We start from the raw sequence: 71,428 nt of genomic DNA, 5'->3' as shown, positions 1-71,428 counted from the left end.
AATATAAAAAAAAGTAAATTTAGTCCATTTACTTTTTTGAAATCAATTTATCAATTTTTTTTTGAGATACTAAATTGTAGAGATTGAATGTTTATTAATTACTTACGTGAATCCATTTATCAATTTTTTTTAGATGCTGAATTTGAGTAAATGAATTTTTTAGAGAATGAATTTTTTTTTTTTTAGATTGATCACTGTTAAACGGTAGAAACTTCGTACCAATATCTTGGTACAAAAAAAATGAGTTCAGGTATATTCCATTTACATCATTCTCCATTTAGTCCAATTCGGGTCCTAGATGGAAGGCATCTGGCAAAAAGAGATTCAAGGGTTGAGATTTATGCATTATAGTGAGATCAATTTAAACTTCATCATCTCTTATCAATCATATTTCAAAAAAATTCTCTCATCAACTGTATTCTAACAATGTTGGTGTCATATTTCTAGTAGTAAATTTAGAGTGAAATCAATTGAAAAACCAACAAAATGAATTTAGAATGAAATCAATTTAAACTTCATCATCTCAGATCATTCATCATCTTTGATCATTCATATATTAAGAATGAATCGACATGTGTGGAAGATAAGAGCAGCAACGGTGGATTGGTATATGACAACGACAATGAGATAGTAGTCAAGAGAGGAGAGGAGAGGAGGAGATGAGGGTAGATGCTGTGATTGATTGAGATGGTAGCAATAAGCGATGATGAGGCATAACGGTCCGCCGGTGAGAGGATACAAGAGAGGAAATGCAAAATACATGATTTTTGTAAAGATAATAAATGTTTTATTTATTTTTAAATCTCTACCCTTCATCTTCAATCTTTTTTGCTACATGTCTTCAATCCAATATCCTAAATAGAGCATACCTCAACTCTAAAAATGTGAGACACAAACCCTTTTGAATGAGAAGAGAATGCACATGACATGACACAGTATAATGATGTTTTATTCTATGCTCTTTGATTTTCATCCAATAGCTAACAATAAGTAACATCATTTATTTTTATTCCACGACAATTGCCTAAGATGTTTGGTATTTGAAACAAAAATGAGAAACAAATGCTCTTGTTGACTAGAAGCAATTCATATTGGAGCGTGGATCAAATCACGTAGGAAAAGAAACTCTAAAAAATTCAAGACTAGATAGATTCATATCAAATGGTGGGAGATATCATCCATTTAGATAGATAAATGACAAACATCATCGATGGTGTGAAACATAACACAAGAAACTAGTACTAGGTTGATATCTGAAACTCCATCAACTCCATCAACTCTAAATAATGTAAGTGGGAATGAAAACTCCATCAACTCCCCTTACCTACATCTCTCAAAAATGTTGATAGAGCATTAACATCGAATCCTATGTTCAAAGTTCCAACTAGCCCAAATATTATACCAGAGCTTGGTTATGTAGACATCAGCAATTAGTTTTGATTTGGAGCATTTTTATGGATGAATCTTGTACTGATGCTTTGATTTGGAATCTTGTACTGATAGTTTTGATTTGGAATTAGTTCTAATTGTGTGTTTTGGTTTTTCAAGAGAAGGTTTGGCTCAGTGCCTCACATAATACCAATTGCTGAAACTGCAACTAAGCTGACAGCTCGTTGTGAACTATGCAGTGTAAGACACAAACCTTATGAATGAGAAGAGAATGCACATGACAGAGTATAATGATGTTTTATTCTAGGCTCTTGATTTTCATCCAATAGCTAACAATAAGTAACATCATTTATTTTCATTCCATGACAATTGCCTAAGATGCTCGGTATTTGAAAAAAATGAGAAACAATGGCTCTTGTTGACTAGAAGCAATTCATAGTGGTGCGTGGATCAAATTAAGAAATGAAACTCTAAAAACTCAGAATTCAAGACTAGATAGATTCATATCAAATGGGTGAGAGATATCATCCATGTACATAGATAGATGACAAACATCATCAATGGTGTGAAAAATAACACAAGAAACTAGTACTAGGTTAATATCTATCAACAATGTTCTAGCAAATATACCACCTACATAAACATCATATTTAATTAATTAACAACGCCCGTAAGTCTGTTCAGGCTTTGCTTTCAACCTCTATATTTCTCTCTAACACAACCAAAACCATATCGATAGCAGGTAGATTCATGCAACGGACATGATTTCCTGCAAAAGGCATATACGGCTATGATTCACAATGATGGATAAAAAAGTTACATTTCACTACAAGCTTCATGAGTTGCATTGCAGAAATTAAGATTTCAATTTCAAAAAATGGATTAGAAATTAAGCCTTATCCCATTAATAAGTGGGAATTAGAAAATTATGAAAAAATTAAAACGACTCAACTATCCTACTGAAAATTCAAAAAGTGAAACTAATAATGTCAAAACACCAAAACCATATGAGAGTTAATCCAAAACACGATGGTTGCATATACTTTAGCAACAAGAAATCATTGAAAGACAAAGGTACTATTATAAAAACAAAATAGTTGGGGACGGGGGTTAGGGTTAGGGTTCATTACTACAAAATAAAAGGACTTAAATTAGCAGAAAACTGGGGCAGTAGTTAAGCATTAGTTTTTGGGGTTCAGGGATAGATAGAATCGCTCAGAAACCTTAACCTTTTGTTTATTTTAAATGTGGAATACAAGGGTTGAACCTGATTTTCTTAACTTGACAGTAAATGGTAACCACTACACCAGCAAACAAATATTGTAACTTCAACAACCTAATACTAAGATATATATAACAAAGTCAAATACAAAATCAAAGGAACTACAAATCTATCTACAAGAATATTGATTATTACCATGGTGGATGGAGTGTATTAGATTTTAATGGTGCACTTTATGACCTCACGTGATTCATCATAACCGTCCCATACTTGGGCCTGGAAAGTTGTTAAAGCAGCAGGGCCGTCGGAGGGGTCTTTGTCTTTTGGCTTTGCTTGAAAGGTAATGTAAAACATATGTCCAGCAGCAATACCAACATCATAGGCACACTTGACAACTTCATGTAACTCAAATGTTGGAGCCTATTAATTAATTAATTAATTAAGAAGAACAATTAGTCTAGTTAATTAATGAATAAACAAAATATAATATAATATTCATTCTCTTCAACCTGATTATCATTTTTTTCACTGTAATAGTCCAATGCAAGCCGAGAGAATTGTTCGAGAGTAGGGCGGTCTTCATCGGTTATGGGGAGGGGTTGGGTACCGCCACATAACAGTGTTCCTGGCGGACGGGGGAGAACATCGTACTCCTATATTATATTGTGTTGTCCAGAATGAATATTAATTAAGAGAGTGAAACAGAATTGAAAACAGCAAAAAATGAAATAGATAGAGATAGACGCAGCATACGTACACTTAGGCCGCGAGAACGCTCTAGATGTTCATTATCTGCTGCCTCTAGTTTCAGCCTGAGTTTATTCTTATACACATATTTTTCACACATATATATGTAAGGCTCATCGTCGTCATCATAGATAGATAATTCACTCAACTCTGGATCTTCATCGTACCACTCATCCCAAATAGAACCCCGCGGTTTGGGTTTGGATTCGGGTTCCTGTTCCGATCCTAATTCCGGTTCCGATTTCGGCCGTTTCGGTTCCTTTTCCGGTTCGGAATTCGGCCGCTTCAAACTTTCTTCCCAGCTTTCCGTGTCAGTATCGAATTCCATTGAAATGAATGAATCACAATTTAGGTATACCGAAACCTTAACCCTAAACGAAGTCACCATTCGTTCATCCTCCTTATTTATTGTGACTTTGGAATGGTTTTGCTTTGGGCTGACCCGCCTAGGCCCAGTAATAAACCCTAGATAACTTTTTTTTTTTTAATTACTTTTTCTCACTTCCAAAATTGCTTCCTAACACTCTAAAAATACAGCAATACCTCACTGACATTATTATTTTTTTACTATTTTTTACATTTTTATTCTTAAATACTACGTACATGCGTGCATACATACATACTTTCAAGGGAGCTTCTACGGTGCAGTCAGGAAACTGACTTTTTTGAAAAAGTTAATTTTGATTTTAATGTTTGATTCATTTTTAAATTGTTGATTACTCATTAATGATCAATGGTAATTCATCTAGTAATGCTTGCGATATATTGGACTTACAGGTACTATTTTATCATTGACATCTTTAACATACAAACAATATTTGATGATATTATGTGATAGTCTTAAGTGTTACACTTTGTGGGGTGATACACTAAAAATAAGGTAGGATAAAATTAGATTAAGTGTAGTCTTGTTAATCTTATGAATTGATGATACTATGAGGACTGAACTTTTGATGCCACTGTACAAACAGTGGGGTGTTACTCACTACAATTTTGATGTTATAGTGTTAACTTCATCAAAAAAATCATTTTTATGACTTCACCATAGAATTTTCCAAGTAAGTATAAGAAATATAGAAAAAGGAAAACAAAAAAATGGCCATAAAGTACAATGATTGCAAAACTCTTACTGAAGTTACAAGAAACTATGGTCTTCATATGTAATGCTTTCAACATTATATTGCTAAGGTTCATCAATATTGTTGCCTTCTTTAGCTGAAGCGCTAGCTTGCAACGCTTCTATATACAAAATTTTCACTAGATTCCTAAATTTTCTTCGAAAAGTTGGCATCCGAGACATGGAAGACCCAATCCCCTGCAACCTGTAGCAATGAAATACCAAATGGGAAGGGAAGGAATTGAAGCACTTAGCATATGCATCAAGAATGTGGTTGAACTGTTTTTATACCAAGTAGTAAGTTGTTTTCATAAACTATGATAAAAAAATCATGAAATAAGTTGAAAATGAAAATAGTTTATAGACATGTCATAAACTATTTTCATACATTCTCACATATAGTTACATAAGTGATTATGTAATGAGATAAATATTTAGAAATATACCTTCTAATTATAGCTTGCAATTGTGCTCTTCGAACATTGTCCTTAGATGGGAAGCCAGTGCTATCCCAATCCTCTGGTATATCGTTTTTGCTTCTCATAACAAGTTCTTTCAAGCATGTTTCTTCACTTTCTTCCAGCTCAAGATTCTTAAGCTGCTCTTTCATGATCAGTAAAGGTCCGATAAACCACTCAAACACTCTATCCTTTGGTCCATTCATCCTTGTCAGTTCTATATCATCAGCTGCAAATGCATTTACATCGAAGCATGAGCATATTTACGTATTCCAATGGAATGAAAGCATGGCATGAGCAATAGAAGCAGTACATATAACCAATCCATCTGAATTTGATTTTGCTGAAGTTAGAAGACATTGTAGCAAGGACCAAGCTGGTAACTTGATGCTTAATTTTTTGCAATTGCCTTTGAAAATGCATTCCTCAATTTCCTTTACACTTATCAGACCATCACGGAGGACTATCCGGCCGTTTACCTCACACGACTTGAAAAACCAGTCCCATACCTGCAAAATAACGATTCTTTTCAAGTTAGAAAAATTCGTAGAAAATGCTTATTTAAGTCATGTTACCATCACCTGCACAGGTTTATATTGCTGAATTTTCCATTTCATACTTCTGGATTGCTGTAGGGTGTGTTTCGAGTTTTGTGAACTATCTCTCCTATTTTTCAAATTATGATCAATTCCTTCAAGTTTTTTCCTCTCAACTGCATGCTTCACATTTTTACGGTATATTGGCCTGGCTGTCACAAGTACTACTTGAAATTAGTGACCAATGTTCGCCACCGAAAACAAACTTACTTAATATGAGGAGTATTAGAAAAAACACCCTTTTCAACAATAATAATCTTCAAGCACGGTAAAAAAAAACTGATAGCATGGTAAAGAAAATTTGATAGCACCTGGGAAGGCAGGATCCTTCTCTCAAGTAGAGTAAATCATTCACATATTCATCAAAAAGTGAAACCACAGATACAATGTAGGCAAACCCCATCTTCAATGAGTCCTCCTACAATAAAATATTCACTTAATAAAATCTCTTAAAACTTGCATAGATAGTTAAAATGACAATTGTGAATTTCAATTACATTTACCGAATAGATATACAAGAAGCTCAACAAAAATTGAAGCATCGTACGTTAACTAACCTGATGGACAACGACTCCACCATACAGGCTAAGAAAAAAACTGACAATGATAGCTGCTAATACAGCACCTAGAACAGCCAAAGGCCAAAGGATGATGGCAAGACCAGCAAATGGGACACATTCAGTTTCTAGGAAAGGTCCCCTTCTTCCAACCAAATCTTCTAATAGTCTCTTCCATCCTCTAAACAGCATGTAAGGGCTCTTCCATATAGCAATTGATGTGATTAAAACCACATCAAAGGGCACCCCAACCAGAATCACCAACAAGCAACATGGTAATAGCGACAATCTAACAAAGAAAACAATGGTTATCAGTATATTACGATACATGCAAGCTGTATCTCATTGTGATACTGAATTCAATTCAATCGGTACAAATCTTTACCGTGTATCTATTTTGACATGAATCCCAATTCGTTCTGATGAATTGCCACCTAAACTTAGTGTAACTACTTTCTTTTTTTGTTGTTGTCAATTTTGTATAACCAACCAGTTTTCTTTTGTTATTTGATACATGACTTGAATCTTCAATTATTACTAGGTTCATATACGATGTTTCAACTTATAATTGTTTGTTATGTCACTTTTTTCATACTCAAACTAACAAACATATATTTGGAAGGAGCAACTTACTTGATATCAAATGGCTTTTCTTGAGGGTTTAAATTTTCTCTTAATTCATCCATGTATGAAAAATAGGAGTGAAAACAAAAGTCTGTGACATCCTGAACCACTGTACAGCTTGTTTGAATTGTTGACCAACAACCATCCTGGCATCATAAATAAGTTGCATTAAAGCTTCCTGCCTTCTGCTCAAGACTCAAGTCAAAAGCTTTTAAGAAATTACTATAGGATAGTTAAGCTAGAAAAGGAGGATAATTAACTATGGACATATTTGAGCTAATCTACTTACATAAACATTTGTGAGACTGTTCGAAAGAGTTTATGGAAATAACTTATTACATGTCCATAAGTTGTTTTCTACTTATTTCCAGAATCTTTTTATGATAGAATATGAAAGCAGTTTAACTTTTATCTTTTGCTATAGAAATAACATATACATAAGCAGTTACATGATAAGAGCTTAAGTTGTTTATCCAAATAGGACCTAAATTACATAGTCATGGTGGCAAAATTTTCAAGGCACTTCTAAATTCTAATCCACATTAAGGATACATAAGCAAAAACCAGAAAGTCTCACTTACAATGAAGCAATGATAAAATTTGTCTTGAACATTCTCTCCAACAACCTCAAAAGTTGCAAGAAGAGGAGCAAAAAAGCCATATCCAATTCCACCTAAAAAGCTACCAACAATACCAACTACCGGCAAAAGTAACAAAGGAACCGGCAAACATATCAACGCCGCAATCTTGAAAACCAGTCCAAACCTCTTTGTTCTGTTTTCAAAGGCCAACAATTGATGAGTGAGATTGAGTTAGAACATATGAAACATATAATCATACATAGTTTGCAATTGCAAGTCCAAAGAATTTGGAAAGAAAGTACAACCTTGCTACACAATAGTATGTCCAAAATACATGTGCAGTCCAAAGTCCAATGATAACAGCTGAATTTCCAACAACCATAATGGCAAATGCAATTGGACCTATCAATGCACCTGCCAAATGAATCACCTTATAATGAATATTTACTTTTACAATGCATTCAACATTAATAATAATCATGAACTTTTATTTATGTAATTATGTACTATTATATAAGCATCCATATGATTCCTTATAAAAAAAATTCAAACATTGAGTTTTTAATATACTTTCATACTTTATTTTTTGAAGCACCCCCATACAAAATTTATAAATGTGTTTTAGTCTAACAACAAGAACATTGAGATAAAAATACAAAAGTGATAAGTAGAAAAGAAAAAATGAACCTTTGATGATACCAAGTATAAAGAGCATGAAGAAAAATGGGAGGAAAGAAATAAAGCTCCACAATTTGGTCCCTAAACCTGCAGATGAATCCATGATAACATACAACTAACTATAAATGATGTTATGGTGAGCTTGTTTTTCTCTGTCTCTCAAGCTTATATTATTATTTAAGAAAACCGAACAAGTGAAAACCAACAGAGAATTTGTAGAATTGTTATCAACAACAACAAACAAAATTTCCAATTAAGTAGTATGAGTATCCATTCAATTCATACTACCATATACTATTATTTCTTTTAAAAAAAAATTAAGAATTTTCTTCCATTTTTTTAAATAAACAACTTGTGTGAGGAGAAAAGTATTAAACAATAAAAATTTCTTCTTAACTTAACATGTTTATTGTAAAAGTTCGAATTTATTTTTCACATGAATATTTTTGGAAGTGGAGTGGAGAGGGTTTTCAAAGAGAAGGGTTTTGAAATAAACAGTGTCAACATTCTTGACTCAAGTAAATGACAATTAATATCCATGAAGGAAAATTTAAATATGTAATAAATATTATACTCTAAATATTTTTGTTATTAATTTTTTTTTGTTTACATCGTTTTTATTTAAAGAATTTGTTTTCGCATTTCCTTATATGAATGCAAACAATGCATGAAAATTAATACTCCCCATATATTTCTTCTATTTTCTATGATGATTCCATGATTCTAGATGTGAATTTGATGTAACAAATAATCGGGTTAAAGTTAAATATATATTTTTTTTGTCAAAAATTTTATGTTATATATGACTTTGGTTATCTCGTTGTTGGTTTTATGTAATTCCCTAATTGGTTATAATTAAATTGAATACTTATTCATTCATGTCTTGAAAATAAGTAATAGAGAATTCACAGAAAATGCACTTTGAAGCTAAAAACCATTGTTTCGTTGTGAGGGGCTGTAATTTTGGTTCAAACGGGAACAAAATTAGAACTTCTGACTTGCGAGAGAGCAATATCAGGAAGAGAACACATGATTGATAATAAGTTAATGAGAAAAAAATTGAAATAAAGGAAGGATAAACTCTAACATCTATAGTAATATTCATTAAGTCGACATATCAATCGGAATAAATGGGAAGAAATGAGAAAGTTTATACATAAAAGCTAAATAAATTTATTGATATTAGTTTTTCGACATATCAATTCATTAAGTAATATTCAATCAACATAAGGTATATAAACTCTAACTTCTTGATTCTATATCAAATACAAAACATTGCCTCGACTAAAAATTGTATTGTAGATTTTGAACGCCTTGAAGTCGAATAATATAGACACATGCTCTTCAATGGGTTCCTGAGAAAGTAGAATTAACAATTAACAATAAGATACACAAAAAATAAAATAAACCTCATAATATACAACCAAGTGATTAAACTTCCATGCTTTTAAAACACAGAAAATACTTTTTTTTTTTATGAATTTGTTTATGGAGGAAGAGATGGGGAAGAGACAATGAAAAGCAAATTGTCAATATATAGGGAAAAAAAATCATGACATGATCAATTTTGATTGGCTGATGAAAACTAAATGTGTCATGAATCATTTTGATTGGTTAATAAAAAATAAATGAGTCATAATTCAATTTGATTGGATGATAAGAAAACATTAAATGCAACTTTCAATATAAGGTTGCCACATGTACTATCAAAATAAAATAGGGGAAATGTTTATAAACTAGTTTGGAAACCCGTACCAAGCACGGGCTAGAATTCCAACTATTATTATTATTATTTTATATAAAATCTAATTAAACGGCAAATTCATTATTTTATACACAATATATCAATAAAACGCATCGTTATCGTATTTTCGATTGCATATTATATACAAATATCAATGTGTACATATTTATTTGGCTTTTCGCATCGTTAAACAGGAATGATTTAACGGATGTAACGTCGAAATATTAGTATTTAATGCCGGAATATTTTACACGGATGACAAAAATTAATAACGGAGACATGAGTCTTGTTTTTTTTTTTTGTTGTTCTGCATATAACTGGGGGTATTAGAGTCTCGAGACCTACCACTGCATATACAATTAATTGTCCTTACCCAACAAATTGTCTCTACTAGATGCCCTTATATCTAGTTTCTTTCAAATTCCATGTTTTCTATAGCGGATACCCTTATATATACAAAGTTAATATCGTGCATACACTTGATTCATCTTAACATCCAACACGAATTTGTAATTATTCAATCGCGTAACAAATAAGTATAACAAACAACGACAAATACACCAACTATCTATCACATTTTTTAACTACAATCAACCTAGTCCCATTGCACAATCCAGTTTCTTGGTCAATGTTCTAAATCAACATAACTGGACATCCAACTGTAAATCTCAACTTGTTGTTTGAAATATCAAAAAACTTCATATTGTTTAATAACTCGGTGGTAAACCATTCGCTTTGTACCTTATTATTCTCGTCTGATTCGGAAACCAAATAAAAAATGATATACTCCTTTTCGTCTACTGGAACCAATGATAGGAGGAATTTTTTTACATGCTCAATTGCATCCAGTGTGGGAGCAAGTATCCCCCTCTCTTGGAAAAAATCCGAGATCCTCATATTTTGCAAAAAATCCGAATATACAAAATGAACCCGAGAACGCAAGGATCAGAGGAATCTTTTATCAACAACTCATCAGGAATGAGTACGTTAATTTCTCCACTCTCGTTGGCGAATCCTATCATTCACTTTTGATTTTTGGTTGGATTTGACAATGAAAAATTGCATGTGTTTTACTAATTTGACAAAAATAAAGGGTTGCTATATTTATTATTAAAACAATGTGATATTTTTTTATTTAGTTTAATTTTTTGGTAAAATATATACTAAAAAATTTCGAACTCCTTCAACAAACCTGTAAATCATCATGAATTCACTATATTCTATATACTCTCATAGACAAAGCACAAACATTATGTTTTTTTTCCTTATCATCTCTCTCATTTTTGAATTACTTTTTTGTCTTCTTTCTTTTTCTAATTTACTTTCTCTCTTCTCTTGAATGAAAAGAATAAAAACATTCATCCATTAAATCACCACCAACCCACTTTTATAGCATGTTATGTCTTCTCTAATCTTATTTGGTTATGTTACCAGATTACAAATGTATAAAGTCTCACATGTAAAAGAGATATGTTAATATGTCATATATGAGTTAAAACTCCATATTGGATGCAAGTGTATGTGGTGAGAAACATATAAATGAGACGGTTCATATAAGTGGTGGGTTAAAGATTATGACGAAGATGTGTTGTAAATTTCATCTTTGTGGTTACGCTTAGCCTAATACAATTATCCATGTGAGAAGACTTTTGGTATTTGCTGGAAATTAACCATGAAAAATATTGATGTGTTACTTGAGCTGATAAATTATATATTTATTTAACATTTTAAATGATGTGATATTTTTTTTTTAATTAAGTAAAAAACTAATGGTAAAAAGAAATGTCATATTAAGTATTCCCTTAATTAAGGGGTGTGATTGTAAAAAGAAGTGGTATACTTATTCAGTCATTTAAATTGAAAATAAATCATACTTACATCAAATTGAATTAAATATCTACATTTATGATGATGTGTATTTTTTTTTTTTTATGAACGATGATGTATATACTTGTTAGTAAGCATTCCATTAAAATTCACCAAAAGAAAAATATGTTTGTTGGAGGACATATTCAAAATTACCAAATACATTTGAAAAAAATAAAAGAATATATTTTGAATTGTGAACGTTTTTCAAACAAAATAAACTTGTTATTTTTAATTTATTTATTTTTTCTATGTGAAAGTTTAGTGAGTCAGACTCCAAGGACTCATCTGAATTAGGGTAGATTTTGAGATTTGTCAAGCTCTAATCGAGATGCTTACGTATCACCCATTAAGAAGTTTTCACGTTAGCAGTAAAAGCAAAACTCACGACAATTGAACCAAATCTTCATTGTGTAAGAATATATGTTTTTGATACTAAATGGGAGAAATCCATAAATTGAAAGTTGAATTAGGAAAACATGTTAGTACCACTTGAAAGACATTTTTATTAAACAAATCAGTAAATGCCCACAATTAATATATATGGGCATAATTTGACTCAAAAAAACAAATATGGATATAATTGATTTTTCGTGTAAATGCTAATATAAAAAACATTTAATTTTTTTGATATCAAAATTTTTTAATTTAGAATGGTACCATAATCATCATGGACAATTTTAAATATTTATTTGAATATTTTGTTTTATAAAAATGAAATATCATAGCATTAAATGAGGTAGGAAATGAGATATCGCCACATGTATTTTATATAATAAACATTTGTCTTGCATTACATTATTTTTTCAAAAAATGTAATGTAAGACAAATATTTATTATAAAGATAAAGATTTATAGCGTGATTGAGAATGTGCTTAGATTGTCGATATATGTTGATTTAGTTGATAATAAATTGACTTTGATCCCCATTGTGTGAGTATGATTCTCGCTATCAGCGTTAGGACATTCTCGATGGAAAATACATATATACGTTTGTAATCTCTTTTTCAGCCTTGAGGTTTTCTCTTTGGACTCAACTCTGTTGAGAAACTGAATTGTAACAGAAAAGAAAGAGAAAATAACAGAAAGAGAAAAATGGAAAAGAAACTATGGGTTTCATTGAATGAATAGAGATTACAAGAGAACCTTTATTTATAGTGTATCATAAGATAGTGCACACTAAGCTAATATGAATCTTACATATATGATTGTAACTCTAGTTGTAACTAACTTTGTAGGTTGTTAGAACAATAAAACTAGCTAAGAGTTTAGTTAACTTTGTTGCACAAGTTACTAGTGTGTAGTATGTTCCTTCTCTTTATCTTTGATCATTTGTGTTTCCATATGATCTGTGTTATTCTTCAATATCCTCCCACAAGCTGGAGCATGATAAATATTTATCATTCCAAGCTTGGATACAAAAGAATTGAACTTTGGAGGTGACAGAGGTTTTGTAAGGAAATCTGCAAGCTGTTCTTCAGTAGATATAGGAAGCAACCTTAGTATTCCTTTTTGTACCTTTTCTCTGACAAGATGGCAATCTATTTCCAAATGGTTAGTTCTCTCATGAAATACTGGATTGGAAGCTATGTGAATTGCACTCTGACTATCACAGTATAACACAGGTTGTCTGATGCAAGTAACTTGTAAATCTTTCAAGAGATATAGCAGCCACTGAAGTTCACATGTGCCAGTAGAAAGTGCTCTATACTCTGCTTCTGAGGATGACCTAGAAATAGTTGCTTGTTTCTTTGCACGCCATGAGATCAATGATGAACCTAAGAAGAAACAAAAACCTGTTGTTGATCTTCTAGAATCAATACAACCAGCCCAATCAGCATCTACATAACCAAGGATTTGTAAATCAGAATGTCTAGGAAAGAATAAACCAAGTCCAGGGTTATGTTTCAAGTATCTGATGACCCTACAAGCAGCTTTGTAATGCGATACAGTAGGAGCATTTAAAAACTGACTGAGTTGTTGAGTTGCTAGTGTGATATCTGGTCTTGTAGTATTGAGATAGAGAAGTCTTCCAATGAGTCTCCTGTAACAAGACACATCAGCAAAAGGTTTGCTATTGTCTTGGTGCAATTTGATGGAAGTATCCAGAGGAGTAGAAGCAGGTTTAGAAGCTAAAAGTCCAGAAGAATCCAATAGGTCAAGACAGTACTTTCTTTGAGAAATAGAGATCCCCTCTTTGGAATGAGCAACCTCTAATCCTAAAAAATACTTTAGAATTCCCAAATCTTTGATCTTGAAATGAGCATCAAGTATAGCTTTGATTCTAGTGAATTCAGTGATAGATGAACCAGCAAGAATAATGTCATCTACATATACTAATAAGGCAGTAAAATTAGAACCTTGTTGAATGGTGAAAAGTGAATAGTCTGATGGTGACTGTGTATACCCTTCTGCTATCAATAAAGATGTCAACTTCTCATACCATTTCCTACTTGCTTGCTTCAAACCATATAGGCTCTTATGTAATTTGCAAACCTTGTTTGGTGCACTAGAGACACCTTCTGGTATATTCATGTAAACATTCTCTTGCAAATCACCATGTAGAAAAGCATTATTTACATCCAACTGATGTAAATGCCAGTTTTTGATTGAAGCTATGGCAAGTAAAATTCTCACTGTGGTAAGCTTGGCTACTGGTGAAAAAGTATCAAAAAAATCAACTCCTTCAACTTGATTATATCCTTTAGCCACCAGTCTAGCTTTGTATCTTTCTATACTGCCATCTGCCTTGTGCTTAATTTTATAAACCCACTTACTACCAATAGGCTTCACATTGTGAGGAAGATCAACAATAGACCAAGTTCCATTCTTAGCTAATGCTTCTAATTCAGAATCCATAGCTTTTAACCAACATTCAGACTGACTAGCTTCTTTGTAGGTTTTTGGCTCAGTACATTGTGTGACAGACATAGAAAAAGACTTTTGGGATGATGATAGATGTGCATAAGAATGATATGATGCAATAGGGTAAAGAGTACCTGAGGATTTTGGTGCGGATGCAAAAGCAGATGAAGAATTACATACATAATCTGTCAGATAAGAAGGTGCATTTCTAATTCTGGCAGGTTTGGAAATTGATGGTAAAGAAGTGTCTGTAATATCAGGGTTAGGTGCATTATCAATGTGCATATCAAGGGATGTTTGTGTTGGAGAATTTTGGTCAGAAGAAGTAAAATCATTGCAAACAGAAGAATTGGAATCAAGATTTTGATCTAATGATTTTGAAGGTATGCTGGAGTAGTAGTTCCAAAGAGGTGGGGATGATACAGGTTGATAAGGAAAGATATTTTCATGATGTGTAATATTTCTAGAAACAAAAATTTCCTTTGTAATTATATCAAGCAAGACAACTCCCTTCATGCCAGATTTATAACCTAAAAAGGCACATTTTCTTGCTCTAGAAGCAAGTTTGTTTATGTTTGCTTGTAAAGTGGATGAAAAAACTAAAGAACCAAAAACTTTCAGTTGATTTAAATCAGGTATCTGTTTATGCAATAGAAAATAAGGAGTGTTATTGTCAATAATAGGGCTGGTCACTCTATTCATGATGAAGACAGCATGAATAGCAGCATAAGACCAAAATTGTTTAGGAAGATGTGATTGAAAAAGTAAAGCTCTCACAATGTTTAAAATGTGTTGATGTTTTCTTTCAACTCTAGCATTTTGCTGAGGAGTTTCCACACAACTTCTTTGATGTAAAATTCCTTTTGAAGAGTAAAAATTTGGCATGAGAAACTCAGGACCATTATCACTTCTTATGGTTTTAACTTTATAAGAAAACTGATTTTCAATAAGAGTAATAAAATCAACAATGTGTTGTCTGGTTTCAGCTTTGGTTTTCATCAAAGTTAACCAAGTATACCTACTGAAATCATCTACAGCAGTGAGAAAATAAGAATGACCATGTATGGATTTAATAGAAATAGGACCCCAAATATCAAAATGTATTAGCTCAAAAGGCTGTTTTGCTTTATTACAACTGGGAGTAAAAGGAAGTTTCCTATGTTTAGCAAAATGACATACATCACAAGTAGCTTTGCTATCAACATTTACAAAGGGAAATTTTGAATGTAAAACATTCATTCTGGAAAAAGAGAGATGACCTAGTCTAAAATGCCATAAGGCACTATCAGGTAAAAAAGTGGAGGGTGATTTGACAATGCTAGAACTGCAAACCATCTTATCTGGTGGATTCAAGTAATATAATTCTTCTCTCTTTTCACCAGAACCAATCATCCTCTGAGTATTCTTTTCCTGAATAAGACATTTGGAACCATCAAAAATGACAATGCAATTTAGTGAATCAGATATTTTTGACACAGATAATAGATTGAAATGAAATTCAGGCACATATAATACATGAGATATTGAAAAATTTGAACTAAACTTAATGGTTCCAGCATGTTTGGCTATTGCATAGTGGCCAGTAGGCAATTTTATATGCATAGGAGTGATTTCATTGTAAGAATGAAACCATTGAAGATTTCCACAAATGTGATCACTAGCTCCTGAATCAATGATCCAGGAGTTTAGAGCAAAACTATGACAAGTTAAAGAAAGAATGCAACTAGTACTGTGCTTACCATTTGATGTATGACCAGATGGAGTGGAAAAAACCTGATTTGCAGAAGCTTGTGCAGTTACTGAATCTTGTTTAGAAGATGAAACCTGAAGTAAACTCATTAACTTTTCATATTGTTCATTTGTGATAGATGTAGAAGCAACTCTCCCAGGCTCATCAGAAGTGGGATTTTCAGTCTCTGAAGATGCAGTATGATTAGCATAAGATGAATTATTGAAATTTCTCTGGAGATGAGGAGGGTATCCATGCTTTTTATAACAAGTTTCTATGGTATGATTGCTTCTACCACAGAAAGTACAAGACCTATTCTTGTTATAGTTGGAATTAGAACTTTGATTGGTATTTTTGTACATATTTCCAGAATTACCATACTTAGGTTTTCCAGAGTTCACAGCATTGATAGAAGGTAAAGAATCTTCAATAATAGGTGCAAAATTACCCTGTCTTTCATGTTGCAATACCATAGAAAAAATCCTATTCATTGGTGGAAGAGGATCCATGAGAAGGATCTGAGACTTCACCATGTTGAAATTTTCATTGAGACCAGTAAGAAAACGCATAGCATATAACAGAACATGATTTTTCCTAGCAGTGCGCATAGCTTCACAGGAACATTGGATTCTGCAACTACAGCTAGGCATAGGTAGATAGATTTCTAACTCTTCCCATAATACTTTCAATTCAGAGTAGAAATTAGTAACAGATTTTGAATCTTGTTGTAAAGAATAGATTTCTTGCATAAGTTCAGAAATACGAACCAAATCACCTTGAGCAAAACGTTCCTTAAGATCATTCCACACATCCATGGCGTTTTCCATGAAAACAATAGATTGAGAAATTGAAGAATCTACTGAATTCAAGATCCATGAGTGAATCAGCATATTACACCGATTCCAAGCACGAAAAGAAGGATCAAACGAATCTGTAACCGGAGAAATAGTTCCATCAACAAATTCAAACTTCATTTTTCCCCCAAGAGCTCTTCGCATCGAACGAGCCCAAGAATGATAGTTAGAACCATTCAACAATGGCGTAACTGTTACAGAAGAAGGACCATCACTAGAATGAACAAAATACGGGCTTGTTTGATCAAGAGCAACCTCATAGGAAGAACCTGCACCATTGTTGTTGCGAGGCGCCATGAAAACTGAAGAACAGAGAAAGGAAAACGAAGAAGAAAAGAGAGAATCGTAGCGGAAGAAGAAGCTCTCTTTGGATCAAGAGGCTCTAGATACCATGTTGAGAAACTGAATTGTAACAGAAAAGAAAGAGAAAATAACAGAAAGAGAAAAATGGAAAAGAAACTATGGGTTTCATTGAATGAATAGAGATTACAAGAGAACCTTTATTTATAGTGTATCATAAGATAGTGCACACTAAGCTAATATGAATCTTACATATATGATTGTAACTCTAGTTGTAACTAACTTTGTAGGTTGTTAGAACAATAAAACTAGCTAAGAGTTTAGTTAACTTTGTTGCACAAGTTACTAGTGTGTAGTATGTTCCTTCTCTTTATCTTTGATCATTTGTGTTTCCATATGATCTGTGTTATTCTTCAATAAACTCACCTAAATAAAGAGAGATGTTGATACACAAAAAATTTCACCTAAATAAAATTATTAAAAAAAAAAAAGACGAATATGTTTTTTTACGGAAAAAGATAGTATGTTTCTATGAGTAAAAAAAAGGAACATACTTGTATGGTGCGCCTTTTTTTTGTTGTTATTTTTTATTGTTATGAAAACATTAAGATATATTAATTTCCAACTTTTAATCTCATGATATAAATCAATGCGAGATTTTTCCTAAATAATTCCTTTCCATTTGAAAAATATGTACACTTGAATATCTATGATTGGGAAAAAACTATGAAGATCAAATGTTGATTGCAATTAAATTGAAGAAATCAAATATGAAAAAGGGGACAATAACCTTTACGGGTTTTCAAGGAAAGTAATTTCATTCATTTTGCATAATAAGTAACGCTAGCAACACACATTTTAATATACATTTTTTAACAGACTCTCTTTGATTGGTTAAAATTCACATGAATTCCACTAAATCTATACGGGTCTCACATGATTTGGTGGGACCCGTGCACATTTTAACTAATAAAAAAAAATGTTGAAAAACGTGTGTTAAAATGTATGTTGTTATCATTTCTCTTTTCATAGGACTACCTTTTTAGAGGTTTTGAGAGATCATTTAATTAATTTTATTGATAGTATAAATCGTTATACTCATTAATTTCGATTATTAATAGCACATGCATATTCATTCGGTCGCAGTAACAAAAAAATAAGAAAAAATTCGTTAGCAAAAAAAAAAACATGCATATTCATTCAATAATAGTAAATGGTTTTAGCAAAGAGCATATACATTAATATACACGGTTTTTTTTTCTTCCATTTACTATTATTTTATTGCATACATTGATACACCATAAAAAAAACTTGTAATATTCGGAAGAAATAAAAAAAGAATATTGTAAATAAATGCTATTTTTTTTTTTTACATCATGTTCCTTTTTTAAGTGTTTTGAATCTGATTGGCTTGGAAATTATCATTGACTTGAATGACTTTTAATGTAAGTGATGACATATATAAAATACAAATGTCTTTTTCAGTTATTCATAACACAAAATTAATAATAATATCCTTCACTTATTTGGTCAAACAAATATCGTGAGCTTAACTCAGTTGGTTTATCTTGCATTTTTTGCCAAAAAAAAATATCTTCCATATTTATCTTGCATGATTGATGCATTTATGTGTATCATTAATCATTTAGTAACAAAAGTCATTTATCTTGACCAAAAAAAAAAAAAAAAAGTAATTTATCTTGCATGATTGATACATTTATATGTATCATTTAGAAACAAAAGGAAGGTCACATTTATGCATAAATTAATTTATATTTCTTTGGAGGGGACTAATTAGCTATAGTTTTGTTTAAAAATATAGTGGAAAAAATCTACTATGTTTTTGCTGTTGGGGTTAACCCTCCGGTCATGGAGGAAAAGGACCCGAGTAATTCTTGCAAAGAAGAAATTAAAGTCTTATCAAGAATTATTTCACAAAATAATCAAACTCAAGTTTTCTTAAATAATTTATCTTTTAGTAGAGCTCGTTAACCACTTGAGTCCAATTAATTGTTTCAAATTTACAATTGTTTAAAATGATTGTACTACCACTTTAAGATCGAAAATAATGTTGTGATGAAAAAACTAATCCGAACAATATTATACGTATAAATGACATAATAAGAAACATCAAATCAATATTTGAATTGAAATATCTAAAGGTACACTATCCACTCCGCATAATGTCACAAAATTTAGTTTGTATTCATGTTTCGTTGTCCAATAAGCTCCAAGATTTGTAGCGCAACATCAAAGTAGAACTTCCCTTCATTCAAATCCTTCTTAAATTTGTAGATCATATTTCTTCATACAATAGCATGAATTTTGTTACCCTGAAAATGCAAATAGTTAAATAGAAGAAAAACAAACGGAACTCTGGATAAAAAAATATTTGAAGGAAAACTAAATACAGAATTTTCACACCTACATGCTATAAAAAAAAAAGGTACATAAATACAACCACAATGAAAAACAATCATAAAAAGTACACTCTAAACCTAAATTATGAGCACAAAATGTCTTTTATTTTATGAGATGAAGATAATGAAAACAAATTGTTTATATATAGAAAAAAAAATCATGTCATGATCAATTTTGATTGGCTCATAAAAAATAAATGAGTCGTGATCTCTTTTGATTGGCTAAGAAAAAAATTATGAGTCATGATCTGTTATACCCTGATTTTGGACCTAAAAATACTCATTCAAATTTCTTTTCTACTACTGATATTTGTCAATTTACTGTTGTTTTACTCTGAGTCTTTACTTTGTTTCATCTGCATCTTTTGCTGTCTCTGTCTCAAAGTATTTTCAATTGTGATTTTCTTGCATAAAACCATCCAAAGTGTTTTCTTGCATTTTAATTCAAATATTTGCAAAAAAATCATACAAAAGGGTATTTTGGTCATTTCCTGCAGTGGAACCCATTTTAGTCCCTGTAACTGTCTCTGAGTCTTTTTAAATTGTCTGTACAAATCATTGTTGAAGCTCTGTTTAAAATCATTTCAAAATTGCATCTAAGTCAGGTTGAGTCATTTTAGTCCCTAGGGGCATTTTGGTCTTTTCCTGTCAAAATTTCGACAGGGAGGTATTTTAAAATACCTCATGTCAGTAATTGGTTTGTTTTAGCACTTTTGATTGATTTTATTTTTTGTTTCGCTTTACGTTTTTTCAAATTACCAATTTTATTTCCGATTTTATTTTAATTTGCATTTTGGTCCAAAACTTCTTAAAATTACTTTTTAGTCCTTTTCCTTATTATTGCAGTTCAGTCCTTTCATTTTTCATTTTTTGCAGAAAGGTCCCAAGTTACAAAAAGACCAAGGCAGAGCCAAACTGAGTCCAATTCCAGGTGGCAGTGTCCCATTGGGTCTCAGATACAAGTGGCAGCCTATAAATAGTGCACAGTGCCACACATATCAAAAAGGATTCAATCACGCGCCACATCACAAACACCTGAGAAATTTCTCTCTCTTGTCAGTTAGATCAAAACTCAGAAAATCATCAAGAACGCCAAGAACAATCTCAAACCCTAGATTTCCAGATTCACCAAAAGTCATCAAGATCATCATTTCTTTCTGTGATTCTCAGAGATTCTGTGCGAATCTTCATCGTCGAATCAATTCCTTCGCAATTCCAGTGCGAATTCATCACCGTTGGCGACGAATTCAAACACGATCACGAAGGATCCGAAAACTTGAGAAGAAGAGGAAAAGAAACAAGAATCTGAACCGGTGAAGAAGAAGAACCGATTTATTTTCGGATTCACGCAGCAAAATCCACAAACGGAATCAAATCGAAGTTTTCCGAAGAAATTCAACAAAATCTCCATTAAAACTCAGGTAAACATTTAAACTTCAATTTTCTTCCTCAAAAGCAACAACGAAGCCAAGGCGATGTAGATCTTTGAAAATGAAAACGTTTTGGTTCAGAAAAGATTGAAAACCTAAAAACATCGTCAAAACCGAAAATAAATTCTAAGATCTACATCATTTAAAGCCCCGTTTCCTTCATTTTCTTTCGAAAACATCAACAAGGACGAAACAGTGTAGATCCATAAGAGTTTGAACGGTTACATTCAAAAAACTACAAAACCTAAAAAGTAATTTTCAAAACCGTAACACAAAATTCAGATCTACGTTGTTTCAAGCCTTGATTGTGAAAATTAGTGTTAGATTCGTGTTTAGGGTTTAGAGACGAGAAGAACGATGGAAAAAAAATTGAATTTCTGGTGAGATTTTAGGTTACCGGAACCTGGAGATCTCGCCGGAGAAGATGAAGTTTCCGGCGGACCTATGAAGGTTCCAACCAGTCTTCATCTTCTCCGGCCGTTCCTTTCAGAAACCGACGGAGGAAGAGAGGAGAGAGGTGAGAGCTTCTCTCACTAGGTTTAGGTTAGAGAGAGAGAGGAGAAGGAAGAACGAATTGAACCGGTCCCCAAACCTTTTTATAACCAACTGAACCGGACCGGTCCAATTCTGGTTCGTTTCCCCTCAATCTAGACCGTTGGATCTAGGTTTCCATCTCCTGGATCAATCCAACGATCCCTGTGCTTTCCTGTGTGATCCGGATCCGTGGGCTATGGGCTTGGACTTGGAGTTTGTTTGTTTCTGCATTCTTTTATTTTTCTTGCTATGCGCACCTCCTGTTTTTGCTATATGAACCTCCTGTTTACTCTTATTTTCTCATAAAAATTCCTAAAATTTCTATGTGTTTTTTGATATGTTTCTGATACTTTTGTGATGCTTTTTACATGTAAAAAAAAATGATAACAGTATAGGTGTTATTTTCTTGATTAATTTGTTCTTTTCGGACTAATTTTTGTGAATTTCTTGCCATATTTTTTCTTCATAAATTTTGGCACATGTTATGAACAATTAGTATGCAATTTTATGATAAATGTGATGTTGATTTTATGATTGTGCTACTGTTTTGGTATGATTTGTGTTTTTCTTGCATTTTAAGCAACTTTTCTTCTCATTATGTCTTGGTTATTCTCATCATTTCTTTACCATTTCATTTCATATTCAATTGATTGCTTTTTCCTATCACTCATGTTATATTTTTTCATCTTGTTTTGCTAACATTGTTGACTCATGTTTCACTCATCTCATAGCATCTTACCACATCATTCTCATTTCTATTAGATTAGGTTTTATTTCTTGCAATTTTTCTTTTTTTTGTATTTCCAATGGTTATGTAATATTTTAGGCTAGTTTAAATTCATCTTTTAAATCCTTGCAAGACCATAGCATGTATTTAGGACTCGATGTAAAGGACTATGGACACTATAAGTGATGTACACCGACACGAGCACCGACACATGCACACACCACACATGGATATTCTAGATGCATGATTAGGGAATGTATGTTTAGATGTATGCTTAGGTTTTATAATGCTTAGACAAAGAAATCATTTTTCCAAAAAATGTGGATAATCTCACTTGAAAACCTTTTTCCAAAATAGGAGTCAAAACTCCTCATTTTCCTTTTATTTTCTTAAGTAAAAAAATCTTAATGAATTTTAATCATACTTAGACTTTATTTTGCAAAATAGCTAATTCCACCTCACATTTTCCAAATCTCATGCCCTTGAGGCCTCTCATCTCCATTCTTCAAAATTCCTCTTTTTTCTTTTCAAACTTAAAATCAACCAATAAAAACAAAAAAAAAAAACAATTTTTGAGAATGAACTACGTTTGGTTTTGATCCCTTAAAAGGGTACGTAGGCAATGAGTTAAAACTCCTCCAAGCCAAATAAAATAAAATCTCAATCATCTTCTTCCCTCCATTCTTCACTCAAATAAAACTTCTTTTTCAATAAGTAGGCAATAAAAGTAAAGCGTAGACATAAAACTAGGAAAAAGGTTCTATAATCATTGCGGGTGCCTAACACCTTCCCGTAGTGAAAGCGACCCCCGAACTTAGAATCTTTCAAGGGTTTTTTCTCAATTTTGCCCTTCCCAAGAAAAAATAGAGATTATCAAAGATTGAAAGGTTCAAGCCTAATTAATGACTTGACATCCGAAAATCGTGATAACATGATCCATTCTGATTGGTTGATAAAAAACATTAAATGTAAATTGTGTGTACATAAGAAATAACATTAAATGATCTTTTCACTAATAGGTTGCCATGTGTACTTTAAAAAAAAAATAGTGCAAATATATATAATAAAGATAGGGGAAATATTTAGACCATTTACAATGGCAAAATATATTCAACAACCCTCAACACTCACTTTTTCAATTCCTAACACTCCACATCATTTTCTCTCTCTTAATTCAACACCCATTCAATTTTGAGTAAATTACACTCCCCTCCTCTCAAAAATGCTTGAATTACACTCCCGTCCCCTCTTAAGTTAAAATATACACTTTACTCCCTCAATATTTTTTTATATTAAAATTTATACTCCCCTTCCTTATAAGATACTTGAATTACAAACTCCTCCCTTAATAATTAAATATGCACTACATTTTAATCTATTTGAACATAAATAAATATTCTTATAATATATATTAATTTTGAATCACCATTTAAGAAAAATTAATTCATTTCTTTATAGTTTAAATGTCAATGATAATTAAATTTAAATATATTGCTATTGATTTTATAAATTTGAGTATAAAATTAACTTTTAAATAATCATGCTTTAATGATTTTAGTACTTTTTCACATATTTTAATTTTGTTTTGGGTTGTTTCATATTTTATAATAGGGTTTAAAAATACATGTTAATGAAATTGTGAATAAAAAATAGCGAAAAATATGTATTCAATTTTTTATTATATTAAAATAGACCCGCAATACTATTTTTTTTTAAGTGTGTTAAATTATTATTTTTTCTAGATTATTAGAAATAATAAAAAAGAATATTGAGGGAGTAAAGTGTAGATTTTAACATAAGAGGGGAGGGGGATGTTATTCAAGCTTCTCTTAGGGCAGGGGAGTGAAATTTTTTCTAATATGTTTTGAATAAGAGGGGAGGGGAGTGTATATTTTAACTTAAGAGGGGAGGGGAGTGTAATTCAAACATCTTTGAGGGGAGGGGAGTGTAATTTACTCTTCAATTTTTACCTCTCCAATGGTTTTTTCATTTAACACCCTACCCCACCACCTTTTATTTTATTCTTATTTAATTTTATATTTTTGTTTTTAGAATTATATAAAATTACAATTATCGATTATAATTAAATTAAAATGAAGAAACACTTAACAATTTTTTTTTTGTAAAAACAAAATTTATTTAAATAATTTATTTATATTTTCTTAACATAAATAAAATGCAATACAACAAACTAAATAAACACTAAAACTTCAAAAGAAAGGCTAATACAAAGCTAATAATAAGATTAAGAGAGTGAAAAACTTGATTTTTTTTTCTGTGTCCAAATCAAATGATCCAAGTCTCTATTTATAGAGAAATAAAATTACGAAGTTTGGTAAAAAAAAAAAAAATATTTGCAATGAAATAATTGGGTCCAAATTATTAAGAAGATAAAAATCCGAGCAGCCAATCAGCGCGCGCCAAGTGTCTCCGTGGGCCAGGCATTCAACATGTTGAATTGTTTCAACACTTTCCTCCTCCAACTCACTTTTTTCCCATTTCAACACCCCCTACAATGGTCTCAACATGTTGAATATGGCATTCAACAAGCCATTGTAAGTGGTCTGTGAGGCTTATGTTACCCTCTCATGATATCAATCAATCAAAATGTAATATATAGGTAACATTAAATGTCAAATAAATGAGTAGATTTTTTCTAAAAATAAAAGAGTTAATTTTTTTTTGACCAAAAAAGAGTTAATCTTAATCTTTTTTTTTAGGCTTAATTGCGGTTATGGACCCCTATCTTTTCAAAAGTTGCGGTTATGGACCCCTAACTAATTTAAATACAAAACAACCCCCTATGTTTTGATTCTTTGGCAGTTTTGGACCCCCAGTCCATTGTTGACTTGGTCAACGCTGACGTGACACCCTAAGTGAGGTGCCACGTGTCATTTTTTTTGTTTTGCCTTGGGGGTCCAAAACTGCCAAAGAATCAAAACATAGGGAGCTGTTTTGTATTTAAAATAGTTAGGGGTCCATAACCGCAACTTTTGGAAAGATAGGGGTCCAAAAGTGCAATTAAGCCTTTTTTTTAAGGAGGGTTAATCTTAATCATAAGGTAACTTTTAATACTTTTAATTTTTATTTAATTATATTAAGGTGTTTAATCTTAATTAATTTACACTACAAGACTTATAACAAATAAAATTTTACATCAAATTTTTTTCATCTGGATGTCCTTGAATTCATCACTTACATTCATAAAATTTCGTCCATTTCAAAACCCCGAACGTGAGAACAAAAACATCTCCTTCATTCAAATTTCTTCTTTTTTATTCTTTCATATTGATCAATTCTTTTTTCTTTTTCATTCTTCTTCCCATTTTGATTGTTCAATTTTGTCGTTCCAAACTGCCGCAATTTCCAATTATAGTGAGAATTGTCGTTGTTTCTAGAACCGCGTCAGGTATCATGACTTTTTATTTTATTTAAGCAGTTAACCTAATAAAATCTGCTAACACGTATAGACCTATCCCACTATTAGCCAAAGCCTTTAAGTCCAAACAAAAGAACAAAAGCCTCATCACATAACCATTTCAGCAGCAACCGAAAAAAATGTTAGCAAACTCCCACAAAGTACAACAGATGACTCACTCAATTGTTATAATTAACTACCTCACAACTAAGAAAAATCAAATCAAAAAGAAAAATCAAATCACCATACTTGACGTGGTACTGGAAATAACGACAATTCTCACGATATTTGGAATCAAACAAACGACGACGATTCTCACGAAAATTAAAAAAATGCGGCAGTTTGGAACGACAAAATTGAACAATCAAAATGGGAAGAAGAAATTTTATGAATGTAACTGATAAATTTAAGGACATTCAGATGAAAAAAATTTGATGTGAAATTTTAATTGTTCTAAGCCAGTCATGTAGTGTAAATTAATTAAGATTGAACACCTAAATATAATTAAGTCAAGATTACATTAGGGGTCCTTTATCTTATTTATTTTTAACACTTTGATCCTTTATCTTTATTTTTTTCCGTTTAGGTCCTTTACATATACATCTTTTTTCTCATTTTTTTATTAAAAATGAAAAAAATCCAGAAATATAATGATTTCTTCCTTTGAATCTTCATCATCTTCTTTAAATAAATAAAAAATCTACTAAAACATATATGCAAATATCGTGAATTAATGTTATATTCACCTTAAATCTTCTTTTAAACACAAAATTCAAAACCTTAATTTCACAAATGTTGCAAGGCGGATGGTGGAGGGTTAGTCACCGACAAAAGAGTTAGGCTTTACAAAAGTTAAGATTGTTCTGGAAACAACAAAATTGATGTGCAAAGCTGCTCTCAATTTTTGGGTTATTTTTATGTCGGGTTTGAATATTGAGTTAGAAAATAATAATAATAATAATAATAATAATAATAATAATAATAATAATAATAATAATAATATACGGTGTAACAATTTATATAACGAATTTTTTTTTTGTGATGAAACTAAATCTCTTTCTCCATAGGGTTTTGATTTTTGTGTTTAAAATAAGATTTGAGGTGAACGTAACATTCATTCATGATATTTGTAAATATATTTGTTGAGAAATTTTTTTTAATTCAATGAAGATGATGAACATCTTTATCATAATTATGGATTTTTTCATTTTTAATAAAAATATATTTTAAAAAATAAAATTATGTATTTTTTAATAAAAAAAATGAGAAATAGGATGTATACGTGCTTTTATGAGATAAAAGACCTAAACGGAATCTTTCAACAAAAAAAAAAAACTAAACGGAAAAAAATAAAGATAAAACACCAAAGTGTTACAAATAAATAAATAAGATAAATGACCTATAATGTAATTCTGTCTATAATTTAATAAAAATTAAAAGTATTAAAAGTTAGGGTTAATTACGTTTTAGGTCCCTATAAATAGGCGTGTTTCCAACATTAGTCCCTACTTAAATTTTATTAAATTTTTGGTCCCCAACGTTTTTTTCCATTAGCAAAATAGGTCCTTGCTATTAATTGTTGCTGATTGAGCAAACGGAGAAGCACACAAGGATGCCACATCTGACTTTTTTTTGTATAATATGTTTTTAGTCCCTGCAAAATTGAGGCATTTTAAGTTTAGTCCTTACTTAATTTTAATAGTTGTTTTAGTCCTTACAAAAATATTATGCACTCAGTATTAGTCCCTGCTCAATTCAAATTTGTTCAATTTAAGCTTAAACTCTTGTATATTGCCACTAGTTTTGCATGAAATGGGAGCATATGGGTTGGTTCGAATTAATATGGAATTATTTTCCCACGCTCTTTCAATATTTTGCCCCTGGTTAATGATATTAGGTTCTATTCAAATAATCTATGCCGATTCAACATCTTTCGGTCAATGTAATTTAAAAAAAAAAAAAAAAAGCTTATTCTTCGGTATCTCATATGGGTTTCATAATTCTAGGAATTGGTTCTATAAGTGATATTGGGTTCAACGAGGCTGTTTTACAAATAATATCTCATGGATTTATTGGCGCTACACTTTTTTTCTTGGCAGGAACTAGTTATGATAAATTAAGTTTTCTTTATCTTACCGAAATGGGCGGAATGCTATCACAATGCCAAAAATATTCACGATTTTCACTATCTTATCGATGACTTCTCTTGCATTGTCGGGCATGATTGGTTTTGTTGCCGAATTGATAGTTTCTTTTTTTGAATAATTATTAGTCAAAAATATCTTTTCATGATGAAAATACTATCATAACTAGTTTTAGTAGGTTTTTCAGTCCCTACAAAAAAAATTAATTCTAGTTTTAGTTACTGCTAAAACAAAGTTTGTTTAATTATCCTTAAATTCTTAAAATTTTGAACGATTTTTTTGAGACAAGTTTAGAACACTATGAAAGGTTCAATTACTAAAATTTAGAATTTTTTTAACATCAAACGAATTAAATATGAATTTTTGAAAACGATAAAAGTTAAAGATAAATGTAATAAAATCTGGACATATAAATCAAATTTTGCGATAATTTTTTGCGGATGAACTTTTAGTAATGTTCTTAACACGTCTATAAAAAATTGTTAAAAAATTTAAGAGTTTAAACATAAATTAAACAAATTTGAATTGAGCAGAGACTAATATTGAGTGCATAATATTTTTGTAAGAACTATAACAACTATTAAAATTAAGTAAGGACTAAACTTAAAATGCCTCAATTGTATAGGGATTAAAAACATATTTAACCCAACAAGAAAAAGTCAGATGTGGCATCCACGTGTGCTTCACCGTTTGCTCAATTAGCAACAATTAACAACGAGGACCTATTTTACTAACGGAAAAAAAACGTTGGGGATCAAAAATTTAATAAAATTTAAGTATGGATTAATGTTGGAAACACGCCTATTTATAGGGACCTAAAAAAACGTTGATTCAATGAAGATGATGAACATCTTCATCATAATTCTGGATTTTTTCATTTTTAATAAAAATATATTTAAAAAAATAAAATTATGTATTTTTTTAATAAAAAAAAAATGAGAAAAAGGATGTATATGTGCTTTTGTGAAAGATAAAAGACCTAAACGGAAAAAAATAAAGATAAAGGACCAAAGTGTTACAAATAAATAAGATAAAGGACCTCTAATGTAATCATGTCTATAATTTAATAAAAATTAAAAGTTACCTTATGATTAAAATTGATTTTTTTTAAAAAAAAATTGACTTATTTATGACATTTAATGTTGTCAATGTATATTACATTTTGATTGGTTGATATCATGAAGGGGTTAATACGCTCTAAACAAGAGAGGGTAATTTAGAAAAAACCGATATGTAAGGGTCGGGGTTTGAACCCCGGAAAACCCTCTTCTCCAGATTTAAAATGTGTGATCTCTAACCATGAAACTATTTGAAAAAAAAAAAATTGATATTATTGTTAGAATTATGAATTTGATGCAAAAAAAAAAACTACTGGGATATAAAATGTTTTCATTGTCACTTTAACACACTTCATGTGCACCTACAGAATCGAAATGCGCTTCTCAGTTCAGCCAATACATAATATCTTGTGTGTGAATCTTTACATGCGAAAAATCAGAAATTGAATAATCAAAATCCTTCTACTTCAACTATAAACAGAATGCCATGAAAAGCACATATAAATAACATGCCAACTCAAAATAGATGTGCAAGAATTAGTTTACTCAGACACAAACAAATCTTGCAGTCATACAAAACACATAAATGTCACACTTGATGAGCACTCGTGTATGAGCATCCACAATCCCCAGTTTTCTCCATGTGATGGCATCCTCCAATAGGATTATTAAAAACAATCTTTTGTAAAGATTTATGCTTTATTTTGGTCTTTCTGGCTTTGCTGTATACAACCTGCCAAAATGACATTTCAGACCCAGAATATTAACATCAGAAGAGTAACACATAGTCAAGGGCTCATGCATGTTACGAAAAACTCCTAACATATAAATAAGCAATCATGCAAGTTAACATTGTAGAAAGTACTACTTACATTGAGTTATTTTGTAACTTCCATGACAACAAGAAAGAACATTTATGATTGCAAGGTCTTTTATTTACTAAAATGAGCTTCAATTGGGGCTCCACTCCCCGTCTTTTCTACATAAATGCCTCTACCACATATAAACTGCAAGGAGTTCTTTGCCACTAAACTAAGCGTACACCTCCAAACGTATGCCAGTAGTCTGCCAACTACTCTATTTTATCCAAAATCATCAAAATAATTTCTGTCATTAGGAAATCATACAAATTCCAAATCGAAAACTTCGGACAAGGCAGCTCTGGAGTGCTTGGACATTTTTTACCACTCAACTCATGAATATTTGCAGACATAGCAACATCATCTCAGCTCTACTTGTATTTTAACTGAAATAGTACTCTGGTGCCCTGCAATTTCGGATTATTTAGTCCAAAAAGCGTAAAATACCTTCCAAAACACACCATTTTTTTTGGATTTTATAATCTGAATAGGGTGCGTGAAAAGGTTGGAGGATAGGATAAGAAATTCTCAGGAAATTTTGTTGTGGGCATTGGCTAATTAGAGAAGATAGTCATAGAAGTGCTTGCTTAATAAATTATGTGTGATTAAAATGATTACAAATCAACTCGAGTAAAAGAAAACAGGAAGTAATTGAATAATCCTAGAAAAGATCGAAACACAATCTATCATTATGTTGAGCACTTGTAAAATAATTAAAAGCTAAGTATTTATGAGGTTCTTAGCTTAAATTAATTAAACGATAATTTTGAGTGAACTTGTACTCAACATAATACGTGGTCAACATAATACAGCAATGTTCATCTAAAACTCAAAACATAATAGAACTCAGTCTAATAATCCTTCAAAAAGACCACCAAATAAGCAGTTAGATTTGCCAACCAAAAAAAAAACCACTTGAAAAAGTATAAGTGGCTAGCCGCCTTGCTTAATCTTGTGTGGGGCAAAACCTCCATCTATTAGTCGCTTATCAGTACCACACATGATATCTATGTTGAACTTCGCATATCCCTCCTTGCCCCAGCCTTCACCATGGCTGTTTTGGACAATCCAATAATGCACCAGCTCTCCCTCAATCCTCTCAGATCCGAAACCAATCACAAGTAAGGCGTGATCCCCAACATGATTGTTTACTGTCTTTACGAATGCATTAGCATCTGCAGGACCGTTGTAAATACCATCCTATAATTGTAAAAACGAAAAAACAAACAAATAAGTCAAATGTTATATTGATTTTTCACTAAAAATCAAAATATATACTTACGCCTTTATAGTCACCCATCTCCTTAATCCACTTCACCTCTACAGCGATCGGTCCTTCATCCCTCAGATGCTCCTTCATCTTCCTAAATGGTAACCACTTACACCTTATAATTTTACAAACAACCTACAGTAAATTAAATAATAAAAAAAATGTTATTAACTCAACCAATAAAAAATAGGAAAAAATATTATTGATGAAAAGAGAAACTCATTCCCAACAAAAATAAAATAAAATTGAAGGATGGAAAAGAGCAAAAGATGGAAGCTTTGGTAGCAACCACGAAGCTAGCGAAAATTCTACACACGGGTCAAATATAAAGAAAAATAATTTTTTTTAAACCAATATATGAAATCTACAGAAATTTTTTATAGGTCTAATCCTTAAAAAAAAATTACTCAATTTTTGTCTCATCTTTTTAAAGTTTTACAAAAAAAAAGTGTTTTTAGTCTTGCATTAATCACTATAATAATAATTAACGGCTAAAGTTAAACAAAGTCTTAGGTACTTAACTTAAAAATTGCCAAGTGTGGTAGATACTAATAACAAATTTAATCCAAAAGTTAACCAATAACTAAAAATAATCAATATAATTTTTTCTTATATGAAATGTAAATCAAAGTAACAACAGCAACAAATGAAATACAAACTGACAACAAATATTTAAAAAAAGTTGGGCATAACGTGTTTTAAGAAGTTAATTTTATCCATAATTAAATGATTAATAAATAGATTATTAATGTCTTTTTAATGTAAATAAATAGATTATTTGCAAGAATTTATTATATCTGTTTAACTTGTTATTGAGATTGAAAATATCAAACTAATACAAATAAATCAGTCCATCATATAGTAATTTTTTTACTTTCTTATTTATGCTAATTTTCAACAAACAAAATTGTTTGAAGTATCTAAATATTTATTATTTGGAGTAGTTAAATATAAATAGATACCACAAATTGAAGAATAGTTTCTTTTTTGAGTTTTGATATGTTACCTCACGGTTTTGAGGTGGTGGTCCATAGACTCCTCTATACGGCCATGACTCCTCGCGAACACACCCATGGTTTCTCATCCAATTATAGGCGTCAGTAAGCGTCATACCATCCTGGTTCTGCTTTTCATTTTTAACCAGATTATCCCAAATGTCTTGAGGTGAAAATTGAATCCGAGGATTCACACCCCTTTCTTTGTGATACAGGTACTCCACAGCAGCATAAGGAGGAAAGGCGAAACAACATCTTCATAACATTAAAATTAATCAATATTTGAACTATAAAAATAAAAAGGATAAATTACTTTTTGTTCCCTTAACTAAATTTTGAATTATTTTGGTCCATTAATTTTCTCTCCGTTACACATTTTCGTCATTTCCGTTAAATTCAATTAAAAAAAACGTTAGGGTTTATATAACTCAGCAACACCATCAACATCAACATGAAAATATTTTTTATTAAACCAATGTCATAATGACATGTGTACAACATTTAATATTTTTTATTAAACCCTACGTTTTTTAATTAAATTTAACGGAAATGACTAAAATGTGTAACGGAGAAAAAATTAAGGAATCAAAATAATTTAAAATCTAGTTAGAGGATCAAACTGAAATCAATTAAATAGTTAAGGGACTAAAAATGTAATTTAACCTAATAAAAATAAAAATTTAGCAATGTTAAAAAGATACTTACCTTCCTTTTTTCTGGTTCCTAACGGGGTTTAAAAAACCCGAATCCCGCAAATCGAATTTATCCATCACGTCAAGACCTTCAAATTTAAACAATTTAAACGTGTGGTTAAAAACACTAAAACACCCTATCTAATCTAATTAGTTTTAAAACAAATTTCATTAATCAGTTAAAACACCAAACACACCCTATCTAATCAGTTTGAAAGCAAATAAGAGTTCAAAAACAGTTTTCTCAACTAAATGAGCAATCAGAGTTCAGCTTTCAACGTATACACATAAACTTAATCAGAATTCAGCTTCAACACATAAACAGCTTTCACATCATAATCAGAATTCAGCATAATTCAGCAAGCAGCCACACATAATTCAACTTACGCATAATTAACAAACGCATAATGAAATATCAGGCCACATAATAATCATAACAATCAGAATTCAGCTACCAAAGTTAATAATCATAAGAATCATGAAGAAGTTACTTTATTTTCATATACACTACCACACTGGATGAGGATTCTAGAAAATGGTGGGTTTCTAAATATGATTTGGGGCAACATTTGGTATTATGTGTTTGACTAAAAACTTAAAAATGGTTTTAGCCACGATAACTGTGTTCACTGTTTTTTACCATTTTCAAAATAATTATTATTCTTGACTTTAATTCTGGACATAAATTCGGTTTATTAATTTGGCACTTTTACCTTACTATTTCAATTTTCATTCTGGCTTGAAACAACCATTAAGTCTGGGCAATAGTCTCGGTATGAATTTACCTTCAATTGACAAACATTAACAATAATGCATTTTTTTATTTGAATAAAGTTAACAATACTGCATTTAACTATTTATAGTTTCTGTCAAAATAAATTTCTTGAAATAAATATATATTAACAATGGAAATGACAAAAGGGTCAATTTAATTTAGCATTAGACATAAAGCCGGTTCACCTTTTGTTAATGGTTGAAAAAACTTTTTGTATGTTACCCAAAAAGAGTTGGTTGTCTATGCTAACCAACACCCTACCTTAATCTATCATCTTACTTGCAGATGACAGAAAAGGCACTGTTCAGATTGTGGTAGATTTATTTAGCATTTTCATTCTCTTGGTATTCCATTATTTTCAATTTATTAGGGCAATATACAATAATTTCAAAGGTTTAGACAATTTATTCTGAAATATGTTATTGGAGTAACTTCATGCAAGTATTATATCATGTAATTTTTAACCATATTTTTTAGCATTTATTAAAAAAAAAAAAAAAAAAATTTAGCATGTAAGGTTTGTCGCAATTTATACTTCTACGGTTTATATTCCTTGGATGAAGTGGGTTATTCTTTTCCTAAAAATAAAAACAAAAGTCTTCACTAGACGACTACAAATTTCATTTTATAGCTACTAGTATATCAACCATACTAACTGAACTCCAACCGACTAATAACAGATTGAGAAGTATTCTTCTCTATCTTATATGCATATACATATTGACCTTAGAAATCCATAGTGCAAAGAACCTTTGTTTTTGTTTTTTTAAGTAAGAACCTTTGTTAAGTATTACCACTTTACATTTTTTGTTCCCTTTGTTACCAAAATAAAATATTCATGACAGTAAGTGTAACAATGTCTTTTTAAGAAAACCAAAATTACTTACCAACAACAGCAAACAGTTTCAGCGCAAATCAACACAAACGAACATGCAGGATCCGTAGAAAGTGAAAAAAGATAGAGTGAAATAAAATGATAGGTATGATATAGAGGGAAAAAAAAAAATAGATCTAGAACAAACTCACCTTCTTGTAGCTATGAAGGGAGGCAACGGTCCTCTTAGTGTGGACAATAGAGAGAGGAGAATAAGTAATAGAAAAAGTTGTTAGGCAATGGTTTTTAAGGGTGCACAAAGGGGATATACTGATAGTGACAGAAGTAGGGTTTAAGGTTGTTATGCAATGGGGTCCTTCAAAAAATATAATGTTGTGAGGCAATGGGAGAATTTGGATTAAATTGATAATAAAAATAAGGGTTAAATATATTTTTAATCCTTGCGTTTTACGTCCCTTTGAAGAATAATTCCTACACTTTATTAAATGTTTTTAAAATCTCCACATTTTATCTCTATTATCAAAATTAGTCCATGCTGTTAATTCTCTAACGGAACGATGACAGTTAGTGGGTCTCAATTATTTTAAGGTTAAATTTGTTTTTAGTCCCTATATTTTGCGTGACTTTGAAAAATAGTCCTTATTATTTTAGGGGTTTTAAAAACATTTGTTGAAATCTAAGGATTATTTTTCAAAGTCACGCAAAATGTAAGGACCAAAAACATATTTAACCTTAAAATAATTGGGACTTACTAACTGCCACATCAACATTCCGTTGGAGAATTTTCAGCCGGGACTAATTTTGATAACGGAGATAAACTGTGAGGATTTTAAAAACATTTAATGAAATGTAGAGACTATTCTTTAAATAAGCGCAAAATGTAAGGACTAAAAAAATATTTATTCCTAAAAATAATAATAACGGTACGTCTGAATATTTATAGGGATCATTTACTTAATTAACCCTAAAAATAATTACTTGTTTTTTTTATGATATGACTCTGACCCCATTTATTAAAATTTATGGATTCGTCCCCGGGTTCGAACCGCCATCACAACATCCAACCTAATAATTTCACATGGGAACATTAATTTGTTTCCATTATTTATAATTTCACCTTATTTTGTATGGAATAATCTAAATCTATTATGATAATTTTTACTAAGAGAGTATAAATCTAAACAAAGTATTTCGTCAATAGAGAGTCCAAGAAGAAGTAAAAATACTCCCTCTACTTTATTATATAAGTGTCTCATTTAGGATATTTTTTTTTAAGGAAATTAGGGTATTTTTTGTTTTGAATTAATTATCACTATAATATAAGAAAATATTAATATTTTTTCTATTAATAGATCTTTATTTATCGCATTTCTATTCGTCTAGCTATCTTATTAACTCCAATTAATATAATTGTTTTTTATCAAAATAATAATAATAATAATAATAAAATTGTTTTAATAATCCTTAAAAAAATTGTTTTAATAAATTAAACTCGTTTTACAATTAATAATTTTCTTAAATACTATACACTAATCTAATGTGATATTTATAATGACAATAAGAGAATTAAAAGTAGAAAGAGGGAGTACAAAAGTTTAGGATTTTTTTATTTTATTTTTTACTAAAAGTTTAGTAGGGGTTATTTAACTAAAAAGATAAAATCACAATCATGATTACACGACTTTCAAAACTAAAAGGACAAAACAATGCAAAGAAGAGAGAACTTGATTTTCAACATGTCACTGTCACATTACTCAAAAAAAGAAAAAAATCAAGTCAATATCACAGTATGCAGCCAGTGCATATGTTCCCTACCGAGTGTCTCCAAAAATTGTTAGTGTACCATATTGATTATGCTTTTCCTCATATCATGTATTCATATATCTTTGAAGGAAAAAAAATTGAGTAATATTATTTTTAATTTTTATGATATTTTCTGTCATTTATATTTGAGATTAAAAAAAATATTCCACAAAGTTTAACTCCACTTACGATGTGAAAATTATTAAATTAGACACATTTACTCAAATTTAACTGAGTGTTAAAATAAATCTTTTATCATATCATATCATTAAAATGGTCTTGAATATAGAAATGCAATTCCCACTAAATCGGAAAATATAAATGGAACAAAATATACAAACTGTAATTTTTCATCGACACTTTTAAAATAAACACTGGTTCATATATAATATCCTGAATTGTTGTCACATAACTGCAAAACTTATGAGATATACCTATACATACACAAAACGAAACAACGCTGCTCCACTGACAACAAACAAAGAAAATCATAATAATGATAATAAAACAAACTCTGCTCCATTACTCATGCCTTGTTTGAATTATAAGAGAAAGTGAAGGAAGAAAATGTAAAAGGAACAAAAAAAAAAAAAAAGCAACCAATTCACCTTTTAAATTAGAGATGATAATGGATATCCATAAAAATATTGTAGTATGATATTTGTTTCTGTTCCGATAGATAAATATTATACCCAAGTGCGAATCTCGTAGATACTGTAGTACGGATAATGACTACGGTATTGAGGTATTCATGGAATTTTGATTTTTTTTTTTTAAAACTTAAATTTTAAATATCTATTATAATTTCATAACTGATGCATAATCGATTCAAAATTCATAAACCAATCAAATTCTATGATCCATACAAACTTTGTGGTCCTTACATAATCTATACAAATTCTTCAAGTTCATGCAAATTTTCAACTAATCGACGTCTAAAAAAAGTATGAGAAGACTTATGTATTCCAAAATTAAAAAAAAAAGGGTATAAATGTAAAAAAAGACTTTTAAGAATTTTTCAACTAATCAGAAACTAGTATTATTTTAGAAAGTCGGATAATTTGGTTAAATATGTTTTTGGTCCCTATAAATATGTTAACTTTTCATTTTAGTCCTCCAAAAATTTTTCATCTTCACTTTTGGCCCCTCTTTAAAGTAAATTCATATGTAGACTTCATACTTTTGAATAAAATTTTGCAGAAAAATTTATAATATTATAAGGATCTCTACCAAAAAGAATTAGAATTTTTTTACCAAAATATGAATTAAATATGAATTTTTATATTTTTTGTGGTAAAAAATTCATATTTAATTTATGTTTTGTTAAAAATTCTAATATTTTTGGGGAGTGATTTTTTACAATATTCTACATATTTTTGCACAATTTCATTAGAAAATACAAAAATTTACTTAAAAATAGGGACCAAAAGTAGTGTTTGAAAATTTTATAGGGACTAAAAGTTGAAGAAAACTTTTAAGAGGGACTAAAATGAAAAGTTGGTATATTTATAGGGACCAAAAATATATTTAACCCTAAATAATTTAGTAATTTATCTAATTTATTAACGAGTATGGATACATGTGGGCACGAGTACCATCAAATCTATATTTGTATCCATAAATCAATGGTTAGTTAAATACGAGCTTATTTTTAACAAAAACAAAACGACATTCTTTCATTCAAATCAATAGATTACATCATTCAACACCGCTAAAAACGTAAAGGATGAATCCGCGAAGAAACTCACAACCTTCAAGTTAATAGCATATAACAGCATAATGCCTACAAAAATATATGATCAAATTAAAATGATTGGAATACACATATCTCCGGATCTGCAACGTTGACGTCTAATTCTTTAATTGAATAATTGATCTTCGATATGAATCAAATGAGCACCGCAACAATACGGAAAATCAAACAACGCTGCACAAGACGACGGACAACAGACCATCACACTCGGGTGACGAAATCAAGAAGAAAAAATCTAGATCTATGTGAAAAATCACTTATTTATATTGAATTAGAGAGAAAAAGGTGAAGAGAGGTGATTTCAGGTAAAAAATTGATCCAAAATCACCCCTCAATGAAGAAACTTGAAAAAACCTAGAGAGAAAAAAACTAGGGCTAGCTTGTTAGAGAGAAAATTTGGTGAATCAGGCGATAGTTAAAATACGAGCTTATTATTCTCATGGATGTCCGTTAAGCTATTCACCCTATGCATGTGGCAACTTTTATCTCCGGACGCTCGTGGGAATGGTTTTTTTTTTCTTCTTTCATCCCTATCCTAAATTCTCACATTTCTATCCTCCACATGATGGCTTTATCAATTAACTTCCGGTCTAGCTTGGACAATGCTTCTCCATGTGAAATGCGGATTAAAACCTATTCTGTTGTGTAGAAAAATGTACCTTAGAAATTAAGTAACGACTTTTTTAAGAAAGTGGCTAACAAGCTCTCTCCATGATTGATTTTTTAGGAAAGAAGAGGGAACAAGAAGGGTGATACATGTCAAATTAATGTTATTTAATACAGCATTTATCGACTTATTTGACAAGTAATTCAATTTTGAAAACCGCAATTATATATAAATATTGTATATATCACAAAACTATGCCATGAAGCTCAGCGCCGTCCCTAAGAATTCGGAGGCTCGGCTCTGGGAATGAAAAGAGGCCAGTGATAAAATCAAAACGTATTTTTTTTTAAAAAAACAATGTTCTATTTATATTTTTTAAAAGATAAATATAAGGTGCCGTATATATGTGGTATACCCAAAGGTGAAAATGACTACCGTATACATGAGGAACTCCCACCTAACACTAAAAGCAAGAGGACCTAATTATAATAGGCCTAAAAGGCTAAAACAAGGGGACATAAAATAGCTGGGGGTATTAAAAAAAAAATTGGAGGGCAGTAGTACTAGTGGGTATTAAAAAAAAATTAAGGCCCATGACTGCCCCCTCAGGGCCGGGTCTGATGAAGCTATTATGTTTGTTTCCCCTCACCTTTTCGTAGGTTTTGGACATGACTGCTTCAATACGGAACAAAGTGAGGCAAGCACACACGTCAGAAACTAAACCAGAGCATCACGTAGACATATGATGACAGGTTCGATATGTTAGACGAGCTCAACGATGTGAAAGCGAACCAAAACAGAGAGTTTCATAAGGAAATATTAAAGGCGGTTCGCTAGGTGAGTTTTGGCTTGCCTAGCGAACTAAGATGGGTCAAGAAAACATTTTAAGACAAGCTTTTTTCTCCAAGGACGAAATCTTGATTCGCTACGCAAGCCTTTCTCCGCCTAACGAACTTAAAAAAACATAACCTCTATAAATAGAGGCTTACATATAGCGACGGAGGGAGTAATAACTAGTCTAGCAGTGTATCAATTTTCCCCCAATTTAAATTACTTATAATAACACGAGAGAAATTAAATTCTCAAAATCTAAGACATATGTATAATTAAGAAGTAGTATGATTTGGTTTGGTAAAATTAATTCGAAAAAATAATTGAACCAATCAACTATAATAGCCAAAATCAACCTTGAAACAATCTGTACAACAATTAGGGAATGATATTTTTTTATTGATATGCTACCACCACCAGATGTAGCCAACAACTGATTGTAATTAATAAGCTCTGTCCCCTCTGATCTCTGATTTTTTTCGCTTTATGTAATTTACAAGCAAGCTCTGATATTCTCCAACTTACTGCAGCTAGCTAGCTACAACCTTTTACGACTTCTTGTGTTGTTGTGAGACCTGGGTTCTAATTTTGTGTTGGTTAGGACTTAGGATTCATTTTTTGTGTTGCTATATGATTTCATACAAACTAATATATGCATATATTATGTCCATATTCATGTAATGGTATAGCAAAATGATAAACATGAATGTGGAATTTTATTTGATATAACAATCTTCTATATAGTAAGATTGACAATTTTTGTGTTGGATTGGGCAATACATGGTTTCACTCTGATTCTCCATTAGTAAATAGTAAGATTACTGGTATTTTTTTTTTCTATCATTTTAATCCAAGATGATGACAAAAATGCTAACAACCTTAAACCCATTCTCTCACTATCCCTTTGTCCCCCACCAACTCACAACCTTAAAAGTTAAAACCCCTTCACTGGTTATGGCGTGGAGAAAGGACGTCCTCTTTTTTTTTTGTCTCTATTCACAACATATTAAATGCAGAGGAAATAGTACGAAACTACCGTCCTCCTCTCTCCCACTAACTAAAGCAAGTCACCAACAATATCAGATGCTCGTTCGTTTGCTATGCGGAAAAAGAGGAAGGAAAGTTTGCATGAAAAACAAAACCTTAAAATTGTTCGTAATAATAAAAAAAAGAACATATAAAATAGTATAAAATATTTATAATTTTTGCTAATAATCAATTAAAGATATTTTTTTTAACAAGCAAAAATGATACTCCATCAGTCCCATATTAAGTGACACGGTTGACCTTGTTACACATATCAATGAATAATTTTGATCTTAAATAACTTTATTAATCTCTTAGAAAAAATTATAAAAATTTGATATTTTAAAAATATTCATCGAGACGAATCCCTCATCTTATATAATATTATTTATCTTTTTATATTAGTGGAAAAATACGGTCAAAATATGTTTCGTCAATAGAGCATATTTTTTAAATAGGTCATCTATTGTAGGACGGAGAGAGTATATATTAACAAAAGATTATGCTCTCGAGCACAAGGAGTGGTGCGGAGGGAACTAGATAAAAAATAAAGCAACCAATCCTTAAGTTCAAAATAGAGATAAACAACTGTCAGTCAATCCCCAAACAAACAAGGGGTTGCTGCCACCACATATGGTAACCAAAAGGAAAACACACGTTTTTAGTTTTCAACCACGTTAGTGAAGTGATTTTTACCTTTTCCATAAGTTGCATGATAGATTTAACATTATTAGAGAACAACCTATGATTCCTTTCATTCCAAATAGCACAAATGCAACAGAGCCAGATCATATGCGAGAATGAACGGCGAGGAGTGTACCCTCTTGACGAATACACACCTAGCCAAGTCTTCATGTGTTGCCAAAGCGAGGCAAAAGTGGGGAAATGAATAATAAGATATTCTGCTGTTTCATATTGGCCACAACCTAAAACACACAATCGAGAATCAATGGGAATAACACCACGACGCCATAAGTTGTCCTCTGTAGACCACCAGTTGTGGAAAAGACGCCACACGCATATAGACACCTTCAAAGGAACGTATTTGTGCCACACCACTTCGGAAACAACATCATGGTCATGAATCTCCTGCCTCATGAGGATTTAATACACACCACAAACTGTATATCCATCGTCTGTGTTCGGACACCAAAGCCAAGCATCCATACTAGAATCCTGTAAAGACACATTAGCAAATAAAAGTTTCACTTCCTCCACTAACTCTTCCTCCCACGCCATCAACTGACGCCTCCATCCCCACACCTCTCCATCCTCCCCCCACCCTAAAACATGCATCTCTCCCACATTTAGGTTCTTGTGGATGGACAAGTCATATAACCTCTTAAATCTCTCCCTCAACGGCACCGACCCCACCCAACAATCCGACCAAAAAAATGTATTAAAGTCATTACCTACACACTTTGCAACGTTCGCTTCAAACCAACTCCCACCTTCAACTCCTATCCCCTCTAGGATTTTCGCAATCTCTCGCCACCACGCTGATCCCCTTCTACCTCCATCATTAATTAAATGTCAAAAATTATGTTTTGACATATGTGAGACACTCAAGTAGGTAAGTCATTTTAAGACAGAGAAAATACATAATATTCTCCTTATCTTTAAATATAAAGTATTCATTTGATAAAAAAGATATTTATAAATATAAAACCTTTTTTTAAAATTATTAGATATTTTTATTGTTTCATTTTAAAATAAACTCCTAATATCACTAATTGTTTTGAAATGTGAAAAACAGTATCAACTTAACTATACACACAAACACACACAAAGGGGTATTACTCCGTCCTTTTCAATAATTTTTACTTTGCATATATAAATACAAGAGTCAACTGATTGTGAGATTGATTTTATTTTTTATAGACGATTTTTTTTTTTGTTGATAAACTTTTTACAGACGAAATTACAATAATAATTTGAATCTCACATACATAACAATAAAATTGTTTAAAAAAATTAAACTCATTTTACAATTGGAATTAACTTGTACAATTAATATTATTTTTTTAACAAGACAATTTATAATTTTCTTAACGTACACTAATCAAATCTGATATCTATAACGAGAATAAGGGAGTTAAAAGTAAAAAGAGGGAGTACAAAGTTTAGGATTTTTTATCTTTTCTTAAAGTTTTAGTAGGGGTTGTTTAACAAAAATACTCGTATGAATTATATATGAATATAGATATCAATAAATGGAAATTAAGAACGAAACTAAAAAGACAAAATCACAATCATGATCATATGAATTTCAAAACTAAAAGGACAAAACAAAGCAAAGAAAATAGAATTTGATTTTCAACTGTCACTGTCACAGTATGCAGCCGGAGCCGACGTTCCGTGCCGAGTGTCTCCAAAAAAAAATGTAAGTGTACCATCCTTGATCATGCGGTTTCCTCGTATGTATTTTATTCATGTATGTATTGAAAAATAATTTTGAATTTTTAGAAATTTAGAAGTAAAAAATTGAGTTATACTTATTTGTAATTTTTTATGGCATTTTTTCATTTATATTCAAAATTAAATAGTTGTTTTGTTCGCAAAGTTTATCTCAACCGACAATATTGAAGATGTTAAGTTGAACACCTTTAATCTCAGAACAATTTTCTTTAGTGAATTTGATATATGTGATAGTTAATTTTAAAAGAAGGGTACACAATAAACTAACATAACTAATGACAAATTCTTGTACATGTACTATATCAAATCATACCAAATAGATGTTTTTGAGATACAAGAATTTGTTCCTTAAAAAAAGATGAATTTGTTCCTTAATTCATGTGTTATTTTTCTTAAACAAACCTACTAAACTTTTTCGTAAAAAAAAACCTCTTAAAATTTAATGTGATCTCTCTTCTGCTTTTTACTCTCTCACTCTCGTGATAAGTATCAAGTGAAGTGAAGAAAGTTATTGATGGAATAGGTTAATTTCAATGGTAAAGTGAGTTTATTTTATTAAAACAATTTCATTATTACTTAATTTTTTGTAACAATTTCATTATTGTATTTTTATATGATTTTTTTTTCTTTTCTGAATCGTCTAACAACAATGTTTAGGCAACATATTTTGGTGAATGATGATACTTTTTGTTCGTCACGTTGTGGTTTTGTGGAGATGTTGCCAACCACCAAGTTTTAACACCAACATACAATGATCCGACACATCTCGGGATAGCATCTAAAGAGCCGTTGCCTCCCCAAAATTGGGTCCACTCCTCCGAGATAAGAACTCCATCAATCTTACTAATTGCTATCTCGTTCGAGTGATACCACTTGTACCTTCAACCCAATAAATTCAAATCATCTAACTCCACATCCCTAAAAAATCCATAAGAAAGATTATTTTCCACCACTTGGGATGACGACACTCCCACATTAACACATCTTCTCTTTAGACCACATTAAAATCCCCTAAAATACACCTCGCTCCCTCCCTCAAACTCCTTCTAAACTTCACAAGACTTTCCCATAACCTCCTTTTGTCTTCAAAATTCCTACTTGGCCCTTCCCGAGAATCTCCTGAGTTCTAGCTGCCCCTTGGACTCGTTTTATTTCTACCATTTCTAACGATCTCCATCAATTGCAAGAACTTTGGAACTCCCAATTAACTTGGTTGAATTTTCCCCATTTTACTTCTTTATTTCTCTTTCCTCTTTTGTTTCTTCAGCCTCTGATGTTTCCAGCACCTGCATCACGCGCGCGTTCATTTCACCGGTCCTAACAGATTTGACTTCACCTCTCCTCTCTCCATCCCATCCCATCCCATCCCATCAGTCTGCCTCTCCATTGGAATTCTACCCTCACTTTCCACATGTTAGTCCCCCATAGGCTTGTTCAAAATCAAATATCCCAAATTATCACTTTTTGGGGGAAGAAGATCCCAAAAAGCTACCTGCTACTTCCTCATTGGAGACCAGCAAACCTAGTACTGCACTCCTTCCCCATCATCAGATTGTGATGACTCATCCCGATCATCAAACAAACCTCCATCTTCATCACCTTCCCAATCCCCTTTGCCGGACCAAAGATAAATATGGTCACGAGGCTTATCAAAAGGTAATTTCAATGAGGACTTGTATGACTTTTGCTGCAAGGCCTGAATTAATGGTGATTACTTGAGTTATAATTTACACAAAATTATTATTGCATTTTAGTCTTTAGTTCTAATACAAGTATTATTGTTTTGCAACTTTTCCTTCTAATTGTGTGTTTTGTTATTCAGGAGGACTTTTGGTTTTGTGCCTCACATAATAGCAACTGCTGATTCTATAACTAAGTTAACAGCTCGATGTGAACTATGCATCTTTACTTTGAGGAAGACAGGAGAAAAACAAACTGAACTAATTGGTGGGGCTGATTTATACATGCCGGTTTGCAGCCATCACTATGTGAATGGCCAAGTTGCTGTTAAAAAAAGTTATTGAGGTAGCTCCCATTGTTTAATAGTAATTAATAGGAATATAAAATGGTCTATATGTTTCCTTAACATGTTTACTTGATTCTGGTGTGTGCTGGTGTTGTGTGATTCAGCCAGTTTCTTCAACAACAAGCAATGTTGAATTGCGTTTCACATAATCTATCTTTTTTTCTTTCACTCTTAAGTTCTAATCATGTGTGTTATGTATTTGCAAGTTAAAGAGATACTGCTATTTTCCCTTAACAGAAGCAGGTCTATTGAAGTAACTTGAACACATTTATTGAAGCCATTGGCCTGTGTTTCATTCAAGTTCCTTATCCATGACTGATATCCATAATAAAAACTAATTCACCACTCATCACTCACATCTGTCTAAGTCTAACTTAAAACATACTGGTACATAAATTTTGCAACGATAACAAATTCCTCACAAAAAGCATGTTAATGCTTAGAATAAGCTAGTTTCTCGCAGATTTAAGGCTTTACTGTTTTCTCTTCTATTGTAAAGACAGATAAGTACAACCGACATCCAATTGGATTAGATTGGTGCTTCCCGAACTGTTTTAAGACATTGCCATACTATGGAAAATGAATGATTGCTCATTGGACTGGACATGAGCATATAACCATTTCCATCTTGCTTATAGCATCCTTCACCATTTCAGCAATTCTACGTAATACATTATGGGGAGAAATTTACAATCTTTATGGTATTATTGCATTTATTTAATCTATGTTATCGTCTACCTGAGTCACGGTTTATCTACCTCTGTCTCAGTTTATCTATTGACTAGTAGTACCATTTTAATCCATAATACTAGAATATTTTCAATCTTCATGGCATTAGTTATATTCCCATGTCATTTTCATTAGCACGTAAATAGTTGTTGACAGCACTGAATTTGTAAATAATGTAAGTGGGAATGAAAACTCCATCAACTCCCTTTACCTACATCTCTCAAAAATGTTGATAGAGCATTAACATCGAATCCTATGTTCAAAGTTCCAACTAGCCCAAATATTATACCAGAGCTTGGTTATGTAGACATCAGCAATTAGTTTTGATTTGGAGCATTTTTATGGATGAATCTTGTACTGATGCTTTGATTTGGAATTAGTTCTAATTGTGTTTTGGTTTTTCAAGAGAAGCTTTGGCTCAGTGCTTCACATAATACCAATTGCTGAAACTGCAACTAAGCTGACAGCTCGTTGTGAACTATGCAGTGTAAGACACAAACTTATGAATGAGAAGAGAATGCACATGGCATGACAGAGTATAATGATGTTTTATTCTAGGCTCTTGATTTTCATCCAATAGCTAACAATAAGTAACATCATTTATTTTCATTCCATGACAATTGCCTAAGATGCTCGGTATTTGAAAAAAATGAGAAACAATGGCTCTTGTTGACTAGAAGCAATTCATAGTGGTGCGTGGATCAAATTAAGAAATGAAACTCTAAAAACTCAAAGTATTCAAGACTAGATAGATTCATACCAAATGGGTGAGAGATATCATCCATGTAGATAGATAGATAGATGACAAACATCATCAATGGTGTGAAAAATAACACAAGAAACTAGTACTAGGTTAATATCTATCAACAATGTTCTAGCAAATATACCACCTACATAAACATCATATTTAATTAATTAACAACGCCCATAAGTCTGTTCAGGCTTTGCTTTCAACCTCCATATTTCTCTCTAACACAACCAAAACCATATCGATAGCAGGTAGATTCATGCAACGGACATGATTTCCTGCAAAAGGCATATACAAAATTAGGGTTAGGGGGGGTAAACACAGGGAACATACGGCTATGATTCACAATGATGGATGAAAAAGTTACATTTCACTACAAGCATGAGTTGCATTGCAGAAATTAAGATTTCAATTTCAAAAAAATGGATTAGAAATTAAGCCTTATCCCATTAATAAGTGGGGATTAGAAAATTATGAAAAAATTAAAACGACTCAACTATCCTACTGAAAATTCAAAAAGTGAAACTAATAATGTCAAAATACCAAAACCATATGAGAGTTAATCCAAAACACGATGGTTGCATATACTTTAGCAACAAGAAATCATTGAAAGACAAAGGTACTATTATAAAAACAAAATAGTTGGGGACGGGGGTTAGGGTTAGGGTTCATTACTACAAAATAAAAGGACTTAAATTAGCAGAAAACTGGGGCAGTAGTTAAGCATTAGTTTTTGGGGTTCAGGGATAGATAGAATCGCTCAGAAACCTTAACCTTTTGTTTATTTTAAATGTGGAATACAAGGGTTGAACCTGATTTTCTTAACTTGACAGTAAATGGTAACCACTACACCAGCAAACAAATATTGTAACTTCAACAACCTAATACTAAGATATATATAACAAAGTCAAATACAAAATCAAAGGAACTACAAATCTATCTACAAGAATATTGATTATTACCATGGTGGATGGAGTGTATTAGATTTTAATGGTGCACTTTATGACCTCACGTGATTCATCATAACCGTCCCATACTTGGGCCTGGAAAGTTGTTAAAGCAGCAGGGCCGTCGGAGGGGTCTTTGTCTTTTGGCTTTGCTTGAAAGGTAATGTAAAACATATGTCCAGCAGCAATACCAACATCATAGGCACACTTGACAACTTCATGTAACTCAAATGTTGGAGCCTATTAATTAATTAATTAATTAAGAAGAACAATTAGTCTAGTTAATTAATGAATAAACAAAATATAATATAATATTCATTCTCTTCAACCTGATTATCATTTTTTTCACTGTAATAGTCCAATGCAAGCCGAGAGAATTGTTCGAGAGTAGGGCGGTCTTCATCGGTTATGGGGAGGGGTTGGGTACCGCCACATAACAGTGTTCCTGGCGGACGGGGGAGAACATCGTACTCCTATATTATATTGTGTTGTCCAGAATGAATATTAATTAAGAGAGTGAAACAGAATTGAAAACAGCAAAAAATGAAATAGATAGAGATAGACGCAGCATACGTACACTTAGGCCGCGAGAACGCTCTAGATGTTCATTATCTGCTGCCTCTAGTTTCAGCCTGAGTTTATTCTTATACACATATTTTTCACACATATATATGTAAGGCTCATCGTCGTCATCATAGATAGATAATTCACTCAACTCTGGAACTTCACCGTAGGGGTACACCTCATCCCAAACAGAACCCCGCGGTTTGGGTTTAGATTCGGGTCCCTGTTCCGATCCTAATTCCGGTTCTGAATTCGGCATCTTCCCTCTTTCTCTGCAGTTTTCCGTAGGAGTTGGTGTGACTGCGGGCACACCGGTATTGAATTCCATAGACATTCTGCAACACGAAATGAATGAATTACGATTTACACCGTATCGAGGACAGTTAACTTGCTGTCAGGGGCATTTTAGTCTTTGGCTTTGCTTAATTTTGGTTGGTATCCGCATAAATTAATCTTTGGCTATCTAAAATATTCTTACAAGCTTAGGTTGTAGTCTTTTTTTTTTCTTTTCTTTTTTATCAGGATTCAGGACAAAGAAAGTGAACAAGACTAAAGCCAAATAAAAGAGATTCTTTTAAAAGCTATCTAAAATGTAATATGGAAATCAATTGATGTTTGTTTTGATTCCCATTATGATCCCTTTGGTTGTCTTTCTTGTCTTGCAAGTAAAATAACTTTCGGAAGGATTTGTTGAAAGTACTTAGTTGCAAAAATGAATATGATCTCAACTCAAACAAAGTTAACCCCTTGTTTTGTTGTTCTTAAGTTAGTTGCATTCATTTTTATTTTATTTTTTATTCGGCAAATATTATAAACGCCATCCCCGCAAGACGCAAGGTATGGACGAAACAGGATACAAATGGTGCCGCATATAATATGGTAACACTATAACCACCTAAAAACACCCCTGAAGATAGTTGCATTCATGAATCATGAAATTTTATTTTTCAGCTGAACTTTGCAGATAGTAATTCCTAGACTAAATTTAGGCTTAGGAGAGAAGGGTTAGTTTTTATCCTAGCCTTTAGAAATCAAGGCTTGCATATACTACATGTTTATTGAATTTGTCTTATATTATAAAGAAGCTAAGTAAAAAATTTCAACCTTAAGTTTTTCAATTATCTTTGATGTTGTTAAAAAATCGAACCGGAGTTAAAAAAATCAATCTTTATCTTAGTTCGATATGACTTTATAAGACTATGAACCGGTTGAACCAACTGCCAAATTGGTTGATTCTCGGTTTAACCAGACCGGTCTAATCCCATTTTCAGAACACTGGTTCTTTTGGAGCTATCAAAAAGAACACTTTATGGCAGCATGTGAACTAACAAAGACTGCATCTCTTGGCAAGTTTTGCATACTTCATATTTTTTGAATTTGGTGCATTTAGTTCTTTTGGTAAGCAAGTAGGGAGCTTCTACGGTGCAGTCAGGAAACTGACTTTTTTGAAAAAGTTAATTTTGATTTTAATGTTTGATTCATTTTTAAATTGTTGATTACTCATTAATGATCAATGGTAATTCATCTAGTAATGCTTGCGACATATTGGACTTACATGTACTATTTTATCATTGGCATCTTTAACATACAAACAATATTTGATGATATTATGTGATAGTCTTAAGTGTTACACTTTGTGGGGTGTTACACTTGAAATAAGGTAGGATAAAATTAGATTAAGTGTAGTCTTGTTAATCTTATAAATTGATGATACTATGATGACTGAACTTTTGATGCCACTGTACAACAGTGGGGTGTTACTCACTACAATTTTGATGTTATAGTGTTAACTTCATCAAAAAAGCCATTTTCATGACTTCACCATAGAATTTTCCAAGTATAAGAAATATAGAAAAAGGAAAACAAAAAAATGGCCATAAAGTACAATGATTGCAAAACTCTTACTGAAGTTACAAGAAACTATGGTCTTCATATGTAATGCTTTCAACATTATATTGCTAAGGTTCATCAATATTGTTGCCTTCTTTAGCTGAAGCGCTAGCTTGCAATGCTTCTATATACAAAATTTTCACTAGATTCCTAAATTTTCGTCGAAAAGTTGGCATCCGAGACATGGAAGACACAATCCCCTGCAACCTGTAGCAATGAAATACCAAATGGGAAGGGAAGGAATTGAAGCACTTAGCATATGCATCAAGAATGTGGTTGAACTGTTTTTATACCAAGTAGTAAGTTGTTTTCATAAACTATGATAAAAAAATCATGAAATAAGTTGAAAATGAAAATAGTTTATAGACATGTCATAAACTATTTTCATACATTCTCACATATAGTTACATAAGTGATTATGTAATGAGATAAATATTTAGAAATATACCTTCTAATTATAGCTTGCAATTGTGCTCTTCGAACATTGTCCTTAGATGGGAAGCCAGTGCTATCCCAATCCTCTGGTATATCGTTTTTGCTTCTCATAACAAGTTCTTTCAAGCATGTTTCTTCACTTTCTTCCAGCTCAAGATTCTTAAGCTGCTCTTTCATGATCAGTAAAGGTCCGATAAACCACTCAAACACTCTATCCTTTGGTCCATTCATCCTTGTCAGTTCTATATCATCAGCTGCAAATGCATTTACATCGAAGCATGAGCATATTTACGTATTCCAATGGAATGAAAGCATGGCATGAGCAATAGAAGCAGTACATATAACCAATCCATCTGAATTTGATTTTGCTGAAGTTAGAAGACATTGTAGCAAGGACCAAGCTGGTAACTTGATGCTTAATTTTTTGCAATTGCCTTTGAAAATGCATTCCTCAATTTCCTTTACACTTATCAGACCATCACGGAGGACTATCCGGCCGTTTACCTCACACGACTTGAAAAACCAGTCCCATACCTGCAAAATAACGATTCTTTTCAAGTTAGAAAAATTCGTAGAAAATGCTTATTTAAGTCATGTTACCATCACCTGCACAGGTTTATATTGCTGAATTTTCCATTTCATACTTCTGGATTGCTGTAGGGTGTGTTTCGAGTTTTGTGAACTATCTCTCCTATTTTTCAAATTATGATCAATTCCTTCAAGTTTTTTCCTCTCAACTGCATGCTTCACATTTTTACGGTATATTGGCCTGGCTGTCACAAGTACTACTTGAAATTAGTGACCAATGTTCGCCACCGAAAACAAACTTACTTAATATGAGGAGTATTAGAAAAAACACCCTTTTCAACAATAATAATCTTCAAGCACGGTAAAAAAAAACTGATAGCATGGTAAAGAAAATTTGATAGCACCTGGGAAGGCAGGATCCTTCTCTCAAGTAGAGTAAATCATTCACATATTCATCAAAAAGTGAAACCACAGATACAATGTAGGCAAACCCCATCTTCAATGAGTCCTCCTACAATAAAATATTCACTTAATAAAATCTCTTAAAACTTGCATAGATAGTTAAAATGACAATTGTGAATTTCAATTACATTTACCGAATAGATATACAAGAAGCTCAACAAAAATTGAAGCATCGTACGTTAACTAACCTGATGGACAACGACTCCACCATACAGGCTAAGAAAAAAACTGACAATGATAGCTGCTAATACAGCACCTAGAACAGCCAAAGGCCAAAGGATGATGGCAAGACCAGCAAATGGGACACATTCAGTTTCTAGGAAAGGTCCCCTTCTTCCAACCAAATCTTCTAATAGTCTCTTCCATCCTCTAAACAGCATGTAAGGGCTCTTCCATATAGCAATTGATGTGATTAAAACCACATCAAAGGGCACCCCAACCAGAATCACCAACAAGCAACATGGTAATAGCGACAATCTAACAAAGAAAACAATGGTTATCAGTATATTACGATACATGCAAGCTGTATCTCATTGTGATACTGAATTCAATTCAATCGGTACAAATCTTTACCGTGTATCTATTTTGACATGAATCCCAATTCGTTCTGATGAATTGCCACCTAAACTTAGTGTAACTACTTTCTTTTTTTGTTGTTGTCAATTTTGTATAACCAACCAGTTTTCTTTTGTTATTTGATACATGACTTGAATCTTCAATTATTACTAGGTTCATATACGATGTTTCAACTTATAATTGTTTGTTATGTCACTTTTTTCATACTCAAACTAACAAACATATATTTGGAAGGAGCAACTTACTTGATATCAAATGGCTTTTCTTGAGGGTTTAAATTTTCTCTTAATTCATCCATGTATGAAAAATAGGAGTGAAAACAAAAGTCTGTGACATCCTGAACCACTGTACAGCTTGTTTGAATTGTTGACCAACAACCATCCTGGCATCATAAATAAGTTGCATTAAAGCTTCCTGCCTTCTGCTCAAGACTCAAGTCAAAAGCTTTTAAGAAATTACTATAGGATAGTTAAGCTAGAAAAGGAGGATAATTAACTATGGACATATTTGAGCTAATCTACTTACATAAACATTTGTGAGACTGTTCGAAAGAGTTTATGGAAATAACTTATTACATGTCCATAAGTTGTTTTCTACTTATTTCCAGAATCTTTTTATGATAGAATATGAAAGCAGTTTAACTTTTATCTTTTGCTATAGAAATAACATATACATAAGCAGTTACATGATAAGAGCTTAAGTTGTTTATCCAAATAGGACCTAAATTACATAGTCATGGTGGCAAAATTTTCAAGGCACTTCTAAATTCTAATCCACATTAAGGATACATAAGCAAAAACCAGAAAGTCTCACTTACAATGAAGCAATGATAAAATTTGTCTTGAACATTCTCTCCAACAACCTCAAAAGTTGCAAGAAGAGGAGCAAAAAAGCCATATCCAATTCCACCTAAAAAGCTACCAACAATACCAACTACCGGCAAAAGTAACAAAGGAACCGGCAAACATATCAACGCCGCAATCTTGAAAACCAGTCCAAACCTCTTTGTTCTGTTTTCAAAGGCCAACAATTGATGAGTGAGATTGAGTTAGAACATATGAAACATATAATCATACATAGTTTGCAATTGCAAGTCCAAAGAATTTGGAAAGAAAGTACAACCTTGCTACACAATAGTATGTCCAAAATACATGTGCAGTCCAAAGTCCAATGATAACAGCTGAATTTCCAACAACCATAATGGCAAATGCAATTGGACCTATCAATGCACCTGCCAAATGAATCACCTTATAATGAATATTTACTTTTACAATGCATTCAACATTAATAATAATCATGAACTTTTATTTATGTAATTATGTACTATTATATAAGCATCCATATGATTCCTTATAAAAAAAATTCAAACATTGAGTTTTTAATATACTTTCATACTTTATTTTTTGAAGCACCCCCATACAAAATTTATAAATGTGTTTTAGTCTAACAACAAGAACATTGAGATAAAAATACAAAAGTGATAAGTAGAAAAGAAAAAATGAACCTTTGATGATACCAAGTATAAAGAGCATGAAGAAAAATGGGAGGAAAGAAATAAAGCTCCACAATTTGGTCCCTAAACCTGCAGATGAATCCATGATAACATACAACTAACTATAAATGATGTTATGGTGAGCTTGTTTTTCTCTGTCTCTCAAGCTTATATTATTATTTAAGAAAACCGAACAAGTGAAAACCAACAGAGAATTTGTAGAATTGTTATCAACAACAACAAACAAAATTTCCAATTAAGTAGTATGAGTATCCATTCAATTCATACTACCATATACTATTATTTCTTTTAAAAAAAAATTAAGAATTTTCTTCCATTTTTTTAAATAAACAACTTGTGTGAGGAGAAAAGTATTAAACAATAAAAATTTCTTCTTAACTTAACATGTTTATTGTAAAAGTTCGAATTTATTTTTCACATGAATATTTTTGGAAGTGGAGTGGAGAGGGTTTTCAAAGAGAAGGGTTTGGTGGCAGTATGTGAACGAAGTCACGTGTTGCAGTGTAAGTGTGATGTGTTATTCATCCATCTTCCTAGAGTGACTCATGACCAAAAATAGTGATTCCCATAAATAAAAAATCAAGAAAAGTTATACTCCTCCTTCTAGTAAAGTTTTGAAACATTAATCAAGAAAAATCACGAATTTATAAAAAAAATATAGGATATTTTCATAAAATAATGATTAAAAATTATTTTAATGGTCAAGATAAAGATAAATATGGTAAAAGTGTTGGATATCCAACTCACTTGTCGAAAGATAACTTGGAATCACTAAGCTGCAAAGTTAGAGTAATTTTTATACACTGGTTGGATATAGAGTTTTTTTTAGGAAAAGAAAAACTATCTTTTCTAAAATTTATAGATTAAATTTAAGGGTTAAATATGTTTATTCTCTGTCAAATTAGGTTTCAAAGAGACAAATATATTCAAAATAAATATTTGTTAAATAGGATAACAATTTATTTTTCAACGTCATCAAATAAACTATTTGTATTAAATTATGGTTCATTTTGTTTGACTATTGGTAATTTTTATTGTAAAAAAATACTTTTATTATAGTTTTTTTTTTTAATAGGGTAAAATGAAATATATTACCACGACAAAAGGTCCTTCTAGCATATGATGTGATTAGGACGAAACACCAAAATCACCAACATAATCTTAAAATAAGATAAATAAGTTTGTTAATCAAGTGACTATTTTTTAACCTTTTAGAATCATGCTAACTTGAAAGTGTAAACGGTTAAACTTTTGTAATATTAAATACACAATTTCCAAGAAAATAATTTTATATTTAGCTTCTTAAGGACATAAGCTAGTATATCTCTCCATCTTTTCTAGAGGTTGGTATGGTCCGGTTCAGAATGAAAATTGAACCGAACTAAATTGAACTGTTTGCTAAATTTAAAATAACTGAACTGAACCGAACCGAACTGTTTGCATTTTTTTTTTTGGTAATAAAGCTAAAAACAAAGAAAAACTGAAAGTAAAAGTACAGAAACAGAAAACTATGCTCTAGGAAACAGAGTTCCTATGGCATCAAAGCGAATTAAATCCAAGAGCTCTTGAGGTGGTGTGGCGTGAAATAAGCACTTTTAATTAGATGAAGCTCCTAACTTGGCCAAATAGTCCGCGCATTGGTTTCCCTCACGGAGACAATGATGAACTGAAAAATTATGCACAGATAAGAGGTCTTTTATGTCTTGTATTAAGACCGCGTACACATGAAAGCTTGAAACTCTTCCTGTAATGAGGTTGATGGAGAGAAGGGAGTCCGAGTAGCAAGCTAATTCCTCTATTCCCATTGTAGCAGCCATGAGCAAGCCTTGATGAAGGGCAGTGAGTTCAGCTAGCAGGATGTCTGTCGAATCCGGAATGAAGCCAGAGAAGCCAGCGAGTTAGGCTCCAACATTGTTTCGAATGATACCTCCGAACCCCGCACGGATTGGTGTTCCGAGACAACTCCCGTCCACATTAAGAATGTTACAAATATTGTTATTTTGATTCCATTTTACCATGCGATCGGGAGGGATGATATTGCTCCTCTTGAAACATGTCTGGATGATGTTGACAGAATCGTTGATGCGGTAGCTGATCCGAGTTAAAGGCCAAGTTTCATTGCTGATGCACATCATGTTGCGGTGCCTCCAAGACCACCATAGACCGGCAAGGAATGTGGTTGAGCGCGGCCCAGAAGAATGATTCCTGATCCAGAGCTGCACACAATTTGTAGAGAAGGGATCCACCTTGTCAATTGGAAAACAGTCACTACGCCTAAGTCTATTGGTGGTTTAGGGGTTCGCTCCGCAAGAGATGCTAATGTTTGTCTGCTCGGGAAACTTGTTTGGGACATGGTTCAATCCACGAATAAATTATGGGTAAATCTCCTTGCAAATAAGTATTCATCCGGACCAAGCATGCTTGAGGATAGCGTGAAAAGCAGCAGCTCACCTTCATGGTTCTCTATAATTCGAGCTAAGGATATTCTCAAACCCGGATATATTTGGCGGGCGGGGGCGGGCACGTCCTCTTTTTGGTTCAGTAATTGGAGCTCTCATGGCTACCTTGGTTCATTGGTCCCTATCATTGACATCCATGATATCCATCTCACTATCAAAGAGGTATTCACGTCCGTTGGCCAACATACTGATGCCATTTACACCAATCTTCCTCAAGGCATAGCTGATATGATCAATAACTCAAGCATGAGATTCAATGCTAATATCGTGGATGCCCTCATCTGGAATCCCAACAAGAATGGTGTGTACACTACTAAAAGCGGATATTCTTGGCTCTGCTCCCTTTCGGAATCGTCAAGTAATGGCACTGCTTGGTCTTGGATTTGGCAACTGAAGGTTCCAGAAAAATACAAGTTCCTAATCTGGCTTGCCTATCACAACGCAGCTCCTACTTTATCGCTGCTGCACCACAGAAATATGGCTCCTGCAGCTACTTGTTCGCGCTGTGGGGAGGAAGATGAAAGTTTCCTCCACTGTGTCCGCGACTGCAAGTATTCCGCAGCCATCTGGCATCGAATGGGTTTTATTAGCGATGCTTTCTTCTCTACGAACTGTTTGCATTTTGGACTGAACTGAACTAAACCGAACTGTTATTATTTATCCCCTTGAAAAAATATATTAAAAACAAACGAAATCGAATTTTTTGGTTTATTTTCCTACCACTGATCTTTTCCATATTTGCTTCCCAAGACATTCTAAAATTACATTCACTTCTCTCTTGTTTTCTATAAATTAATTATTCCCCTAAAGTAATCTCTCAAGTTTTTGTGTTCCTATTCTTTACAACTTCTTATCATTCATTTCAGTTCTTTTTGGCCTAATGTCGATGGAGACTCCCGTGTTTGGCGCCATCCAACCTCCCTCGGGAAGCCGCGACGATAAAGGGAAGTCACGGAAAAGTGAACCGGGATCAGATTCTGACTTGGATTCGGAATCAGAATCCTGCTATGAAGAAACAACGGGAGAAAGCAAAACAGGCAGTGGCTCATTACTTAAACATAAGTCCCTTCGATGCTATTGATGTTCCACCAGATGCAAATGTATGTGGCAATAACTTTCCCAAACCCATGGACCTTACGGATAGTGATGCCACCATCTCTCTTCTCGGACACCTCTCGCAGAGTGCTTTGGACAAGTACAGTAGCGAAAACCAGGTTCTAAACTACTTCACCACCACCATTGTTATATATATATATATATATATATATATATATATATATATATATATATATATATATCTTTATTCTTTCTCTTATTAATTTAGGGTACCAACTAGGTGCCGTATTCCTCTTGTTACTAATTATTACATTACCTTTGAAGCCACCCATGTTGATGTCGATCCATCCAACTTTTCAGGCCCAAGTCCAGGACAACAAAATATCAGGAGAGGCTCATGTCGAATCATGTTCCATTAAAACCTCTAATTAACGGTAACAATGTTTCTTCTTTACTATTATGTTTGCTTACATGTTTAGCAGTGGTTTATTTAAGTACTTTTCATAGTAAAACCAGACTAGCTTACATTCTTGAGACTGGAATATGTTGATACAAAAAAACACCATTTTATTCAGTTCCATAATCGCTTATATCCTTTTCATGCTAAATTCAAATGACGCCATCAATTTTATTGCCATTGCTAAATTCATGTCTGGGAAGTTGAGACAATGCACTAGTATTTAGGCTGATTTCAAAATCAAGTAAATGTGATGTAATAGTGCTGGTAGTGAGTCTAGGTTGCGATAGCGGAAATCAGATTACCAATGTTTTAAAATCCTATCGGAGATCGAACTAGCAACACCTTGGGGTATGGTTCAATTAGTTCAACCGGTTGAACCAAATAAATGATAATTAATAAAAATATAGCATTTGCTAATACTACCTTCATTGTTCTCTACCCTATATATATCTTTACTCTCCCTTCAACCCCAGTTCCAAAGACTAATATCCACAAATTTCATATTTGCTATGTCACAACTTTTATCACCATCAAATAAAAATCATGTATTTTTTAATCCACGCACAATTTTATACAAAATCAAAACTGCCAAGTTTTAGGGGGAGTACATGAGATGAGGGACCTTGCCATCATCAAAAGGGAATTTCACATATATACTGCCGCACAAACTCTTCCACAATCTCGGAAGCCAGCTCACCATGAACGGCCTTGCAGTGCATGTACAATTTTGTGATAGATACCCAGGTAGGAATGATAAGAAAAAAGTGATATTATGTAATATAGAGTGGGCTAGGATGCTTAATTGGGCAGGTTTTTAGGATTTAACAGTATATATGTGATATGCAAATGTGTTATGTGTACAAATATATAATTGGTAGTAAATGAAAAAATAATAGATCAATATTACTGGATAACATACATGATTCTTGCAAGAGGACAAATAACATGATATTTGCGATAGGACAAGAATTAATGATTACACGATCACAAAAACACAAAAAGTGAAGACCATTATATTATGCATACTTAGGCCCCTGTTAACTAACCACAATCTTGTACTCGAGAGTAAAACCTAAACAAATAGTATGTCTTAATCAAACTCTGGTATCAGTTAAAGTTAAAACCCAGCAGAGTAAAAAATAAATCAGGAAGTAGAGAAAAATTGATCTAATACTCATGACTATATTATAAAACTTTTTTATTTGAAGTTTGTTAGTTGATATGAGCATACTTAAATATATGCATTTATTATTATTGTCTCATAATTTCTAACTTTTAACGGTCGTACTGCAATATTTGTCACCTTAAAAAACTCTTTCTTTCATTTCCTCTTCTATAAAAGAGAAAGATTTTCAGAGTATAGGAAAGAAAATTAATGTACTATTCATATACAGCTACACTCTTTCATGGGCTCCTCTCTTGGTCTCACATTTGAGACTTATAATTGTTCATAGGCCAAATACTTCTCAGTGTCCTTTAAGTTTCACGTTTGTAACAGTTAGATCCTTTAAGTTTCTAAGGTTTCATATAGGTCTTTAAGTTGTTAAAAGCTTATACTGTTACCCTTTCAGTCATCCCCTATTACAACAAAATTGATATGTCCGTTAAATGAGTGACGTGACATAAAACGCCGCATTTTAGCATGGCAACATGGTATTCCTGTTACAGAAATCACATATTAGAAACATTGTCTAATATTAATTCTGCTGCATACATTACAAATCACATATTAGTTACAACCCTGAAGATGAATGATGAGAAATCTGTTGGGTCAGAATTGGAACACGCTGGAATGCCAAAACGCGGTGTTTTATGCCACGTTACTCACTTAACGGACAAATCAGCTTTGTTGTAACGGAGGATGACCGGAAGGGTAACGGTGTAAGCTTTTAACAACTTAAAGGACCTATCTGAAACCTTAGAAACTTAAAGGACCTATCTGTTACAAACATGAAACTTAAGGACCCAGGGTGGTATTTGGCCTTCTTTATAATTAAACTTGTTAGAGTTTTTGGCTTTTTTTTTCTTCAACTCCGCCGGTTCCGTCGAAACTTTCTCAGCCCATTATCTTCAGCACAATTTCATTCCAGAAGCACGCATGAGAATCAGGAGAATTGAAGGAAAGACTAGAACTAGAAACTAAAATCTTTCCACCCAAATCTAACATAATATCCTAAAATACTTCAGAAACAATTAAATTAAATTGTAAATAAAATTATTTAGGACTTTGAAATCAAATTTCATTAGCAACAAAAATGGTGTAGAAACCCAGACCTGAACATGTAACTATAAAAATAATAGCCAGACCCGAACATTAGAGAATACAGAGCTTCAGGCTATGGTTTTCGTAATGGATTGATAATCGCTATTAATTTCTCTTAATTAAGAGTTCAACATTGATTTAATTAATTAATTCACAATTTTGTTTTCAACTTCGTCCAACAAACATCCCTTGTAATTTATCCTCTTCAATTTCATACCTTTAGCTACACAAAATCATATTCAAAACAAAAGGATTATCTCTAAATAAATACCTCTCAGATAAAAAAATTGCAGAAAGTCAGAAACATTATGAGTAGAAAAGGAATGAAGAAAAAATGATTATCATTAGTTGTAACTAGCTTTGTACATCAAGTATTTATAAGCTATGCTAACTAACATGAACTAACTTAAACCATAGGATTATTACATCAGTAACTAACTTTCTAGTTTACTTGCTATGCAAGTCATCACTATCTTCCTTGGCCCTTGCTTCTATCTCTATTATTTGCGTGATGCAATATCCCCACAAGTTGGTGGTTGATAAATGTTGATCATCCCCAACTTCTTGACGGCTGAAGCTGGACTTTGTCGTTCACATGTCTTTCAATGGTGGGTTTTAACCGGCGACAAATCTGTTGGTTTTAAGGTAGTAAAAAAAAAAATCAGGATTTTTGTTAAGAACTGAATAGGTTCTTTGATGGTTAAAGCTCCAGGATCCGGTGAATGTTACATGTTTTTGTGATTCAACTGGCGAGTGGTGCTTGAGTAGTTACGAGTTGGGTTTCTCATTCGTGGTCAATGTTTCTGACTTGTGATTCTCTTATTCCTTTTTAGAGTTGTTAAGCACATCAAGTTTCAAAGTTTGTTTTGTCGACGCCGCACCGGTCCGCTGTAACTTGTGATATCTTGTTCATTTTTATGTTTGATTGAGATTGTTGGACTCAGAAGAGTGTTCTGCTTGCTGCGTTGTAGGGCGTTTGGTTCTTGGTTTCGTTCTGTGTCGACGGTATGTCCATACGCCAGTTTTTTGAACTCTGGTTAGTGCTTCAAATGTTTTCAAATCATCTCTCTTTTGCAATCTGGTTTCGCTCCCATACGCGAGTGTGTTGGATTGTCCTCATGACCGCGGTTTGTTTGTTGGGATGAACTAGGGGTTGATCTACTAGTGTTATTTTATTCGTATTTATTACTTGTTTGGGTTGGACTACACATTTATGTAGACTCACTAGGTCAGGTCTTTTGCTCCCGTTTTTTTTGTACGTCTTTACTTTCATTAATCTAATACTTGTTTGCTTTAAAAAAATTAATAGCTAAATGAATTTTTGTTAAATTATTTTATTCTCTATCATTTACAATAATAATAACTAAATCTTATTTACCAAAAATGTCGGTGAAATAATTGTTTTTTTTTTTTTCTTTCAATTTTATTACAAATAAAAAAAATGAATATTGATTATTTTTTACGATAAAATGTACAATATTTAGTATGATACGGTGTTTTTTTTTCTTTTGAAATGATATTTCTCAAAATATAAAAGTCGATAAATAACTTTTTATTTAATAAAAATTATTGTTAATTTATTGACTTAAGAAGTTAATATATGGATACACTTCAATTTACGGGTGTATCATAGAAGCTCCTATATTTTTTTTGCCAAAAAAATGTCTTATTTTGTTTGATAAATTGCATAAAATATGAGCTTAGTCACTACTAGAGCCAAAATGACGAGTCTAATTCAACTAAAAATACGGGCTACTATCTCCAGGCCTAGGTTCTCATGAGAAGGTTACCTTAATTTAGAGTTCAGATGAAACTCACATAACTAATCTATCTGAGTTTGATTTTGCTAAAATTAGAAGACATTGGAGCAAGGACCAAGCTCGAACTTTTTTTTGGTTACAGAGAGGCTAGCAGAAGCAAAGAAACAGAAAACAGAAAACAGAAACTAAAGAAAAAAAACCAAAACAAGCAGCTATCTCCTAATAAAGACAGTGCCTATAGCATCATCTCTAAGCAGAGGGAGGAGGTCAGCTGGCGGCAATTGGTGGACGACAAGATGAACTTCTGAATTAGCACCCAACTTGGCAAAGAAATCCGCACATTGGTTCCCCTCTCTTAATGTGTGATGGAGAGTGATATTTCGAACACTAAGCAAATCCTTTATGTTCTGAATGAGGACGGCGTAGGTGTGATATCTCGGAGTGTCATTCATAATAAGATTAACTGCAAGAAGGGAATCCGAGTAGCACATGACGTCATTCATATTCAAGTCAATAACCATATGCAGACCTTGGTGAATCGCGGTTAGCTCGGCTTGCAATATGTCCGTCGAATTCGGGATGAAACCGGAAAATCCTGAGATGAGCAAGCCTGCACTATTACGGAGAATATCACCGTAACCGGTGCGTGAGGGAGTGCCTAAGCAGCTGCCATCCACATTAAGAATATGGTCATGGTGATTCCTGTTGTTCCATTTCACGAAACGGTCAGAATGGTTCACATTTTCCTCGCTATCAAAGGCAGAATTGATATCTGCAGCTGCTGAAACGATATTGTTGCACAACCGAAAAAGAGACATGTTTTCATTATTAAGGCACATTAAGTTACGATGTCTCCAAACCCACCAAAGACCAGCGAAAAAGATATCCGGGAGGGAGCTGGACATACCGATCTTGAACCAATCGTGAGCTGATGTAGCTGTGAAGAAATCATTACATGTAAACCCAATTTTCTGCCATATGCTTCTAGAAAAATGACAGTCCCTGACACAGTGCAGGAAGGTTTCATCTTCTTCTCCGCATCGAGCACAGGTGGGAGATGGCGCTATGTTTCTGCGGTGGAGCAAGGAAAGAGTTGGTACAACATTTTGACAAGCGAGCCAGATGAGAAACTTGTACTTTTCCGGAACCTGCAAATTCCAAATCCAAGACCAAGAGGGGTGAGCTAGGGATGATATCAGCTGCCGGGACTCTGAAGGTGAGAAGCCAATGGAAGCCGCTTTTTGTAGAATAAGTACCATTTTTGTTTTGAGACCAAGCTCGAACTTGATGCTTAATTTTTTTTGCAATTGCCTTTGGAAATGCAGATTCCGCAATATCTTTCACAAAAGAATCATTCTTTTCAAGTTAGAAAAACCAGTCCGATCACACCTGCACAGGTTTATCAAATTATGATTATGATAAAAAAAAAAATTAATTTTTTTTATGTATAATATTAATGGAGATGTCTACTTAGTTATTAGTCCATTAGTCATGGGGTCATTGGTATTGACACATTTATATGTCGTTGTTTTCTCCTATAAATATGACTCCCATGGTCACAAAATCACACAATTGAAGAGCATAATACAATTTATTTTTGTGTCTTCTTGTTTTGAGGAGTTTCAGAACACGTTCAAGGTTACTCCTCTCAATCACATGCCTTTGTGTTTTTACGGTATACTACATGCCTCTTAATTATAATTTTACATATATACCGATATTTATTATACATCTTTTTCTTCAATCAGCAATAAATAATATGTTGAAAACATAAATCAACTCTCTCTCTTAAAAGATAAAATTGTAAAAACAATAGTAATTACAAACATATTTTAATAAAAATATCCACTATCTTAATTCCCGTTAATTTTTCAAAAGGGTTCTTATAATTAGGGACGGAGGTAATAGTAAGTACACCATTTTTGAAGGAGGCAGAACTCAATTGTTTTTCACCATCCTAAATTCTTTTGGAGGTTCAATGTCATAAAGCATTTTATATTCAATGAATGAAGTTTTAATCGTCAATCTTAAGCTTTGGGGTATAATAACAGGTAGTTTAGAATTAGAATTCTATATTCAATATTTAATAATGTTAAAAATAGCTCTATGTCAATCTTTAGGATATAATAACAGGTAGCTTAGAATTTGTAAGTTCAGCATCTTAAGCTTTTATTTTTATTTTGGATGTTATGCTTTAGTTGTTAAATTGATATTACAAACTAATGTACGTGGGACATCCTAATTGCACATAACCAACAAGTGAAAACCTATACGAGAATTTGTAGAATTATTATCAACAGCAACAACCAAATTTCCAATTAAGTAGTTTCTATTCTATTCATGCTACTATATACTATTATTTCTTTCCAGAAACAAAATTACAGGATTTTCTTCAATTCTTTTATAAATAAGCAAGTTATGTGAGGAGAAAACTATTAAAAATTTCATTACAACTTAAAATTGTTGTAAAAGTTCGATTTTTTTTTCTTCAAGTGGAGTAGAGTGGGTTTTGAAAGTGGTGGTGGTATGTGAATGAAGTCAGGTGGTAATTTAAAATTGTGATATGATATTTATCCAACTACTTTGTAACAATACATTACGTTCTTATTCCTTTTTTCTTTTTCCCTCCTTATTGTTTTTTACCAATAAAAAGAAGAAAAAAAATGAAGTTCTCATAAAAAAAAGGACTTTGTTTTCTTTTACATAAAAAGGAAGTTCTCTTTCTCACTACTCATTGTTGTAACATAGGAAAAATTAGCACCTTGTCCGACACTAAAAAAATGTCCTTCATAAATGTTGATGTGACTAGACGAAAGAAAATTTAAGGAAAAAAAATCATATCTAAACGAGTAATGATATTTTGACAACTAATTTCCAACAACTTTTAGTGACAACCTTTTTCCTCTTTTTATTGGACAATAACAATAGAGAGAATAAAAGTACAATGAGAGTATGAGAGAGAGGGTTGTCACAAAAGTTGTTAAAAAATGGATGTTCAAATATCATTACTCATCTAAACCTTATATAATTTTGGTGTTGTTCAAAAGGTGATGTTCACAGTACATAACACATCTCAAAAACAAACAAAAAAAACTTTTCTTTTACAATTAAAATGATGAAATATGGTATATATTGATTTGATTTTCCTAATCAGCATATGAGCATATCATGATGTGTTTAGAGGGAAGTTACGTAAGTAATGCAGAACCATCAGCAGCATGATTACGACCAAATGAATAAATTAAAATTTCATCCTCAGTAATGAATACTATAGAATCCAACATACAGGCTTCAAGGACAACTTTGTATACAGTAACTTTACATCTTGGTAAAATTGCATTTGCAACCCATGCCCCTTCTTTCTATCGAAATTGCATTTCTTGTTTGAGAGAAGAAAACAAGAAGCACTAAAATTTCCTTTACATCAATTCAAAGGTGTCCTTAACTCGTGAGTCAAAGTAAGAAGCTACCGAATTTGCTATTCTATTCACTACAAACAGATGCTTGCACGACTTTCCTTGATTTGTAAGAAACAAGAATGAACATTACATGTTCATGGTCTGCTCTGACCACATGAATCAAAATGGGGGTGAGATTTCGGAGAAATAAGAACACAGGATAATATTATCATTTCCCACTTGAACTTCCTTCCTGTTCAATAACCAAAACCGAAATAGATCAAGAAACAAGAACATGTGCAATTTGCGGCAAGTTGAGAACCCACAGCAAAGAGTAGATATTAAAATATCTAAGTTATAGAACAATTAAACTTGGCTCAATTAAATTTTATAAAAATAGTTACGTAGCACTCTTACCATGGAGGGTGAATACGGATTAAGCTCCCCACTTCAAGGTCAACATTATTGCAAACTCTTGGACAAAAGATAATGGTTATTTGACCATCTTTGCTGCCACCAAACCCCATTCCTTCAGCTTGTACGAGAAAATTCTGCAAAAAGAACATATCACCTTCCATCAATTTATAAATCAAACATTAAATAAGGGTATATCTTAAATGTAGCAGTTGTTCCATTTCAAGTAAAATTATCATCTCCCGCCAGTACAAATCTTTATTGCATACGACAATATTTATATTAAAAATATTGATTAATATACAGTTTTTTTTTTTTATCACAAATAATCTTTTAAAATCTCAATCCAATGCACCTCTCTAAATGTAGCAGAAAATGCATGAGTTTACAAAACACTAAGAGACCATCATGAGTCTCCATTCTCCAAGTCTTCGACTAACATGTTCTCATTTGTCATAATTCAACAGACAATCATGCTGAATAACCTAACTTCCTTTACTTGCAGGCTGCAGCTTATAATGGTTATGAATATATAATAGGAAACTTAGTCTTGCTGTTATGTGCTTTCCCAACATACAAACTATTAAAAAGTCATTGTGCTTGACACTCAAATAGTCATTGAGCTGTTTGTTTTTTATAGATATAGATTAATAAAAAATAAAACTGAAAAAGCGTAAAAATATTTTTTTCTTTTAAATGTACACATATATCTATTGAAATAAGACAAATGCTAATGAGTGCCTTCAAGATATAGTTAAGGAAATATAAATAGAAACTTTTTATTAGAAAGTGGAGTTTTCTATATTATCAAAGGCAATAAATGTTGTACTTTTCAATAAAAACTTTCTAATTATTGACTCCTTACTCAGGACCCTTGAAATCAAGGCCTTGAGGGTGCATTCTAGGATACCCAAGCACTTTCTTAAGTATAAAGCATAAACTTTCAGGGCAATAACAAGCATTTCGTGCAACCTATGGAAATTAAATTTGTTGATTTATAAAACTTCACCTCGGTATACTTGCTAAATGAGCAATGACAAACAATCAGCTTTCCATCCAGGTATCTTGAAATGATGTTTACATCAACACAGCCAAATTCACCTGAATTTTAGTTTCTTTGTAAGTCAAGCATCTCTGTCCACGTGTATTAGAAACAAATGTAAAATCTGCTATATGCATCCTCCCAACCCCAAAAAATGAAAGAAAAAAAAAAACTACTAATGAATGATTTTCTGTGCAATAGAGTAAATGGAAAGGGAAGACAAAGTAAAAGCAAACGTTTTACCATCTGGTTTAGCTCCAGCTTGTAACTTTTTGGAGAAATCTATGTCTCTTTCCTTTTCTTTTTGCATCGCCTGCTGTAGTTTTTCAAATATTCCAGTTCTGCACAATTTCATAAGATAATCACACACTGAATTCAGAATTACTTCGAATTCAAGTGTTCAATTGCATAAAAATACTAGGAAACCACAATTTTATACCTCAATGAGTTATGTGCTCCAACACTTTCAGTAATAACAGAGGAAGTCCCTAAAGCATTGTGAAATCTATCTGCCATCGTCTGCATTTTCTTTCCCGGGAAAGTAATTCTCATGTGTTGATCAGTTTCCTGTACAAGTAAACAGAATTAAAGCCAGATATGACAATAGACTAATAAGTGTATAAGAGTAACCATAGAACAGTAATACCTCATTGTCACTTGATGATCCGCTATCCACAGGTTCAGGGGAGTCTTCACTGTCAACAACCGTCTCTGGCAAATGGGATATACTACTCTTCTGAAAAAGCTGCACTGCTTTTCCTTTTCTTTGATTATCACGTGGATACTGGAAAATAGAGGTGGAAGGATCTTATACACGGAAAAGTAAACATGTGTCAAAGAATAACGGTAGCATTTCTAAATTTTCCACCCACCAGATCAGTCTTATCCTGGAGGTTGTCAAAAAGATCAGCCATTAGGGGAAGATTAAATTCATGTGGACGAGCTTCAGTTTCAGAAGGCTCGGTGTCTAAATTTATTTCCACTATGTCATCATCTTCGAGATGATTTCCATCTAAACTTGCAGAAGGCCTATGATCAACAGCTTTCATAATTTCAGGCAGCCTGTCAATATTAGAGATTGAAGGACCAGTGTGCCCATATTTATGTGTCACTGATGACAATGAAATTCTTGGCTTAGCTTTGTTCCAGATGCCTGCGACAGTTATCAGTTCGATTTAATATTCAGATATTTCCATTCAAACATTGATATAATTGTGATTACTATTAAAGTAAACCTAAAGTGGATCCATCATTTATAAAGAAAATATGTTAGAGGGCACAGCAATTATGACCAAACTCCACGTACAGCAAGATGCATCTGCAATTCTAGATACTGTGAATGAACTTCTCTTTATGTGTCAAAAGGTGAGAAATTGACAATATTTGCAAAAATGGTGTCTTATTCCATCATTAAAAATGTGACATATTCCAGATCCATAACATCCATTTACTCTTTTGAAGAAACATCCATTTGCTAATACTCAAGATTAAATTAATAAGCATAGAAATATAGTTTCCCATGTGCCTCTCTCTTTATCTAGGAAGGTCAAGTCTTTGAATTTCAAATCCACACAGGGTATATCTAAAATATACACAACAACTAGTGATGCGGAAATAAATATATACTTATTAAAAACTGTTAATCTGTTAGTTATATCCTGGGTTTAACCAATAGGGGAAATAAAAGTCACTAAAAATTGATATGTTGTGAAGTTATTGCAGGGAAAGCAACAAATCATGTCCGAGATGAAAATATAAAAAATATTTTAGTTGATTCTCTATCTATATGATTGCGGTTGCACATATCCTACAGAACTCAACATCACTTACAGACTAGGAGTTAGAAGAGGCACTCATAAATTGGACTTCTAATTAAGCATAGTTCTAAAAGGGAAAGACCTTACTCAGTTTCGGAGCATAAATTATTTTACAAATCCTGAAATGTAGCATGGAGAACACGTAAAAAAACTGCAGCCAGTATTGAGATGACACAGACAGGACACTCAAGAAATATAGGAGACTTCAAAGTTCAAAAAGAAGCCCCACTAACAAATATTTTCAGTTTCAACAGGGAATTGCAAGTAAATTGTGCTCTAACCCAGAAACTAGCATTTTTCTTGGTGCAGGTACCGGATGAATTTGCTTTTGAGAAGGTAGCATGGGATGAAGCACTTTCTTGAAAACATAGCAATGCTTCTGATTTTCTTTTTGCATCTTTAACTTCATCATTTCTGAGAAATTGACTACCATATCTTTGGAGAAGTCTGGTCGAGAGGATGGTGCTACCCTTTAAGAATAAACAAAAGATAAAGAGTCAGTAACCAAATTAGCCTCCGAAAGATACAACGTTGGTCATATTAGTTCATAAATAATGGAAATTACGCCCTGAGGGCTGAGGCCACTAAACATGCATTGTCCTTAAACGCATTCCATCAGACAAGTTAGTCCTCGAATCACAAGGACTAATTTAACTAAACCAATCTACATTTAAGGTCATCAGGCATAATATTTCCATTACTCATTTGCTAACATAACCGAAATTATATCTTTCAAAAGACTAATCTAACTAATTTACTCCAAACATAAAAGATAAAATCATTTAGTAACAACCAAAACAAAAGGGAAAAACATAAACAAACACATGGTAGCAAAAAAACATTATATGTAAACTTCAGAGAGTACCTCATCTTCCGAAACAGTATCTTCGTCATCCGAATCAGCAACCACCTCTCCCAATTCATCGTGGTTGTCACCCTCATTGAAGTCCGGCATTTCAACCTCCTCATCTTCGGGCAACTTCTGACCACAACAACAACATTGTAATAATAAACACTTGTGAGAGACTGTTTGGATTGGCTTATTAGAATTTATCTACTGACATAAACACTTGTGAGACTATTTGACAGAATTTATACAAAAAAGTTATATGAGACTGTTTTCAGCTTATTTTCCTAAACTCTCTAAGATAGCTTATGAAAATAACTTATACATAAGCACTTATGCTATAAGCTTCAAATTAAGTTGTTTATCCAAACAGTACCTGAGTAAGAATGAATTAATAATAATGAAAACTTAATACCTGAAATGAGGAAGACGAATTGTGATTACAGAATCTTTCTGCGAAATATTAACAAAAATGAATGAAAAGGTTATAAGTAATAACAAAGTATAAAATGTAAAACAGTAATTAATTAATATTTATGCACCTTTTAACAAATCTAATCGCACCGGAAGAGGTAGTTCTTCATCTTGCTAAAATAAACAAAAGATAATATTAGTTAATTAATGATAATTACAATTACTAAAACATAAGTTAAGGTTAGGTGTGAACGAACCTCGTTGGTAGCGTGGTTTTGTAACGAAAGAAGATTAGCGTAATGGTCGTCGTCATCTGGAAATGAATTAATGAAGGTGATTAGATTAAGGAGGTGATGAAGATGTAATTGGAATGAATAAGTAGAAATTACCGGAAATGCTGTCTTCTGAGTGTGGATTAGCCTGTAATGTAAGAGTGATTAGGATTGAATTGAAGAAAGGAGAAAGAAGTAAGAAAATTGGTTAGTAGATTTACGTACGCGGAGGAACATTTTAGTTAGATGCAGAGTTCAGAACATGGATTCAACTTCCTTCACCGCCGGTGAATAAAATCCTCATTCATACATACATGTCAGCTTTGTGGCTGGGTTCGGCCACAAGTAAAGCGTGGTAAATGGAGCTGGCGTTTTGAAGGGGTTAAAATATGTCTATGGTCCCTCCATATATTTTTTTGAAGGGATGGTCGTTCCATATATGGTAAGTTTGGGTTTTGATTCTTGAAAGAAAAAAAATTGAAGTATATTCTTGAAAAAAAAATTATTTTCTTTAAAAAGTTCTTGGACCCAATTTTCTGAATGATTTTTGCACCATTTTACTACTTAAAGTTCTATGATTAAAAAAAGTTTGGGTCAGCATCTACACACATGTAAACTTTCGACAATGTTTGGTTGAATGATGCAGTTTTAATGTCAAATTTAAGGTTGGAATGATTAGAGCTGTCAACAATGAACCGGATCATTAGCCCATATTTTAGGTCGGATCTAAAAAATTAGCCCAAAAAATACAATCGGACTTTTTTGGCCCATACAAAAATGGGGCTTCGGGCCAGGCTGACCCATTATTACCATTTAATTTGATTTTTGTTAAAAAAATAATATACTTTTGAGATAAGTTATCAACTATTTTAAAATTTATTAATAAAAAAATATTTAAATAAATAAACTTAATAAAAATGAATGAATTTAACTTAAAGTTTTAAAATTTTAAAGTTTATAAATTATTAATTTGATTTAATTAAATAAATAATCTAGAATGTTAATGTCAAAATTATTTGCACTTTTATGTCCATCCAATCATATTTTAGCAAAAGAATAGTGGTGAGTGACTAATATATAAAAAAATACATAAGAAAGAGTGAATAAATTTTAAAAGTAAAAAATAAACGGGTCGGCGCGAGGCTGACCCATTGCCCACACAGGCCGGGTCAGGCTCTAGAAACTACAACCCAATTATAATTAGGTTGGACGGGGCCGGGCCATCTATGTAATCGGGCCTCTCAGGCTCGGGCCAGCCCATTTGACACCTCTAGGTATGACTCTTTTTAAGGGCTAACAATTGGATGTGATTCTCGTACATTATCGTTTTGGAATCTTGTGGTTGATCATATAAGAGACAAATTGTCTTCTTAAAGATGTCGTAATTTATCTATGAGATTCTCTTCAAATTCGTCTTAATCTCATTCTCGATGTACTTTCTTTGATCTTTTTCAAAACTTCTTCAAGTACCATCTTTAAAATTGGATATTTATTTACATATTATATGGAGAGAGTGAGGAATCTCGTAAAATTCATAGGGGTTCATTGAGATAAAGCGTGTTACCACAAAAATATATATTTTGTTGTGGGATGAGGGTGGAGTTGGAGAAAAGGTTTATTTACTTGGGAGGAATATTTAGCTGCGGGGTGCATGACTTTATTCGCTAATTTTTCTTTGCAAGATGATGCGGAGGTTGTTTGGCAACGGGATACTAACCCTGATGTCTTATCTTATACTCAACCAAAGAAGCTTACGACTTGATCTCTAAACACTTTTTTTATTGTCATGTATCTTGTAAGTTATCATATGTTTTGTCATGGCTAGTCATTAGTAGTGCTTTGTCGAACAAAAAATCTAGCCATGCTACTCTATTTATAGGTTTGA

General features: G+C 32.3%; 7 protein-coding genes across 9 annotated transcripts; all 7 read right to left on the bottom strand.

Annotated features, from left to right (window-relative positions):
* Positions 1–1,852: 1,852 nt before the first annotated feature.
* Positions 1,853–3,749, bottom strand: LOC11435972 (uncharacterized). The gene is made up of 4 exons (XM_003601456.4): positions 3,369–3,749; positions 3,121–3,264; positions 2,807–3,031; positions 1,853–2,158 (listed from the first exon to the last, which is right to left on the bottom strand). The coding sequence occupies exons 1-3, from the start codon at positions 3,744–3,746 to the stop codon at positions 2,825–2,827; spliced, it is 729 nt and encodes a 242-aa protein (XP_003601504.3). The 5' UTR covers positions 3,747–3,749; the 3' UTR covers positions 1,853–2,158; positions 2,807–2,824.
* A 792-nt stretch (positions 3,750–4,541) lies between these two features.
* LOC11427001 (uncharacterized membrane protein At3g27390) lies at positions 4,542–8,290 on the bottom strand. The gene is made up of 10 exons (XM_003601454.4): positions 7,979–8,290; positions 7,597–7,705; positions 7,292–7,484; positions 6,720–6,856; positions 6,087–6,375; positions 5,841–5,947; positions 5,515–5,677; positions 5,247–5,442; positions 4,922–5,162; positions 4,542–4,680 (listed from the first exon to the last, which is right to left on the bottom strand). The coding sequence occupies exons 1-10, from the start codon at positions 8,070–8,072 to the stop codon at positions 4,542–4,544; spliced, it is 1,668 nt and encodes a 555-aa protein (XP_003601502.2). The 5' UTR covers positions 8,073–8,290.
* A 22,561-nt stretch (positions 8,291–30,851) lies between these two features.
* On the bottom strand, positions 30,852–32,953 carry LOC11432718 (cathepsin 7). The gene is made up of 4 exons (XM_003601451.1): positions 32,889–32,953; positions 32,195–32,438; positions 31,201–31,323; positions 30,852–31,118 (listed from the first exon to the last, which is right to left on the bottom strand). Exons 1-4 carry the CDS (start codon positions 32,951–32,953, stop codon positions 30,852–30,854), a joined length of 699 nt encoding a protein of 232 aa, XP_003601499.1.
* A 13,478-nt stretch (positions 32,954–46,431) lies between these two features.
* On the bottom strand, positions 46,432–48,299 carry LOC11432717 (uncharacterized). Its single transcript, XM_003601449.4, has 4 exons — positions 47,951–48,299; positions 47,703–47,846; positions 47,389–47,613; positions 46,432–46,704 (listed from the first exon to the last, which is right to left on the bottom strand). Exons 1-3 carry the CDS (start codon positions 48,269–48,271, stop codon positions 47,407–47,409), a joined length of 672 nt encoding a protein of 223 aa, XP_003601497.1. The 5' UTR covers positions 48,272–48,299; the 3' UTR covers positions 46,432–46,704; positions 47,389–47,406.
* Positions 48,300–49,793: 1,494 nt separating this feature from the next.
* On the bottom strand, positions 49,794–53,644 carry LOC11435660 (uncharacterized membrane protein At3g27390). The gene is made up of 10 exons (XM_003601448.4): positions 53,333–53,644; positions 52,951–53,059; positions 52,646–52,838; positions 52,074–52,210; positions 51,441–51,729; positions 51,195–51,301; positions 50,869–51,031; positions 50,601–50,796; positions 50,276–50,516; positions 49,794–50,034 (listed from the first exon to the last, which is right to left on the bottom strand). The coding sequence occupies exons 1-10, from the start codon at positions 53,424–53,426 to the stop codon at positions 49,896–49,898; spliced, it is 1,668 nt and encodes a 555-aa protein (XP_003601496.2). The 5' UTR covers positions 53,427–53,644; the 3' UTR covers positions 49,794–49,895.
* A 7,907-nt stretch (positions 53,645–61,551) lies between these two features.
* On the bottom strand, positions 61,552–62,598 carry LOC112420238 (uncharacterized). Its single transcript, XM_024778980.1, has one exon. The coding sequence runs from the start codon at positions 62,596–62,598 to the stop codon at positions 61,552–61,554; it is 1,047 nt and encodes a 348-aa protein (XP_024634748.1).
* A 1,929-nt stretch (positions 62,599–64,527) lies between these two features.
* LOC11443036 (uncharacterized) lies at positions 64,528–69,963 on the bottom strand. 3 transcript variants are annotated; one of them, XM_013605729.3, is made up of 14 exons: positions 69,769–69,962; positions 69,661–69,691; positions 69,529–69,584; positions 69,400–69,445; positions 69,273–69,310; positions 68,876–68,992; positions 68,324–68,480; positions 67,066–67,346; positions 66,840–66,977; positions 66,633–66,760; positions 66,437–66,534; positions 66,161–66,252; positions 65,155–65,288; positions 64,528–64,990 (listed from the first exon to the last, which is right to left on the bottom strand). In XM_013605729.3, exons 1-14 carry the CDS (start codon positions 69,778–69,780, stop codon positions 64,918–64,920), a joined length of 1,401 nt encoding a protein of 466 aa, XP_013461183.1. In that variant the 5' UTR covers positions 69,781–69,962; the 3' UTR covers positions 64,528–64,917. The 3 variants fall into 3 exon arrangements, with proteins under 3 accessions (XP_013461183.1, XP_003601493.2, XP_024633608.1); XM_003601445.4 differs by having other exon boundaries at positions 68,876–68,989; XM_024777840.2 differs by lacking the exons at positions 64,528–64,990; positions 65,155–65,288 and having other exon boundaries at positions 66,161–66,285; positions 69,769–69,963.
* Positions 69,964–71,428: the final 1,465 nt, after the last annotated feature.

The sequence above is a fragment of the Medicago truncatula genome, chromosome 3, assembly GCF_003473485.1.
Source record: "Medicago truncatula cultivar Jemalong A17 chromosome 3, MtrunA17r5.0-ANR, whole genome shotgun sequence".
Classification (NCBI taxonomy): Eukaryota; Viridiplantae; Streptophyta; class Magnoliopsida; order Fabales; family Fabaceae; genus Medicago; species Medicago truncatula.
This window is presented reverse-complemented; position numbering and strand designations above follow the sequence as displayed.

What these genes read in the sequence shown, in the direction of transcription:
- LOC11435972 (XM_003601456.4), bottom strand. Translation starts at nt 3,746, where the DNA reads ATGGTGACTTCGTTTAGGGTTAAGGTTTCGGTATACCTAAATTGTGAT. An exon ending in AGCGTTCTCGCGGCCTAAGT is followed by an intron (nt 3,265 to 3,368) that starts GTACGTATGCTG and finishes AATATAATATAG; the next exon opens with GAGTACGATGTTCTCCCCCG. An exon ending in GTGAAAAAAATGATAATCAG is followed by an intron (nt 3,032 to 3,120) that starts GTTGAAGAGAAT and finishes ATTAATTAATAG; the next exon opens with GCTCCAACATTTGAGTTACA.
- LOC11427001 (XM_003601454.4), bottom strand. Translation starts at nt 8,072, where the DNA reads ATGGATTCATCTGCAGGTTTAGGGACCAAATTGTGGAGCTTTATTTCT. An exon ending in TATACTTGGTATCATCAAAG is followed by an intron (nt 7,706 to 7,978) that starts GTTCATTTTTTC and finishes TTCATTTGGCAG; the next exon opens with GTGCATTGATAGGTCCAATT. An exon ending in ACATACTATTGTGTAGCAAG is followed by an intron (nt 7,485 to 7,596) that starts GTTGTACTTTCT and finishes CTTTGAAAACAG; the next exon opens with AACAAAGAGGTTTGGACTGG.
- LOC11432718 (XM_003601451.1), bottom strand. Translation starts at nt 32,953, where the DNA reads ATGGATAAATTCGATTTGCGGGATTCGGGTTTTTTAAACCCCGTTAGG. An exon ending in CACCACCTCAAAACCGTGAG is followed by an intron (nt 31,324 to 32,194) that starts GTAACATATCAA and finishes AATTTACTGTAG; the next exon opens with GTTGTTTGTAAAATTATAAG. An exon ending in AGATGGGTGACTATAAAGGC is followed by an intron (nt 31,119 to 31,200) that starts GTAAGTATATAT and finishes TTACAATTATAG; the next exon opens with GATGGTATTTACAACGGTCC.
- LOC11432717 (XM_003601449.4), bottom strand. Translation starts at nt 48,271, where the DNA reads ATGTCTATGGAATTCAATACCGGTGTGCCCGCAGTCACACCAACTCCT. An exon ending in AGCGTTCTCGCGGCCTAAGT is followed by an intron (nt 47,847 to 47,950) that starts GTACGTATGCTG and finishes AATATAATATAG; the next exon opens with GAGTACGATGTTCTCCCCCG. An exon ending in GTGAAAAAAATGATAATCAG is followed by an intron (nt 47,614 to 47,702) that starts GTTGAAGAGAAT and finishes ATTAATTAATAG; the next exon opens with GCTCCAACATTTGAGTTACA.
- LOC11435660 (XM_003601448.4), bottom strand. Translation starts at nt 53,426, where the DNA reads ATGGATTCATCTGCAGGTTTAGGGACCAAATTGTGGAGCTTTATTTCT. An exon ending in AGCAATATAAACCTGTGCAG is followed by an intron (nt 50,797 to 50,868) that starts GTGATGGTAACA and finishes GTTATTTTGCAG; the next exon opens with GTATGGGACTGGTTTTTCAA. An exon ending in TTCAGATGGATTGGTTATAT is followed by an intron (nt 50,517 to 50,600) that starts GTACTGCTTCTA and finishes ATGCATTTGCAG; the next exon opens with CTGATGATATAGAACTGACA.
- LOC112420238 (XM_024778980.1), bottom strand. Translation starts at nt 62,598, where the DNA reads ATGGTACTTATTCTACAAAAAGCGGCTTCCATTGGCTTCTCACCTTCA.
- LOC11443036 (XM_013605729.3), bottom strand. An exon ending in TCCAGGATAAGACTGATCTG is followed by an intron (nt 66,978 to 67,065) that starts GTGGGTGGAAAA and finishes TCTATTTTCCAG; the next exon opens with TATCCACGTGATAATCAAAG. An exon ending in AGCTGGAGCTAAACCAGATG is followed by an intron (nt 66,253 to 66,436) that starts GTAAAACGTTTG and finishes ACTAAAATTCAG; the next exon opens with GTGAATTTGGCTGTGTTGAT.